The sequence below is a fragment of the Quercus robur genome, chromosome 2, assembly GCF_932294415.1.
Source record: "Quercus robur chromosome 2, dhQueRobu3.1, whole genome shotgun sequence".
NCBI lineage: Eukaryota > Viridiplantae > Streptophyta > Magnoliopsida > Fagales > Fagaceae > Quercus > Quercus robur.
Window position 1 is genome coordinate 63,569,089 of NC_065535.1, and position 53,312 is coordinate 63,622,400.

The following is a 53,312-nucleotide window of genomic DNA, read 5'->3' on the forward strand; positions in this document are numbered from 1 at the left end:
TAGGACGACACGTGGGATCTATATAATGAGAAAAAACCCAATCCATCAGTGTCTTCTTGTGTTTCAGGCTTTTCGAAGAATAACCAAACAGGTGTCGATGTTTGTTTTGTTTTTTGTTTTGATAAAGTTCTTTGTCCTTCCACCTCGAGATCCGTTTCTATTACACACGTGGCTCTCTCTTCCTCTTCATGACCTCCACGTGTCACCTACTCACCCACTTCCAATATTCTCAAAACCCCCAGGGGTCTTTTCGTCATTTCACTCCTGCTCTTTGATTATTATTATTATTATAGCTGAGAAAAATATAATTTGATTTCCATTTTATCAAAAGTAATATATTTTCTCTCGGATTGTTTTGCTTTGCCTCTGTCTCTGTCTCTTTCTGTCTCTGTGTCTGTCTGTTTGCCGGGAAAGTTGCAGAGGAAAAAAATGTGGTATTTCTCTTTCTGGGTCTTAAAGAAACAATGTTGGAATTGATTTTTCAAAAGAAAAAAAAAATGGAGCTTATGAGCTATACTCTCAACGAAGTCCAGATAAAATTCTGCTTTGTTATCAAGTTTTCTCATTTGGGTGTTTCTAAAAATTGATCAAAGTTTGCTTCTTGTAGTGTTTTGTTTGTGTTTTTTTTTTTTTTTTTGTTTCTCATTTTGAATGGCGCAAGCAGAGAATATTGGAAGCAGAGAAATAAGCCGACGAATTCCCATGCAAATGAGGAATTTCCCGAGAGATCTGTTGCCGAGAATTATGGCTGGGAATCATTTTCATGAGAAAATGGAAGTGGAAGAGGGAAGCGAAGAAGATAGGGAGGAGATAGAGCTAAGTCTTGGGCTTTCACTGAATGGTCGGTTTGGGGTGGACCCTGAAAGAGCAAAGAAGCTTATGAGGTCGTCTTCGATACCAGACTTTGTGAAGGAAGAAAAAGAGACAACGTGTGTGGTACCTATGGCTTGTGCACCAACACCTTTGATAAGGACTTGTTCTTTGCCTACGGAGACAGAGGAGCAGTGGAGGAAGAGGAAGGAGTTGCAGAGTCTGAGAAGATTGGAAGCGAAGAGGAAAAGGTCGGAGAAGCAAAGGAATTGGAAGGATAAGAGGGTGGACAATACTAATAATAATAACAATATTAGTAGTAATAATAGTAATGATCAGAAAGAGAAAGAGCAGTGTGTGAAGGTTTTGAATGAGTTTTCTTGGGGTTGTGAAAAAGGAAATGGCTTGGAGGGGTTTTCACAACAACCAATACCCTTATCACAAGGCTCAATTGGTTCCCAAGGGAGTGCCTCTTCTGGGATTTCTGAATCCGAAAGCCAACCATCTCAGCCTCAAGGTAATTCCATGCAATATCATGAATTTTATTTTTCAATATAACTGTTTTTGCTTATGTTATTGAACATCTTATGCTTATTGCGTAATCGTATGTTTGGCAAACAAGAAAATTTGGATACTGGTGGCATATTTGGTGGTTGCATCTGTTTATTCTATTGACTTTCTGTCCTCAATTAAAAAAGAAGAAAAAAAAAAAAAAAGTGGAATGATTAAGATTGAAACAATGGATGTGTTTTATTTGGTTTAGTTGGCTTGCATTATACAGTTTGTGAATGACTGACTGGCTGGCTGGCTGGCTGTTGACCCGTATTAATATGAAGGTAGCTGAGATCCAAAAAGACTGATTGTAATTTTAGAAGGATTTTTCTATGCAATGGAGACCTTTTATTTGCCTTTACCTTTTGAAAAGAATGAGAATTTTGATTCTTTTTGAGTTGAGTAGGATTCGAATTCTATATTGTTTTAATAATTTCATTTGGGGATCTTTTGGTTTGGTTTGGCTTGGTTTTTTTTTTTTTTTTGCCTTGTTAAATAAGCAAATGTATTGATGTGTTTAGTTAAAATGTTTGCTCTTCTTGACTATGTTATCACGAAATTGATTTTAATTGCAAATGAATTTTGTTGACACATAATACTAGTATTATTCACACACTAAACTGTCTAGCCAAACCTGCACTAAGTAACATCTGGGTATTAATTATATATTTAATAGCTTAAATGTCCAGTTGCTACTGCCTAATTTGCATCTGTTGAAGAACAAGAACGGAAGATAAATCATAAAAAGCTAAATTACGGGATAGTAATAATTGATTCTACGTACTTTGGGTTTTACTCTTGAAGGGAATCAATGTTCAGAATTCCAGTGCATACCCCTCTCTCACAGGGCACCCCTAGTCATTCCACCATAGGAAAAAGAAAAAAAGAGAAGAAAAGAATTATAAGGAGAAAGAAAAGTTCTGATGCACAAAATTAGATTTACATTAAGCATCATCCTGTAAGTGACTTGGAACTAGGAAATTATATGATGATATTTATGCCCCTGGGTGACGAATTAAGTGGCTACTGAATCTAGAAGGATGAGATGTGCTTGGACCATGTATATTAAATTATCAATTGTTTATATAGAAACATTAGACCTGAGGAAAGAGGACACAAGCAAATTTTTTCTGCTATTTGAGTAGTAAAACAAGCGATTATTGATGTTCTATTACGAATGGTTCACTGTTACTAATGTGCATTTCTAGGTCAAAGCCATGCTAAATATTGTCAAAAAGTCTCTTTGGAACTGTAGAACTTGAACACTCACCACTTCAAGATGGAGAGAATCCATTTCTAAAAGAGATATGGAGAAAAATTTGCTTGTTCTGGATTTGATTATTAAAATGATCACAATTGCATCAGCTTATGAGATTTCTAGCACAGGCAACCAGTTATGTGGCACATTTTTTCCTGTGTCAGTGTGTCTTGTACTGCTCCAATTGAGTTACACATCAACTGTAACTAATAGGGAAATTCAACCGAAGCTGGGATTGAAGTCAACCCTTGCTTATGGGGGAGAAGATTCCATTTGGTCCAAAGCAATTGGCGAGTTCACACAGTTTCCCAGCCAAATGAACTTGAGTTTCTTATGAAAATTTGATTTTCAGTGCAACAGATGATGCCCAAGTGAGAAACGATTGTTTGAATAGATTGCTCACTTATATTTATTTGTTAATTGCATCTTTTTAATTGTGTTACTTAGGAAGCCACGGAAAACCTGGTTAACTCACTCGCTTCATTACTCTTGAAAACCTGATAGAGCAATTTCTTTTTTAATTAAAAAAAAAAAAGAATATGTATTATTTCTGTACTAATTCTATGTCATAACTTTCTACTGCTCCGCATGCAAGCAGATATTATCTGACCACCCTAATGACATCCCAAGCTAAACCAGAAATTTCTCCCTAAAGCTAAAATTGAGGGCTGCATCAGATGCGGCTTTTGGTTTTGAATGGTCAATATTTTGATTTTTCACATTGGATGCACTGTTAATGACTGTGTCCAACTATCAGGCATTTCATCCTTCCATTCAGTATTGTATATAGGCTTATCTGAAAGTTTCTTGTCAGTAATCTTATGAAATGTTGGTAGAACAATTGTAATCATATTCTGCAGATGTTCACTACGGTTTCCTGCAGTCTGCATTCATGAGCTATTATTGGATTCTTTGATCAATCCACTCATGCATTACTTGTTTTGGGTTATGCAGCAGGAATGAACAAGTGCATAGAAGTGAGAAGTCCCACCAGTGCTCACTCAACAGAAAGTGACCAGAAACCACCACTCTACAATGGAATGACAATCACCGAAAAATCAAGCAGGTGTGCTGCAGCTCTGATGGAAAATCAATCTAAAAAACCTACGGATGCTGACAAGGGAGTAGCTAAGGAGATTGTGAGAAATGTGTTGGAAGATATGCCTTGTGTGTCTACCAAAGGTGATGGCCCCAATGGAAAAAGGATAGAAGGTTTTCTTTACAGATATAGGAAAGGTGAGGAAGTGAGGATAGTGTGCGTTTGTCATGGCAGCTTTCTAACTCCCGCAGAGTTTGTCAAGCATGCTGGTGGTGGTGATGTGGCACACCCTCTAAAACATATAGTTGTTAACCCCACTCCCATTTTGTAATGTTTATCCTGTATCCATGTGAGGAAGACTACCAAAACGGTGGATTCATTTTCTCTTTCGTGTTTTTTAGTTTTCAATTTTCTTGTCTTTCAATGGAGTGGCACTCGTATTGTATTCAGTCAGTACATGAAGCCTCTCGTTCAAAAGGTTAAAGTGGATATAGAGCATTTTAAGTCCTTTCTTTTAGTTTGTTTCATTGCATGTCTAATCCTATGCACAAACTAGAGGATGGCCTGTAATGTATTTGAATTCTCAAACGAACAGAGTCTGGTCTTGCAACTGTATATTAGCAGATTAAAAAGACTGGAAGTATTGTTGCTAATGAATCACCCGAAGGGAATTTGACATATATAGGAAAATTTATAAAAAATAATGGTACCCATGTTTTCTTCTTATATTGAAGTTGGAAAAACAAATTCTGTTTCTTTCCTCTCCTATATATTACAAAGAATCAAATTATCATTATATTCATTCATTTCTCTACTTACCAACTAAAAGATAATTCCAAGGGGTTTTGAGGATATTTTTTCCCCCCCTAATCAATTGAGGCCTCCACCACATTCATGGGAAGGGTTTATAACTTCTGAACCCTTAACTGTTTTCGAAAAATAGGATTTAGTTCATGATTGTCCACTTTTAATTAAAAAAATTCTCTGAATTTGAAAGTGATAACTTGGTAAGTTTCTTTACTGCTCAACCAATTCAAGAATGTACAGGAAAATCCTCCTAGCAAAGCCAGGGAAAATAGTTGTTAAGTGCGGGTGCAAGGGCATATGGGTCCCTGAATCAGATTAGGAGATACCCTTATTTGTTGCTTTATAGTTAATTAATTATAATTAAAAACATTAATGCAAAGAGTTTAGGAATCTTTTTCCCCCCTTCATAGCTCGAATCCCTTCACAGTTTCATTTTATATTATCCACCATCAAAACTCGGGCGTTGCCAGCTGCCTACGAATTTGGACCTCATTTTCTTTCGATTTCCAGGGAAAACTAAAAGGGGAGCTAAAAGTATTCTTCCAAGATCATTCAGTCTTATCCCATTGTCTCCACTCTCCATATGATTCCCAGGCAATAGCCAAAGGCTGGTTCTGTGTCTGACAATGCCGATTAGAAGAAAGAGGAGGTATACCAGGAATCCTGAAACATATATTTTGAAAGATCAGGATTAGAAGAAAGAGGAGGTATACCTGGAATCCTGAAACATATATTTTTGAAAGATAGGAAACTCGTTATCGACACACCCTATCTAGATTTAATGATGAATATGGAGGATCAACGAATTTTTATCACAAAGATCTAAGATCATTTCATATATTCAGCGCTTTCTTGACAATCTTGATTTCTTGGAGGTCAGTTGCTTGTCTGGATCTTTGATTACTCAATTTATCCAGGTGGTATCTACATGTGGCACTAAGACTTTTTTCTTTATCTTCAATGTTCTTTTCACTGTCAGGTTGAAACTCCAATGATGAACATGATTGCTGGTGGAGCAGCTGCTCATCCATTTATGATCCATCCCAATGGCCTGAACATGAAGCTGTTCATGCGCATTGCGCTGGAGCTCTATCTCAAGGAGCTTGTTGTTGGACTTGACTGTTTATTAGATTGGAAAACAGTTCAGAAATGGGTATACGTTTCTGATTTGGAAGCAAAAACGCCACGAATCATTCGAGGATATACCAGTATGGATCAATTGTTGCATTTTAGCCAAAGATAGGAAAGAATTGAATTAAGTAATTAGCAAGTTTCCCAGCAATATTTCTTCTATTCTATGGTTTTATTAAACAACAAATAAACCTGAAGTACAAGTATATAACGTGGAAAACAATATCTGCATTCTTCTGCAGATTCATCAGGAAGCCCCCCAATCAGGGAAGTAACTTGAAAAAATGGGGGCAAAACTATATTACAATTTACAAGTGGATTAACTACAATTTAGAACTCAAGCTAAGGGCACGAAGACCACCACGTGCACAAGCACAAATTACAATGGGGCTTACCTTCTACAAATTGCTATGTTAATAATTGAAAGTCTCACCAGGCGCCTAACATGATGGGGGTTGAAGTTGCTTAAGCCGTCGTACAACTTGCTTCATTGTTGGCCTCGTAGAGAGAGAATCGACCGTACACACAACTGCCAAGTGTAAAACTTCTACTAAATCATCATGGGGACCTGCATCCCATAACCCAGCAGTAAAGAACTCCTTTGCGCGGCCCTGACGCAGGAGCATACATGCCCAAGCAACAATATTGAAGCCATTCCCATATGAAGAGAATGAAGGATCTAGAGCTTTCTTGTCAGAGAGTAACTCAAGAAGCACCACACCATAACTGTACACATCGGCCTTATCGGAAACACGGCAAGTCATTGCATATTCTGGAGCAACATAACCAAAAGTTCCAGCCACACCAGTGGTAGCATGGGTTTCTGAAGTTCCCAATAGCCTGGCCAATCCAAAGTCAGAGAGATAAGCATTGAAATCATCATCCAACAGAATATTGCTGGGCTTGACATCACGGTGGAGCACCCGTGGTACACACTGATCATGTAAGTAGGCAAGTGCACGGGCTATATCCAGTGCAATCTTGTGAAGTATCCTCCAATCCACTGCCCTTGTGGACCTTTCCTGGATAAACTTTTCCAAATTACCACCTGGCAAATAATTATAGATAAGGAACATCTCTGTTTCACTGGCATGGTAACCTATCAAGGTGACAAGATTTGGATGGCGGAGCCTTCCAAGAGTTTTAATTTCTGCACGGAACTGTTCAATGCCTTGGAACCTTCCAACTGCAAGCCGTTTTATAGCCACTAGGACTCCAGGGGAGATCTCTGCCTTGTAGGTTGCCCCAAAACCTCCATTCCCAATGCAGTTGCTTGCATTGAAATTTGCTGTAGCCCGTACAACACCTTCAAAGGTCAATGGAACCCCAATGTCTGTAAAAGGAATTACTTCCTTTCTAACAGACCCAGTAACTTTGGACTTTGGGTTCCACTTTCGGGTATAGAAGAACAGGATGATCAGAGCAATAAGAACTGAAACAATGGCTGAGGCAGATGTTATGGATGCTATCTCAATTGAATTGAAACCAGAACTCCCACTTCCTTGGTTTGTATCTCCTGATGGTGGACTAGCAATAACAGGTTGTGGATTGCCATCACTTCCTTGCAGATCTGAAGATGGCACAGCCAAATTATACATACGGCAAGGCCGCAGATATGGATTACCGAGAGCACTACTGCATTTCATTGAGTTATTATTTGATGGCAATGAACCAGACAAATTATTGAAGGAAACATTGAATGCTGAGAGCATGGTTACTTTGGCCAAATCAGCGGGGATCTGCCCAGAGAGATTATTGTTGTTAAGCAGCAGAACAGTCAGCCGTTTCAAGTTTACAAGATCCTTCGGAATTTCCCCAGTGAGTGAGTTTGAAGAAAGGTCCAGCTCTTCCAAAGACTGCAACTGCCCCAAGCTGGAAGGAACGGAGCCAGTGAGGTTATTACCAGCCAAAGAGAGATACTTCTGGTCCCTCATCAGACCAAGACTGGTTGGAATTTGACCTTGCAACAGGTTCCGACTGAAATTAAGGGCAACAAGTGACACCATCTCTCCGAAACCCTGGGGAATGGGTCCAGTAATCTGATTTACAGATGCATCCAAAATTTTAAGAGATTTGCAGGCAGTACCAATTTGAGCTGGAATTGAACCAGATATATTGTTGTTGCTAACATTGACAATCAGTGCATCCAATCCTTCACACTTCTCAAACAAGTTGGTAGGAAATGGTCCAGCAAGCTTGTTTCCTCCAGCAAGAAATGAGTAAACAGTCTGCTTTCCTAGTCTTTCAGGTGCAATTGGCATATACTGGATAGTGCCAGTAAAGTTATTGTGTCCAAAATTGTGATATATTGCAAGACCACTTTCTTCTCCAAGTGACTGAGAAGGAGTTCCAACTAGGGCTTTAGAATTAAAAAATGATAGATACAGAGTGGATAGGTCACTGCCAGGTTTGGAAGGACTTCCATTTGAGGAAGGAACGGGAGGACAAGTGCTGTTATAAAATTTGGGGATCATACCTGACAAGGCATTCCCACTGACATCAAATACAGTCATACAAGGAACTGGAAGTCCCTCCAAAAGCTCCCCAGAAAGCCTGTTTGAGCTTATGTCAAGAAATTGCAGCTTCTTGCAGCGGCTGAGCCCGTCAGAAACTTCCCCAGTGAAATAGTTCTGAGCCAGATTGATCATCTCTAAGTTCTCACAAGCACCCCAACTGATTGGGAACCTGCCCTCAAGAGTTGCCCTAGGTGCCCATAATACTCTCAGCTTAGGAAGCATTATAATTTCCACAGGAATTGTACCTTGGAAATAATTAAAATCATCATTTGATGAACCCAGTTGGTCCATCAAAGAGTCCTCTTTTGTGTTATTAACTTGCGGAAGTGGATCAAACAGATTTGATAGTACAAGGGCAGACAATTGAGAACAATTGCCAAGCTCAGAAGGTATCGAACCACTCAAACTATTCCTCGAAACATCCAATACTTGAAGCTTCTGAAGCCGGCCCAGTTCAGCCGGAAGAACCTCTTCCAACATATTCGAATACAACAAAAGCGATTGCAACTGACCACAACTCCCCAAACTCCTTGGAATTCCACCAACCAAGAAATTACCCGAAAAGTCCAAATGCTCAAGCTTCCCACAATTCTCCCCAATCTTACTAGGAATGTCCCCGCTAAGCCGATTAAACGACAGATACACCCCTCTCAACCCGCCAACAAACCCCGGAATGGTCCCGTTCACATGATTTCCCGCTAAATTCAAGATCTCTAACCTGACACAACTCGAAAGCGAGCTGGGTATCTCCCCAACAATCCTATTAAACCCAAGATTCAAAACCCGCAAATTCCTCAACCCGTAGAACTGGCCCGGAATCGACCCATTTACTGAATTTCCCTCTAGATCAATAACCTCAAGCTTTTCCATACCCCAAATATCAGCAGGAATTTCACCATGAAAACCATTAAAGGGCAGTGACAAAATCCTAAGCTCAGTAAGCTGAGCAATCACAGGCAACAGTTTCCCAACCAATTTTCCACTACTAGTCCAACAGTCAATCCTAGTCCCAAACCCATAAAGCGGAAATTGAGCAAAGTTTGAACAAGAATTACCTTTGTGCTCATTCCCAGTAATGTTCAGTGAAACTACACGGGAATTATAGTCGCAGGAGACACCGAACCACGAGCAGTGATCATCAGAGTCCCAAGTAGAGAGCAAAGCTGATGGGTCAGAGACCGAGTTCTTCAACTGGAGGAGCACCGATTTGTCTGAATCGGCAAAGACGAAACCTTTTTGAGAAAGAGAGAAAGCCCATAGGAGAAACATAAACTTCAGTAGAACAAGTATTGGAGACATGGGTTTGTGAAAAAAGTGCCATTTGATCACTGAAGAGGAAAACGAAGAGGAACCCATTTCAGAACACCCAAAAGGGTATCCAAAAACACTCTCAGTTGAACCCACCCTATACCTTCACTTGCACAGCAAAGATTAGGGTTTTCTTCTTTTTCTTCTGTGAAAACCCTAACCCTAATTTTTGGTTCTTTGGAGAGAAAAAGTGAGAGACAGAGACAGAGAGAGAGACAGAGACGAAGACGGTGAAGAAAGAGAAGATTCAACTCTGTTCTTTTGAGAAAACGCGTTTTTCTTCCTTTCCTTTTTTTTTTTTTGGCTTAGTTCTTGTTCTTCGTCTTCTTTGGCTTTTTTATTTTTGGGTTTTGGATTATTTTTTTAAAATAAAAAATTAGGGTTTTTGTCGGTTTTGGGTGGGTGATGTGGGACCAGTGGACATACCCGGGGACCGGGGTAGAAATGGGGTCCACTGCCGGTCAATAAATGCATCAGCCACGTCAACTTTGGGGTTCTGCTTAGCCTTGTTGGTGCCTATTGGCTAGGCTACTCTAATTTTCTTTTGAACGGTGCTACATGGGAAATAGGAAGAGGTGGTTTTTTACGATAAAATTTTTAATGGTTAAATAAGAGATTTGAAGTTTAATTTTTATTTATACTAAAATTGATTAGTATCTTGATTTAATAATATAAAATTATTATCAAAAGTGAATATCATAAGTTGAAATTAAAAAAAAGTCTCTAAAAAAATTTTTGTCAATGAACTTCACACATGGTTAATATGGCATATTGTTAATAGTAAATAATAAAAAATTATGTCAAACATGGGTTTAAATAAAAATTTGTTAATTCAACTGTTGTGAAATTTTTAGTATCTATAACATTACTTATACAGGAATACACCACAATTTCCATAGCATGCGGTAGAAATTGAGATAATATACTTTTATTGATTTTCATTTTAAGTCATTATTGATGTTATTTTATCATCTATTAACATTATTTTATTATTTATCATTTCTATATAATAATGAAAACTTATCTATCAATAATAACTTGCCAAGTATCTCTATAGATATAATCATTTTTATAATATAATAACTTGCCAAGTAATTCTATAAACATAATGATTTTTATAATATTTTTTTTTTAATAATTGAGTTGATAAGTTTTATACGAGTCCACCACTGCATATATTTTAACATATGAATAATGCTACGGACACAATAATTTCACAATAAAACTTAAGTTATAAATTTTTATTAGTTCTTATCTAAACTTACTAATAATGATATCATTGTATTTATTTATAATTAATAACTTGTCATCTAAACCTTATTGTAAAGTTATTGTGAAAATATTTTGGTCATAATTTTATTCTTTTATCTACTAAGAATATAGCAATTATGAAATTTTTTGTGCCAACTTGCATCTCCACTCTTATGAAATATTTTGTGAAAGCTGTTGCTTTTTATTTTATATTAAATATTCCTTTCCATAAAATAAAAAATAAAATAAATAAAAAAGAAAAGAAAAGGGAAGAAAATTTTGGGGGGTATGGTCGTTAGGCTTTTAATGAGGTTAAAAAGATTCCTTAAAGTAGCAACACGTGGATACAGATAAAGGAGCCCACGTGGGATGTTATTCCAGAAGGTGAGAGAGGGCCCACTGACCTTTTGGTAGCGTAGGTCCAGGATTCATGAGGTCCAGATAGGCTAAAGGGCCCTATAGTAAGCCCAGTGGAATTTTTAGCTGCCCTTTTAGATTAGAGTGTGATTGATGGGAGCGTTTGCATTATTAAACTAAATGTTCAAAAATAGAAAAAGAATAAATAAAATTTTCATTTATTTATATACATATAGTAGATAGCAAGAAAGAGCGAGGCACTATAAAAAATTGTGATTATAATTGAGCTGTCACTTAACACGCAAAAGAAAATATAACTAAAAATGCATAAAAAAAATAAACATAATGATTAATTATGAAGTAAAGCAGTTTCCATAAATTGTCAATAGTTTTATAATTGAATTGGCACATTCTTAAATACAAAGTATTATTGCGGAGTCAGCATAACATATTGTAAACAAAAAAAAAAAAAAAAACAAAAAAAAAAGAGTTTAAATCCAACTTACGTAAAAAATCAATTGATATTTTAATATAATGATAAGAATAATTATTATTTTAATAGAAAATGGTAATCATTATAGAACAAACACCATAAATACAAATACTATCATATCTTCAATTAAAAAAAAAAAAAAAAAAAACTCATATTTTGGTCCGACCCAAATCCATTGCTTTGAATAAAACGAAATATGGACGAACGAACTAGGACTAGTTCTTTCTTTAATCATACAAAAATGATCATAATTCATAGTGGCATATTACTATATATATATATATATATAATAGTTGCTTTTTCCTTTTTGGATTACTATAATAGTTACAAGCAAAATAAACATGCACCTTTTCATTGGCTAACATAAAACACACTTTATTGTAAAGTAGATTGTCATATATTACAAGCATCTACATAGGGTGCTTTGTTCCAATTGTCATGTATTAAGTTCAACATTACGAAAAAGCCAAAACTCCTACTGTTACAGATTTTCATAACTCATATCTATGATCTTGAGGTCTATATTATTAAAAAAAATAAATGACGTAGAGTGACATCATCTAACTTAATGTGGCTAAGTAATTTTCCTTAGCTTATCCGAAAAAACAAAAAAGAAATTATTTTATGATTATTATTTTTTATTTAATGATGACTAGTAGGTGGATAAATTTTCTCAGCAAGTTTCTTAATTTGGTGTTTTCCCCCATTGACAACTCTATTTTATGTAAATAAACAAAGTATCTATAAAGATATGAGCATTAATCTTCCGAATTATTTAATGAAGAGAAAATGATAATATGTACATCTTTTGTTGCCAAGGTTTACGTTGGCTTTTTTAAGAAAATGATTTAGTTTACCTCTAATATTTTTTAAATTAAAATCTTCCTTTGTTTAAATAAAAAACTATTACGTCACTTACTAACTAAATAAAATATGGAGATTAAATCTCACTACAACTTACTATTATGTATTTAAAATAAAAAGAGATTTCCAATTAGAACAGTATTAGAAGTAAACCAAACCCTTAAGAAATATAAGTGAAAACTACAAGTGAGCATATATATTAATATGAAAATAGGAACTTGAAATATACATAAGAATCTGTTTGGCTTGAGCTTATAAATTTATATACAACTTTTTAAAATCTCTTTTTTTTTTCACTTCAACAAAAAGTTAGATAAATTATCTTAAAGGGAGTTATTTTCTCTCTACTAAAGCTACCCTAGGCCAAGAAATCAGAAAGTAAGAGGCTTTTTAATTAACGGTAAAGTTCCCTTTGGCTTGTTTCTTTCAAGAAAAGAGAGGAGAAAACATTGGTTTGGTTGGAGAGAGTGAATCTAAAAGCTGTGCATGTTTTGGGTGATGAGATTTAAAGGGTTTTTTTTTTTTTTTTTTTTTTTTTTAAACTTTTACTATAGTTGTTGAGTTTTTTAGTTTGTGTTGTTATGCTTGTGACTAGGCTACCTTGTTCTTTACCTTACAACATTAGTTTCTTCCCCTTTTGATAGTAGCGGATAGGCTCGTTCCCTCCATAGAGAGAGCACACTTTCCCAACTTTGTTTGAGTTGCCTAGGACAGAGTGAGCTTCCAATTGGTTTTTTAAGGCAAGAGCTTTACCGATGAGTTTGGAAATTAAGGGTGGGAAAATAGCTCATAGCACTAACACTATATTTTTTTGATAAACTAGCACTAACTTTATAGGGAACAAAAAATCTAGTAACATAATAAATTGTACCATTTGTGCCACAATTATTCATGCAATTGACGGTAATTAGTGGGGAAAAAGTGGCGAGTTTAGATAGGAAAATTATGGCAAAAATTGTGATTTTGTTTGTAGAAGTAGAAAAACTCTAAGTGTGTGTTCGGTATTGACTTAAAAAATCAATTTTTTTTACTATTTAACTTATTTTCGTTACTATTTATGAGTCTCATTATACTTTTTGGTATTATTTATAGATCTCACTGTACTATTTCAACTATCTTTTACCTTCATTTACAGTACTTTCAACAAAAAATTTTCAGTTTTAAGTAAATAAGTTGTTCCTAAACGGATCTTAAAAGAAAAAATTTCCCTATTCAACATATTTGAGCAAGAGTAATGACCCTTTCACATGCACATACACACACCTTTTTTTTTTTTTTTTTTTTGTTGCTAATTATGCACATACACACTCTTGCACAAGCACAAAAATGACTTAAAAATCTTGAGTCAAGAATGTGTGTATTTACTATTTAGTGAAGGTGTAACAAAATTTCCCCATCTGAACAAAGTCACGTCATATGTTAGAACTTAGAAGTAGGTTGACTCAGGTGGGGACAAAGAGAGTTGTTGAGGTCAATTAATGCTAATGGTGGACAGCTCTTTAGTCTTTTGGACGATGAGCTTGAGGAGAAAGTATAAGAACATGACATGCATTTAGTCCTTTTAGAAGTTTCGTGGATATTTTGAATATTTGGGGTGAATTTTAGTTATTCTAGTAATTCCAATAATATTTTGGTATTTTTAGTAATTTTTGGGTATTTTAGAATTGAATGATTTAGTAAATAATAGTTGGGTTTAATTGGGTCAATACTCATTTGAAAAAAATTAATAATTGAGTGGGTTTAGGTGGATTTTGCAACCCTATACTATTTAGAGGTCAATTTGGGTCTAATGGACTTTTGCTAGTCCACTATCTTGGACCAAATTTGTGGCCTGGGGTCTTGAACCCTAAAGACTAAATTGGTCATGAACAGCATACAATCTATCCCTGTTTTACTTCTGCAAGAAGATATTTTAATCTTTTGTTTTATTTAATTGAATTTAAATATTTTCAATGTTCATTCAGTTAATGTACTCTTAACTCAATGAACATTCTTATGCTAGTAGCTAAATAACAGATGTCCAGACTTATGATTTTTTAAAAAATTTATTTATTTATATTTTTTGGATATAAGACTTATGGTCTTAATATGTGTAACATATGGGTTGATTGGAAAGAAAATCAAATTTGTATATTTTACATGGGGCTGTAAACGAGCTGAACTTTGTCGAGTAGTGCATGTTCAAGCTTGGCTCATCAGGAAAAATCAAAAACTTGAGCTTGGCTTGAGCTTGTGACAAGCCTAAAAAAAGTGTTTGAGCTTGAGCTCGACTTGGCTTGACTTGATTAATTAGTCAAGCCAAACTCAAGCTTGATATCAAGCTCAAATTCGAGCTCAGGTCAAGTTTGAGCTTGAGATCTAAAAAAATTACATTATTAAATGCCTAAATCTCTAAAATAAAAAAAATAGTATACTCATTTTATCATGCATCTAGTCTTACTTATGATATTAGCTATTATTCAAATTAATAATTTATATAATTAAATTCATTCATTCATCATTTCTTATCTACAACTTCAGCAATTGTTCAAAATACAATTTTTATATTTATGTTAGATGGTGAAGGACTAGAAAAATACATGTTTGTAACTATTATGAATGAGAAAATACTAATATGTTTCATAACTTTAATTTAGATAATTGTTAGGGAAGAATTATATGTGGCCTACTTAATTATTTATTTATTTTTAAATATAATTATAGTCTAAAGTGGTTATTGATCAGTTTAAAGGGAATGAAAAAATTAAGGTAATATAGGTAGTGATCTCATGATAGCCATGTCATTGTAAAGATATGTGTAATGAGTATATATAGCTAACACATATAAATTTATAAATGAGTCTATGCTTGAATTGTTGTGTATCAAGCTTAATAGCTCATGAGCTTGTTCGTGAACAAATTTTTTTGCTTGGGCTCGGCTTGTTTATTAAACAAGTCTAAAACTAAGGCTCAAGCTTAGCTTATTTATAAACAAACAAACATGAACAAGCTTTTTATCGAGCCGAGCTCATGTTGTTCATGATCAGTTTGGTTCATTTACAGCCCTAATTGCATATTAGGGCGAACCAAACACCCCCTTAAGACGGCTCTTATCTGAACATGGTGCATTTTGTATTGCCTGCTTGTTTGTTTTATTCCCCAGCATATCTTACTCTAATCAGTGCATGTGGCTATAATTTGAAGGTAGTTAAGAAACTATCAAAGTTTGATAAGTATATTAACATAACAGTCAACTGCCTCCTCTGCTTCATTAGTACTATTACAACTCAGAAAATCATTATATGAACTTAACTTAGGAAAAAACTCTTATGAGCCAGGTGTTGGATAATTTATTTGACTTTAGTTTAGTGATGGAGTAAATCTTCCTATATAGATTAGTATTGTTATTTATTTGTATTCAATATAATTCCTATGTTTTAGGATAGAATTAGTTCCTATGTTTTAGGATTTGTTGATGAGGTTATCTCATCCTCCACTATTTTATGTATGTTGAATGCATTAATGAGAATTAAGCATAAAATTAACCAAAAATGTCTATTTCCTCTCTCAAGTTCAGGAGATTGGTCATCTCGAATTGACTACACTATCTTTTATTTCCCGATTCACTACAAGAACAAATTAAGAATGCATTATGGTGATGACTTTAAAGTGTGAGAAATTAGAATAATGGTTATTCCGTTTGGCATTAGTTTATTGTGTTTTTTTTTTTTTGCTAAAAGTAGCTTAATGTATAATTTATACTTTTAAAAAGTGAGATTTTAAAATTTGTATATAAAAAAAGCTAAAACTTAAACAAAAAAGAAAGTTCCAAATAGCTGTTGACATCTTGCATTCCGTTGCACCATGCAAGATGTCAAACTGGTTCATCAAAAGATGTGTGTGGGAGCTCGAAGACCGAGGAAGGGAACGTTAAGCTGTGGTTGTTCTTATTGAGGTATCCTAAGTCCAAAGAAGGGGCCTGCCTGAGGAGAGAAGGAGATAGACATTAGAACAAGAACATTGAGAGAATAGCGTGAACAGTGTTTCATTTTGTGTATTATTTGCCTCCTCGAACAAGCTTGTAATAAGCCTGTTACATACATTAATCCATGATCTTTAGTTTTTCTTCCTTGTTTTTGTCCTCTGGCTAAACCCTTCCTTTTTGTTTGATCCACTATTTTACAAATATATTGATTTGGGCCAAGTTGAATTATGCAAACCTCACTATTCTAAGTGGGTTTGGGCTATTTGATATTTGAGTCCTTACAATGTGAATTACAATGAGGTAACTACGTATGCTGATTGAATTTCATTCAAGACAAGAAGCAAAACAATATCATGATACAAAAACAAAAGTATTAATCACAGATTGGTGCTACATGATAACCTGTCTCAGATGAAACATTTCCAGAAGACTAAAGGAAAAATATAAAAAAGAATGACTGAAGAGGACTTTATGAAGAGACATATCAGCCACAAATATTTCAAGTGATAATGAAATATTTGAGAGAGATATGTACATGAATCTTCTCTTTGACAATCATAGATCCTCTTTCCTCCCATCACTTTTCGTCACTGAAAGGTGAAAACAATCGCTCTCACATACATAGGTGCAGAGAATGCTTAGGTACATGTTTGAATCACACTATGCACAATGATTTAAATCATGTTTAGGGGAGAGGAGGCCCATCTTGAGATCTAGAGCAAGTGTCTAGTTAGGTAGTCATTCTGAATGAAGTGGGAAAGTCACATAGTGATCCTTATAGAACAATTATATAGAAAAATCTCTATCTACAACAACGTGGGAAACAAGAAAGGCGAGAAAACCATTTGATCCTAGCAGGCTTTGAGGTCATTTGCAGTTTTAGAGGCTGCGATTTTTGTAGAAGCTGCTGCTCGGGTTGCTGGATTTCCAATTCCAATGTCCTGGGGCTATTTACTGCACTATCACCTGCATAACTGGAAAAAACTAATCTATCATTGCAAGCACATATTTGAATAACTGCAAAAACCTCTGCAGATTGTATATGGCTATCAACCAGGTCAAATCAATCAAGATATACTAACATTTGGAGTGTATTTAGATATGTATAATGGAAAAAAGAATATTTCAAATGTGAGAATGAAGAAATCAAATCAAAGAAGACACCAAGGTCCAGAATAAGTGAATAACTGTTTTTTTTTTTTTTTTTGGTGTTAAAGAACCTAGTTCTTGGCTAGACTCCAAAACCATTTTTAATTGATTACAATGAAATGATATTGCATGCTTCCTAGGAACAGTAATTGCTAAGCCACACAAGAAGTGAACTGCTTGAGAAACATTAAAGTTGGAGCACAATGATCACCTTAATTTCTTCCTAATCTATATAGTTCCCATTAAATTTGAGAGAACCTTCACATACTTACACATTGTATGTTAGAATTCACACATTCATGAATCTTTGTGTGTGTCACATTTAAACTTATATACAAAATGGCATGCATTGAAGTTGAGATAAGATTATTTCTATCTAAAAAGTATAAAATATAGCTTACATAGGGAAATTGAAGGACCGGGTGCTGTTATCACTCGCATCAGAATGGTAAGAGAGATTAAAAAAGTTTTGGAACCCCCCAGCAGGATTCACTCTTTCCTTTCTATCATCTCCTGGAGATTCCTTCCTAACTACCTTTGTGGTTTCATTTAATGCTTTGGTTACTCCAGAATCCTTCTCCACATTGGCACTCTTGCTTTTATCATGCTCTGATTCTGTAAAATGGGGGAAGGTAGCTGGAATAGTTATCAATTCATCCGTCCTTGTTAACTCTTGAGATCTATTGAACATAATAAAATGATCTCTTGAGAAGCTGTTATTTCCGATGTGAATACTAAATAATGATTCATTCGAAGCATTGCTCCATTCCATTGGTGTTGTCGGTTTACTAGCAAATATTGATGATGGAATTCGATTTGGATCATAGCCTGCAGGCCGCCCCACCAACTGAATTGGAGGTAATTGTGTAGTTGATCCACTTTGCGTACTCCAAATAGAGGAAGATAAATTATCTATTGATGATGTTGGTCCTTGTGTCTGAAGGTCAGGTTGTTTAGATTCAAGAGAGTGGCTATTAAGAACTTTCTCAATTGCATCTAGATTTTCTGAAGAGCCTGACCTGCTATGAGTTACAGGGTCCACTTCATTTGGAGGGACATCAAAATGAACCTTTTGATTCTTACTATTTTCACTCTTACAACTATGATCCATGGCATCCATTTTTCAGTTAAAACCAAATCCTTAAAGTTCCAACTTGCAACTAGTATTCATACTGCACAACCAGAGGGGAAAAATAAACAAAGCAATTACAAATGTTAGACTTTACAACCCAATTGTGATAGCATAAGTGCCCAATGAAATTAGTGTAGTAATGAAGATCAAAACAAGCATTCTTTCACAAGTTAAACCATGCACATAAATGCCATAACATGATGTCCCTAGACCACTGCAAGACAAAAAGAACTATGATGTGAAATTCAATAAACTTCGAGCTTGATGGCCTAGGTTTCTCACAAAATAAGCCAACTATTAACTCGGGCTTATCGAAACAAAGTTGCATCAGGGTAGAGTTGTATACAGTGGTTTGCTCAATGGACATCAAGTACTTGACAATCTAATCCTATTTGGGATTTATTATTTATGAGAAATCCAAATGTTAATAATGAGTTTTTTTCCAACCTGCCCAAAAAGAAAAGGAAGAAAGAGTTTTTGCAACCAAATAACTAGAAGTGCTGCATCCTGTTACATTCTTCGCAATTCAATGCATCACAAAATTAAATAAAGGTTAATAATTGGAAGCTTCACATTATCTTGGATTTAAGGCAAATGGGTTTTGTGCATGCAAAGGCCTTGAACACCAAATAAAACACCATAATAATCAACATAAGTAAACAAAGCAAAGCATACCCGAATCTTCGACAACCCGTCGAATTATTGCCCCTCAACTTCTTCAGTTAAAACACCCCTTCAATCAACCACAAAATCCAAAAAAACCAAGCTATTTTAAAAATCTCAATCAGCCACAGTACCACCCAAAATACTCATACAAATTTGGAAAAGGCATTGCCTTTAATGTATGAGTAAATTTGGAAAATGCCTATTATGTGAAATGTAGAGAGAAGCGTGAGAGAGAGAGGGTAGTTAGGACTTAGGAGTTTGGACTAGGCAGGAATCGGAAATAAAAGAGAGTGCAATGAACAACAAACAACAAACAAGGAGCTTTTGGTTATTTTTGTTAGCTTATGAAAGGGAAATAAGGGAAGGCCAAGAGAGCAACTCGGGGTTTAGAAATTATGGAACGAAGTAACAAACTCTTGTACACATTGGAACTATTTCTAAGGATGATACATACAAATAGTACTAAATTACTAACACTCTCTCTCTCTCTCTCTCTCTGTGGAAGGAAGGAGTTCAGTTAGACAGTTTGATTGTTATTTATTAGTTTTTTGGGGCCGACCACCTCAGCATAAAAATGAAAAGACTAAGGAAGACCAAGATATATATATGTCATTTGACTAACCTCGTACATTAACGGATTCATAATATGTTTTACCTTGTTATAACTTATAACTGGTATGACCTCCATACAGAACCAGAACCAAAGCCAGAATCTTCTTACGCAATGTATCAACAAATAAAAAACCTTCTTATGCAATTTGTTTTTTTTTTTGCCAACAAATTAATTGAGATGATTGGTGGGTTGATCATGTTGGCGTGAGCCTTAAGCTTACTATTTACCTATTAAAAAATCTACTAAGGATTACCATTATTAGGAGCATGTATGATCGGGGTGGGTTCAGTTTGGATTATTGTCTAATCTAACTTAATCTTATTGTGTTGAGAAATCTCCAAACCAACTTAACCTATGGTACCTCTAAAAGCCAACCTAACCATAGAGATTAAAGTGGATTGAGTTGGGGCTATTGCCTAAAAAAATTGGGCTTTCATTAATTTTCTTTGTTTGTTGATAATTCGATATTTACATTAGGGGAGGGTGGATTTCAATCCTGGACATCTCAATTGGAAACATTAGAAAGAGCTAATTGAACTAGAGCTAAGTAGGGAACTGCATAACCCAACGAGCTTTGGGCAAGTCAGGTAGGTGCGGTTCGGTTGCTAGGCTCAAGCCTGTTTCGTCTTCGAGTCTCACTTGCGTAACTTGACCTACTCGATCTTAAAATCGATTTTTTTTTCCCTTTTGAGTTTTTGCTCCTTTGGCAGGCTTTATAGGTTTTTCCTTTTGAGTAAATAAATGTACCATTTTTACAAACAATTTTCCCATAATGGCCTTGACTATTATGTTCATACATAAAAGTATGACATTACATTCTTAATATAGTGTTTTGAAACCAAAAAGGAAAAAAAAATTATATTATAAATTCCTTCTTAACATATAGGGTTTCATTTCATAATTTCTTTCTCAGCCAATTTACACCTCTTGAAATTTTCCTAATGCAAATTCATCTTTTGAAAAGCTAAGTTTCATTTTGAGTCATGTTTTTACACGTGGCATATTTAATTTAGTTAAATTCTCATCTAATTTAAGTTTCATTTTGAATTATCCACATGATTTATGGAGCCCAAAATAACAATTCTTCAAATCAATCCCAATTGCTTGTAGGATACATGGGTATCTGTTGGAGATAATAGTGGGATATGGCTTTGGACTTGGTATCATGAAACAAAGGGATTCAAGGCTGCCCCCAAGTTGTGTTAAGAGTCAGTTTAGTTGGATGAGGACACATTTGTTTGGAACTTAAGCACAAATCATCAGCAACTGGTGACAGCTATTCTTTCCAAAAACGACAGAAGTTTCCTTCTGCTGACAAATTTTAATCGAATATATTGACCAAATTTTGAATGCAAGACTACATTAATGTGGCGTTTGGTACAGAGAAATCCACATTACTCCTGGCATCCAGATTCCTAGGAATGTGATTCCTTACAATCTAGATGCCTAGGAATGTAGCTATTCCTATGTTTGGTTTCATTGGGAATCTTTTAAAATTCCTAGGAATGTAAGACGATAATATTTGGTTTATTTCCAAGAATCTTAAATGAATTATTTATTTTTCCCATTCTATCCTTAAGATTTAAATATGAACTACTAAGTCTTTTAAAAAAAAGATCTTCCTCTAAATAAATAATGAAAAACAAAATATAAACTATTAATAATTTGTTGAGCAACACACATAACAGCAAACGTGAATACCTAGCAATAATGGAGGGTCCCCTTCAAACTTTTTTTTTCTACACGTGAAACCTAAATAGAACTTTGTTAAAGAATATATCAACAGAGTTATCTATCTTGTTTATGTTATTTTGGCGGGAAAAGATATTGATGATTTGTTTTATATTTTATCTTAATTGCTTAAATGATAAGGGAAAAGGGTTAAAATTGTCAATTTATAAAAAAAATACAATTTCCTTTAAGATTGGGAATCTAGATACCTACCTGTTTTAAAGGAAATCCACATTCCTAATAAAAGGGGGTTTAAAGGGAGAATCCAGATTCTCCTGACATCTAATTTCTTAGCATAATTTGCAACCAAACATAAGAATTTTTAATCATTCCTAGGAATCCTAAAATATTACCTCGTACCAAACGCCACATAAGGGTCCATTTGGTTTGAGGGGTGGAAAAGTGGAAGGATAGAAAATTTTGGGAGGATGGAAAAGTGAGAGGATAGAAAAAATTTAATTTTCCCTCATGTGTGTTTTATTGGAGGGATGAAAAAATAGAAGGATGGAAAACTCTTTTGTTTGATTGAGAGGAAAAATGAGAGGATGGAAAATGAAGTAAGTATAAATTTACAATTATGTCCCCATTAAATAAAATAAAAAAGTAACACATTTTTTATTTAAAAAATTGTGTATGAAGTATGAACACTTCAATTTTTTTTTTTTTTAAAAAAAGGAGTAATAGTTAAAGGAAGATGAGCACTTAAAAAAAAAAAGAAGAAAAAAAAAAGAAAAAAAGGAAAAAAATCACAAAATTAAACAAAAAGGAAGATAGTTTTTGATAACCAAAAAAGAAAAAGAAAAAATAGATAGCAGTAGTATGACTGTACAACAAACTGGGATAAAAATCAGAAGAGAAAAAAAGAAAAGAAAAAAAGAAAAGCCAAACTGGCATAGAAACGAAAAACCATGTGCACTTGCACATGGGTATTCTAGTCTTTTTAATGCACTGAGTTTTCTTATCTAAGTTTTATCTCCATTTTGGGAAGAAAACATTTTGATGGGCTCGGAAAGAAAACACCTGGGCCCCACTATATGTTTTTTTCTCGAGTAATACTACAGCTACAAACTATTTTACAAAATTTTTACAAACTGATGATGTGGCCAACCTTTACTCATCACATCAGCAGTTTGTAAAATTTTTTGTAAAATAATTTGTATCTCTAGTATTATTCTTTTTCCTCTCCCCCTTCCAACCAAACATCCATTAAAAGGTTTTCTCTCCACTTTTCTTTCCTCAATTTTCCATCCTCCCTAAAATCTCTCCAAACAAACATACTCTAAAAGTCTAGGACCACAAAATTTTTATCACTTTTTGTCACAAATGTAATGTGATAGAGTTTAATTTTTCACAACTTCTTTCTTGAGAGACTTGTTTGGAAGTTAAAAAATTTTGTCAACCGTATACCGTGCTTAATAATTTTGAAAAGTTAATAAACAATAGTGTTTATTAATTTTTTTTTTTTTTTTTTTTTTGGAGGTGATACTATTTATTAACTAAAGATAAAAATAAAACGTTACCAGGATGAAATCAACGTATTTTATACATACAAAGTTTTTGGGAACAAACTTCCTACAATTATTCAATCTGTATTTATTATCATAGCCGTTGCTTTCCTTTTGTGTTTGATTTCCTCATCACACGGGAATGACTTTCTGATTTGGTTGATGAATTTTCCTTAACAGATATGTTAAATGGTCTTTCCTTATTTTTTGGTCTTCAACAGATAATTCCATATTGGGGAGACACGGATTATTTTTTATTGGGTGGTTATCTTCATTTTGGGCTTTTTTTTAACCCAAAATTATATATCCCTTTTTCATTTAGCTTCTTAAAAAAAAAAAAAAAAAAAAAATTGCAAATTGCAAATTACACTCTTAAAGTTTAGGAACTTTTGAATTTTACACCTTGAAATTTTGGGGTGTTTGGATTTTACATCCTAAAATTTCAAAATTGCAGGATGTAAAGTTCAAATACCCCCAAATTTTAGAGATAAAATCTAAATTCTGAAATATCATAAGGTAAAATCTAAACGCCTCTAAAAAAAAAAAAAAAAACTTCTTAGAAAGAGGTTGGGGATGGTAGCAGTAAAGTCTCACCAAGTCTTCTCCTTCCCCCTACAATATGCACGTAACTCATGATTTGTGGCAAGCTGGCAGCCATGGAAGGTAAAAATTCCCCTCCAATGACCCAATAGCTTCTTCCTTCTCTTCTTTTTTTTTTTTTTTTTTTTTTTTTTTTTTTTTTTTTTTTTTGACATCAATAATACACCCTTTATCAAAAGTTTTATTTTTTTACCGCTTCATTTAAAATAATATAAACAACTCATTAAAATAATAAATAAATAAAAACAACTTCCACAAACAACAAAAGCAATCAGCCACTTCATCTAAGGAATATTAAAATTAAAAAAAAAAAATGTGTAAGTTTTGAGCTACAGTAGACTGCCATTTACCTTTTGCCAAAATTTATAAAAATAGCAACATTGTTGTAGTATGTTTTTTGTGGAATGAGTTGCTAAAAATTGACTTTTTAGCTTTTAAGAGCTTTATTCCGAATGCTCTAAAACTTTCTATATCTATTCTCTTCTCTCTTCTCTCTTGAAATGTTCAAGTCTTCAGAATGTTACCGTGTTTGAATATTTAGATTTTTTCCATGGATATTTTCCTCCTACATGAACATGAGTCCCTCTATATAAGAATAGTTGCTAAAGATCACAATTCACAGACACACTACTCTGACATTTTTCCTCTCACTGTCTTATACTGAAAACTTTCTCTATATGCCTTCATGGTGCACACATAGTTAAATGTGTAAGTTTAAACCATAGAAAAAAATAATGCGCCAGTATTAAAGAATATCCTCAAACACTGCCAAAAAAAAAAGAAGAAGCCCAAAACAACATTGGGTGGGAGTTTTTTTTTTTAATTAAAAAAAAATGTCTGACCTATAGACCCAAATTTGCGGGTTGGATCAGGTTCCTACCTACCTACCTACCTACCTACCCAAAACTCGAACCAATCTCAATCCTAAGTTGAACTAGAATTGTGTATATTCATTAAAAATTGTGTACATTAAGTATACATAACTGAGTATATTCTTTAAAAAATGTGTATGAGTAATGTATAGAATTATTTACAATGTTGAAAATTGAGTACGTCTCTTCTTTTTTTTTTTTTTTTTTTTTTTTTTTTTCACTCTCGCACAGTGTATCCTCAAGGCTTTCAATTAGAGACTAATCACTATTCATGTTGGGTGGGCCCATGAAGGGGTAAAGCGCAGGTCAAGGAAATTCTTTTCAAAGTGCAGGTAGCAGGACTCAAACTGGGAGCACACCCAACCGAGCCCAGTACAAGCACCTTAAGACCGAGAGCCCAACCAACTCAGCCAACCCCTTGAGTTGAAAATTGTGTAGGTCAAATATACACAATTGTGTACATTTCTTGAAAAATGTCATATATTGAATGAACACAATTGTGTAAGTTTTTTGATAATATGCAATTTTTTTGAAACTTGTATATTTTATATGTACAAAATTGTGTACATTCTTTGAGAAAATATGCACGTTGAGTGTATATAATCGGGTACATTCTTTGATAATGGTGTGCAAGGAATGAATAGAATTATGTACATTTTTTATAATAAAAAAAAATGTGTAAGTTAAATGTACACCACTGTAAACATTCATTGAAAAATTGGCACGTTTAATGTACATAATTGTATAAGTTCTTTGAAAATTGTGTATATTAAATGTACAAAATTATATATATTCTTTGAAAATTGTGTAGATTAAATGTACAAAATTGTGTAGATTCTTTGAAAAATTGTGTACATTAAGTATAACTAACTGAGTACTTTCTATGAAAAATGTGTACGAGAAAGGTATAGAATTTTGTATATTCCTTAAAAAATGTGTACATTGAATATACAAAATTGTGTACATTGAAAGTACAAAATTGTGTATGTAAGGTCTCAATTTGTAACGACCCCAAAATGATATTGGGTTCGTACGTTAAAGGCCCAAACAATATAATTTGTAGAGCGTGGGCTTGAAAGACTAGGCCTTGGTCACCGGACAGTGGTTAGTCGTGGTACTCATGGTGGACGCATAGAGGTGAGCTAAAGTTATCCGTGGATCTTGTTCATGAAACTTAATGTTCTGATCCTTCCTTTCCCTTTTCTGGGTACCCTCTTTTCCGCCTCTCTTTCTTGGCGCATAAGTCTTCACATTATATAGTCATTCTCGGTTGATCTTGACCCTCCATCTGTTGATCAGGTAGGTACCTACTCGAGTACATGTCCCATCAGCCGCCTCTCCCCACTCTCTGTTAGTTGCAATAACCGAAACCACACTGTTCAGGAGTCTTTTCCCATTAATATGGTTAGGACGTTTGTGGGCACATTTAATGCGAAGGTGACGTCTTTACCTTGAACCACCCCCACTCCGTACCCCCACGTGAGTCCCATTCTACTCGCCTCTTCTTCTACTTTGGAGGCTGCCTTTGACGACATGTCGCTCTTCCCTTTGAAGTCTTGGGATGCCGAGGACAGGGTCATCCTCGGCTGCATCTCTAGGCTATTTGGTCTTTCACCACTTGTCCTCGGCAACTACTCTTCTCGGCACGGGCCCTGGGTCCTAATGGAAAGTAGGCTGGGTCATAAGTTCTCTGGCCCCACAGTGTACATTTTTTGAAAATTGTGTATGTTGAATATACACATTTATTTACATTCAACATACACATTTTTAAAATAATATACTAAATTCAATATATTTAATTTCCATAATTTTTCAAATAATGTACTAAATTCTATATATTTAATTTCCATAATTTTTCAAATAATGTACAATATTTTATACATTTAACATACACAATTTTCAAAGAATGTAAAAAAATTATGTACATTCAACATACATATTTTTCAAAGAAGGTATATAATTGTGTAAATTCAACGTACATAAGTACGTACACAATCATGTACATTCTACTTACACATTTTTCAAGAAATATACATCAAAGAATGTACACAATTTTGTACATTTAACGTACACATTTTTTAAAGAATGTACATAATTTTACACATTCATTGTACATAATTTTCAAATAATGTACTCACTTATATATACTCAACTTACACAATTTTTTATTTATTTATAAAATGTACATAACTATGTACATTCAACATATATAATTGTGTATGTATTTGAGCTTCGTGAGAGAGTGTAATTAAATGTGTGTGTGCTTTGCAATTAGTTTGTTTCTCAAAAAAAGAAAAAGAAAAAAGTGGGTGTTGTCTCACATTGATTAAGTGTAACTCTTTTCCATTGCTTAAAACCTCACTCTACTACTACAAGAGTTAGGACCTTTTGTAGTGGTACTTTGGGTTAATTAATATGTTTGAGTTTAGTGAGAGAGTGTAATTAAGTGTATGCGTGTGTAGGGGTGTTTGCGGTGCGGTGCGATTTTGAGCAATTTTTAGCACCGCACTTTGCGGTGCGGTTTAGCTAAAACCATAACTGCACCGTATCTTATTTTTGTGGTCACATATGTGGTACGGTGCTGTGTGGTGCAGTTTAGAGTTTAGCCAAAACCATAACCTAAACTGCACCACACCTCATTTTTGCGGTCATATATGCGATACTATGTATAAGATGCGATTTGAACAGTTTGAAGTTGGTATATTTTACAAATTTTGGGCTTTTCCTACATAGCCTAAAACTAATTTTTCCCTTTGTTTTGGGCCAAGTTTTAAACTATTGAGCTAGTTTTTCTTTATTTTGGGTTGGTTTTCCTAGTCAACACTTGCTAGGGTTATCAAACTTTTTTTTTGAAAACTAGGGATATTAAACTATTAATAATATATTTAATATTAAAAATAATTAAATATATTAATATATAGAGAGAGTGCGGTGCGGTTATGCTATTTTACGGGCGGTTTTGGTGCGGTTTTTGCAGTTTGTGCGGTTTGGTGAACACCTCTATGTGTGTGCGTTTAGCAGTTAGTTTATTTCTCAAAAAATAAATAAATAAATAAATAACATACATAATTGTGTAAGTTGATTGAAAATTGTGTATATTAATAAGTTTACATGTAGGAAGGGTGAGGCCGATTATGGAATGAAAACTGTGGGCCCAGCCCAAGGAGGACAAAAAGGCCCATTTGCACATCAATCTTGGCCCAACCCGCGGATTAGAGCCCAAAGTGGAAAGATGAAGAGGTTGACCTTCCGAGGAGCCCGAGGACCAAGCTTTCCTCAAGAATTACCAAGCAAGCCAATAGTACCAAAAGACAAGAAACCGAAGAAGGTGGAAGAAACGTGTGAGTAAAGAAGAAATGAAATATTTAGATAAAGTAGCCATTACCTCTGCATTTAATGCACTGTACCAACTCAGATGGCCACATTAATGAAAGAATGACCTCTAAACAGTGGTCTCACAGCTTGCAGCACATTTTACCACCTCTAACACAACTCTGATGGGACAAGCATCCAAAAGAAGGCCCTTAACTGTATAAGTGGAGGGTTAGGATGCAATCTAGAGGACTATATAAGGAAAGGAAACCCCTCCAAATGAGGGGGACGAGAGATTGAAAGAAAAGAGAAGAACTGTGTAGGGAAACCTTGTATCTGAAAAACTTGAAACTTTTTATAAACATTGACTCCTCGACCAGACTCAAGGTAGTGTTATTTTCAGATTTAGTACTTCTTTTTACAATTCACTTAGCCCTATCTCCACTAACCTAATAGTTGGACCATAAGAGAGCATTAAAATTGACCTTGTCAACCCATACTCTAATAAATTAATTACACTGGGCCTATAAAATCTAACTCCACTATTCTAAGTGGGCTTAGCCTTTTTTAGGCCCTTACAGTACACATTTTTGAAAGACTGTAAACGGTTAAACACTTAAACATAATATTTTGATTTCATCAAAATTAAGTCATAAGATTCAAAATAAATTTAACTAGCAATATATATATATATATATATTAATAGCTAAATCTTAGAGAAAATCCAATTAGACTTAATTGAATTCTCAATTTTGTACCACGTATCCTATTTAATTTTTAATTTTGTGCCAAGTGAATTATTAAGTGTAAAAATCAAAGAGTCCAAATCCAATTAGATTCTAAATTGAATTTCAATTGGAATCCAATTTTCTGCCAAGTGTACAACTAAGTTTTTAATTTTTGTGGCAAGTAAATTATTGGGCGCAAAAACTGAAAAGTCTAAAAACCAATTAAATTCTAAATCATATAATATATATATATATATATATATATATATATATATATAAGCTAATACCATATATAATTCATTAATTTGAATCTCTTCTAAAAAAAAATGTATAATTTGAACCTTATAATTGCAATTGTTTATAATTGTATCTGTGCATATGCACGAGGTTACACACTATTTTAAACTAAATCTTAAAATCCAAAATTAATTGAACTAACAAATTTAAATAATTATTTCTAAAACTATTGGATCAGAGATCACTTGGGTTATACTTTTATTAATTAGAACCCAACCCAATCCAAACCCACCCAAAAAAAAAAAAAAAAAACCCACAAAACTTGAAGCATCGGATTGGGTCGAGTTGTTAAGTTGGTGGGCTGAATGTGCACGGTTACAACTGGAGCCCAAGAGGGTAGTTTTGAAAATATAACCAAAAAAAAAAGAAAAACAACAGAGGGTAAGACATGTAAGGCAGTTGGAGGTTCAGTTTGTTTTTGTAACGTTATCTACAACATTTTTGTTGGTACATATAATATAAGCTCTCACCCACATTTCATTTTTAAGCTAATGAAGAAAGATGTTGAAAATCACAGGCAAACTGGTTTCAATGGAGGGAGCTTTGGAGAAGCAGCTGTTCATCAATGGAGTTCAGAACCTCAGTTGTAAGCTCTATTCTTCTCTTTGAACTGCTTATCAGTTTATTAGCTCTCTTGATATTTGTACTATGACAGTCCACGTATGTTTCTTAACTTTATGTAAGTGTGAGCATGAAATGAAAGAAGATAAGGTAAGTCTTGGTGATGAATCTGATCATTTAATAAGATGTAATGGGGCACTAGGTTCTGAGTCAATGATTGTTACATACATGTTTTCCTACTGGTTGCATAGGATTCAAGATAAACTTAAGAATTGGAAAACAAAGAAAAGGGGACCTTATTGAAGCAGTAAACTGTGACTGTGAAAGTGAAATTGCTAATGTATTGTAATATTAAACAATGAACATTGATTTAAGTAGAGTTGTCAAAAATCTATAAAAAGTACAGTTCTCAAATTACGATAGCCTGGATGGTACTTTGTCAAGAAGAAAATGACCTCAAAAGTCAAGAGACACAGAACAACTTTGTATGGAGTTGAAATATGCTAGCAAGCGTGAGGTCGCTAATAGGAAAGTGCATGTTATTAATCAAAGCATAATTTGGAGCAACTTAATGAATCATGACAATGCTAACAATGACTAGATTGGAAAGTATACTGTTCATATTTGATAAAATCAACAAAAATTCAACATTATTTACATTGCATTGTAAACTTATAAAAATAGAGTTTGTGACTTCCTGAATAATACAAGGTGGATGTGAGTTCAGACATTTAATGTTACAAGGAATCCCTCAAGACAAAGTCTTAGCGTTCTCCTCTGTTTAAAAGAAATGGTGAACATGTTAAAAAGTTCCCTTTTGAATAATGTACTTCAATTACTAGCAGAAACAACACCACTAGTTACCTTAAATATATCAGAGAGTATATTTGATTACCTAAGGAAGAAACGTTGTGCAATTCAAAATGATAGCAGCATCACACGCAGGTAAAGAAGCAAGACAACATATTCGAAGTCCATCAATTCACACAAGACCGGCGAATGTAACTGCATACTGGAATTCTTCAGTCCATCCCAATCTGCCTAAAATGTCAAGCAATAACAGACATGCATTAAAGGTAGCTTACTTCTTTGCCCCCTTGTCAACAACAGAAACACATTGAAGGTTCATCTAATATCCTTGTTCTTTGATTTCTTAGACAATAGATATCCTTATCCTCAAACCTTCCCATGCATTAAGTGAAACCAATAAGTTTTTTGTATATGTATTACATATGAAAATCTTTAATACATAATTTTTTATCAAGCAACAAGAAATAGCAAACTGACAAAAAAGTGTCCAAGTCCCCGAGCTAATTTTTCTTCACCAAGATTTGGATACACAGATGGAAATGTCACTCTTAATCTTATAGTGAAAGGAGCATATCAGAAAGGATTGAAAAGAAATATCTATGTATTAAGCTAGTTGAAAAGACTGGATATTCTGTATATTGTATATATCACAAACTATACGCAGGGCTCTTTTATACAGCTCTATTGTTCAAAAAGTACAATACAGTGGTACTAGTAAATTCAATCTAGACTGATTATAATGGTTTGGGCCTATTGGACTAAGGATATATTCTAACAGTCCCAGCTAGAGGAAGTGGCCTGGTAGATGGAACTTGGTGAAGATGTATGCCAGCTAATCATTAGAGGAAATCGACCACAACTGCATGTGAAGTAACCTAAAGCTATGATGACAAGAAAAAATCAATCCCAGTGTGTTTAATTTGTTCATGGAAGATGTAATTGATCGCAGTTTGGATTGAAACCTGTTTTTAAATAGATAGTGACTATTGTGGGTAAGGAATTTTCCCAAATCTAGAAAAGCCATAGAAGTTTTGATATTATATCAGCAAGTGCCTTGTATTTGACTTTTGTGCTAGATTGAGCAACCACAGTTTGCTTCTTGCTATACTAGGAAATGAGAGAGTCGTTGAGCAAGAAGCAAAATCTTGTGGTGGAACGACAATCTATAAGGTTTCTTGCCTAGTTAACATTTGTAGAGGCACGGATCATCAAAGGTGACAGTGAGAAGTTTAGGCCACAAAACAAGTGCGTTTCAAATGGTAAAGAATGCAGAGAATTATGGAAAAATGGGAAGATGATGGCGTTGCCATGAATTTGTTGATGATATCTACTGCATATGAGATATATAGATGTATAACTGTGAGATACACTATACTCCCAAAGAACTTTCTAGAGCGGGTAGCGTAATGAATAGACTCCCCATCATGAGCATTGGGTCGAACATTAGGCTCAAGAGGTGTATCATATGTCTTATTGTCAGTAAAATCAGCTCGAGAAAGAAGCTTTGTGTTATCTTTTGCTTGAGTGAGATAGTAACCATCAAGAGAAGAGGATACCTCAAGACAAACCAAAGCAATCTCAAATTGTTAATTGAGGAACTACTTGAGCTTGTGAATGCCCCACAAATATTTACCAATAATCATGTCATCAACATAGAGCAAAATAAGAATGGTGCCATGGTTTGCGCATCTAATGAACAATGTTGAGTCATAAGAGCTAGCTGAATAACTGAGCTGGGAATGGTTGAGCTGAATTTAGCAGACCAAGCACGTGGTGCTTGCTTTAGTCTATATAATGCTCTACAAATCTGACCTATTATTGAGGATGTCATAAGAGCTAGCTTAATAACCGAGCTAAGAATGGTTGAGCTGAATTTAGCAGACCAAGCACGTGGTACTTGCTTTAGTCTATATAACGCTCTACAAATCCGACCTATTGTTGGGGATGTCATAAGAGCTAGCTGAATAACCGAGCTGGGAATGGTTGAGCTGAATTTAGCAGACCATGCATGTGGTGCTTGCTTTAGTCTATATAATGCTTTACAAATACGACCTATTGTTGAGGATGTCATAAGAGCTAGCTGAATAACCAAGCAGGGAATGGTTGAGCTGAATTTTGCAGACCAAGCATGTGGTGCTTGCTTTAGTCTTATAATGCTTTACAAATCCGACCTATTGTTGAGGATGAGAAAATCCTGGAAGTGGCTGCATATAAACTTCCCTGCTAGATCCTTATTGAGAGAAATTCTTTACATCCATCTGAGAGTAGTCCCTGTGGAAAGTGAAAACCACTGCAATGAGAGTGCAAGCATAGGAGAGATGGGTGACAAGAGCAAAGGTCTCTTTATAATTTATGGCATACTCCTACATAAATCCCTTAGCTATAAGACATGCTTTGTAGCATTCAATAGAGCCATCTGAACAAGTCCTGAACTCCCACTTGCATCTTATAGTAGATTTTCCTGGAGGCAGATCAACCATATCCAACACCTTGTTTTTGTTAGTACATCCAATTTCTGCTTCATTTCTTGTTGACGTAGAAGGTTAGATGAAGCCTCATGAATGGTGTGAGGTTTGTATAAGGTGGCTAAGGCATGATAACAATAATCACGAAGGTGGATTGGTGGAGCTTTTACCTGAGAAGATCAATGTTGTTCGCTTGAAAGAGTGCAAATTGGAAGTCATCTGGGATGTATGGTTGATAACCAATAGTTCATGAAAGGGATGCAGTAAGTTTTACAAGTGGCATAGTATGCTAATGTATAGCCAAGTTATTCACTAATGTCAATTTAAGAGTTATTGTAGTTGAGAGTTAGCATAGAGCAAAGTATCTGTACCAAGATATCATGTTAACTATTGTGCTTAAGTGGGAGATTTAAGTATATGAGGGTGATAACATCATAACTTGGTGATATTTGACCCCTGAAGAATTGTTTGCTTTACAATACCGATTGTGTTATTTGGTGATGTTTGCAACCCTTGAAAAAGATATAACTCTTCAAAGAGGTGTGACTCTTGGTGAAGGTAAATAACCTTTGGCAAAGGTTGCAACTGTTAAGATAGACAACTCCCCACAAGATTGTAAACCATCCATGAAGTGGCGTATGCTCAACTATAAATAAGGGGGATGGTGTGAGCATTCAGGGTCATTCTATTATCTTTTCATACATTTCCTCGTGGGATTAGGATCAACATAGCTCTAATGCTACAAAAAAACTGAAAATTCTGTACATTTTATATGTCATAAAGAATATAGAGGGGGCTTTTATATAAGGCTTACTGATCTAAGCCTGATAGTACAAGCAATAGAATGTAGTATAAGTGCAATACTGTACAGCATAGAATAGAGGCACTAATACATTGAACCTACTATACTAACTATAATGGGCTTAGGGCTGTTGGGCCTAGGATATACTCTCAACACTAGTTTAGATTTTAAAAATAACTATTTTCAGATGCATATCTTATTACAAGTGCCATTTTCAATTCTCTGTACATTGTTTTCAGGTTTATGCAATTAGAAGAAGTAGGAAATATCAGAAGAGTGAAACTTATGTTCTAATGGAACGAGGACAGGAAGAGAGATTTGTTTCTGAGGAAGAGTTAAAGGCGAAGTTGAAAGATAGGCTGGAAAACTGGCCAGGCGAGGCCCTCCCTCCAGATCTTGCCAGATTCGAAAACATTGACGATGCTGTTTTGTTCCTAGTAAAGTCTGTTTGTGAACTTGAAATCGATGGAAATGTTGGTTCAATCCAATGGTATGAAGTTCGTTTGGATTGAGAAAATGTTAAATTTGCCTGTTCTAAAGATGATGGAACCATGCTACATATAATTTTGCTACAACTAAGAAATAGTTATAATATAGAGCAGCCATAAAATTCATTCTATGTAAGTTGGACATGTTGAGATAAAGGTTTGACTACAATTTACTAAAGTTTGCAAACAATAAAGAAAATATTCCTAGGGAACTTCATAGAGGCCAGCTTTACATCCTTAAAACCAAGTATTCACCCCACATTAAGTAAGCAAAAATAGAATATTAAAAAAATAGTATTCAAAACTTTCTCCAGTTTGGGTCCTACCGTCCTAGGGAAAGCAAAACTGAATTGCCAGTCTGGGTTATGTTTCTCAAGTTCTTAAAAGCTGGAATGAATTTAATGTTGCTTGTGGGCATTTTATGGAACTTTTATGCCTGCCTGTTGTACTAGTTGTCCTGCCTAGCAGGCTTTTCTCTTCTGGTTTGAATAAAATTTCTTACTCCATCATCGAAAGAAAATACAGAATTTAGAAAGGAGAATAGACATCCTTTTTAACTATGATTTTATTCAATGCCCGCGACTGAGCAATGCATTGTGAAGTGGGCTGTTGCCTAGACATGACTTAGAACTGTTTCATAAGAGTGTGTACTGCACCTTTAGCCTTCAGTATATAGGCTGTACTAAGGTTGCATTGTGTTCACCAATCTTAGGACTAGTCAAGACTCAATAGTACTCCTAGTTTTCTTCATTTGCATTCTTCAAAACAGGTACAAACCCACGTGTAATATGTTTGACTCGTTTCCCTGTCAATCATTTTCTTCAACAGAAGCATTTGCACATAGACTCTAAATAGTGAACAACTTCCTTATTACAAAACTGCAATCAAATTACATATGAAGCCTCAGAGAATTACAACATTACACGCATCTTACTCAAATGGAAAGCAATAGGGTTTCTGCACATACAATCCCATCAAATGTTCTTGAATTTGATGACATCGTTAGGATCAAGAAATCCATCTGATCTTGAAGCATTTATCCAACAGCTTTAAACTTCTTCACTTTTCAACGAGACCCGCATCCTGAACACGCAAGTCCTGGATCTAAAGCAATGACACAAACAACACAAATAAGAAGAAAACAAATGGGTCAATTATCTGAACCCCAAACTCCAAAGTTTGCTAAAAGAAAAGTTCCATAGTTCAATAACAACTTATATACCTTGGTTTGATTTACACTAGGTGGTAAAAGCATGCCACCTTTTCTGCTTCTGGCAAGAAGGCCTTTTGTAACTGGGGACATCATCGAATCAGTTGGGCTTCTATACCTGCCAAAGAAATACACACAAAAAAAGTTACAAATTGCAATACTAAACATGAAGTGTATTGCTAGAACTGTAGGAAACACTGAAAATTAAAAAGTGTACCTTTCGGGGAACTTGAAAGCCTTGGGGACTTTAAGGCGTTCTGGGGTGCTGGGTTTGCGCAAATCATTGCCGGGATTTCGATTGTTTTCATCAGTTTGTTGAATCTGGGGTGGTGTTTTACAGTCGATAATGGTGTTTTCTGGTTGGATTGGGCTCTTGGGAAGCATAGTGAGCACGTTCTCCATTGAATTTACCTCTTGAAGAAAAGTACTAATTAATGTCAGACCTTCTTGGTGAGAGATAGGGATTAAGAAGTATAACCTCTGATCAGAGAGAGAAAGAGAAGAGAGGGAGAGAGTTTTACATATACTGGAACTCTCAATTGTAATAAGCTTAAAGCGAAATTTAATGTATGAAGGAAATTTGAGTGGTAGAGATAACCGTTGATGGGGGTGGTGCTGTTTGGTTGGTTCAACGGTCGAATTTAGGCTTTGGATTTGTTTGAGGATTCAAAATAAAGTTGCCCGTTGAGGTTGCTGAGGGACAGAGTGAGAAAGTATATCCTGCTTCGGCCACCTCAGCATATGGCCCACCATGTAAAAATATGAATGAAAAATAAAAATATGGTATGGGTAATTGGGTAAGATCCAGCAAAATTGGACCGAAGGAAAATATCAAATCCTTTTTCAGCTGTTTTCGGGTAACTCGTATGGCCCGCAATGGCGCAATCTGACCATTTTTTTAAAGGAGAAAGTTTCTCTGCAAACTGAGTTGCAGAGAACTCTCTCCAAACCGTGAGGTGTCAAAAGGAGAAAATGACACCTGGCCCACTCACTAAAATTCAAATTCAAGTGAACTCCGTTAACTCAAACGTTTAGCACTCTCCCGTTATATTTTTTTTATTAAAGGCCAGGTGTCATTTTCTCCTTTTGACACCTCACAGTTTGGAGAGAGTTCCTGCAACTCAGTTTGCAGAGAAACTTTCTCCTTTTTTAAATAATATTTTATTATGATTATTATTTTTAAAATTGATGGGATTGTAGGGCTAGGTTTAAATGTTTAATTGGTATGGGAAAATTTATATGGTAGATAACAGTTCTCAAATATTAAGATTTTTCAGTGCTGGATCTACTATTTACAGTGAGTAGATTAAGGAATAATTCGTACTCAATATATACTTATTTTTCATTATCTAATATGTTATGTTTTATTTTTAAAACATTTTTTTTATATATTTATATTTTTAGGTAATATAATTTTATTATTATTTTACATGTAATAGGAATAGATATATCTGAAAAGGTTGATAACTAGACATGATCCACAACACTCAGTGTTTTTTTTTTTTTTTTTTTTTTTTTGTGATTATATTATTAGTGAACTCTAAAATTTGTAAACTTAAAAATTTATGTATTATTTAAATTTTATTTTTGAGTTTTAATTTTTACATTTATCACTTTTTTTTGTTTATTTATTTATTTATTTTTGCATGTGAAAAAATACAGGTCAACTCGTAACCTAACCAATCCGACCCATTTACAACACATTTGGGATTATATGTTTTTTTACCTAAACATGATTATCATGACCCAATCTCAATTCGACTCAACTCGTTTCTAGGCATCTGTATAGTTAATTGTGAGGAATCCCCAATTTAAGATCAAATTATGAATGAAATAGATTTTTAATAAATAAATAGGGTTTGGAACACACAAATTCTTCATAACCTAATCTCTCTCTCTCTCTCTCTCTCTCTCTCTCTCTCTCTCTCTCTCTCTCTCATCCAAGTAAGAAAAAGAAAAGCCAAGCAAACCCCAATAAACCATGGCCGACAAGAAAGAAGAAAAGTTGAAAATACAAAAACAATTTACAAAATACAATGTACATGTTGAAAAATCACATGTGAAAATAAAGAAATACATGTTGAAAATATGAAAAATGTGTAGAGAAAAATACAATGTACAATATAAAAAGACTAATCTAAAATACAATTTCCAATTGATTCTAGCTCTAGTTCCATTCAAACCCCTCTAACCAACACATTTCTCTCATTTAATTGTGGACGGTCATCTAGACAAAAATAGGAGAGAATGAGAGAGTTTTGAACGGGAAGAAAGGTGGACCCAACAAAAATAAACTACATCAAACAAAAGCTTAAGATAATCATCAGGGCAGTTGCTGCCAACTTTTTAGCCATGTTCTTATGGCTTACAATTGCATGACCCCAGTAATTCATGGATCTAGGAGATATTCCCAAAACAGGGACCCAATTCTTCTTGAACTAGAAGCAAAGGAGATGACACTAAGAAGCTGACAGCCCTCTTTATTTGACTAGTGAGTTGTGACTATCTGGAGAGAGTATCATTCATTTGGTGAGCTTGATCTTTCCAAACAAACCACCATTAATCAATTTGCACATCTGTGTCAATTTTAAAATTATAAGTCCTAAGATTCTCAAATCTTTTCGCTTATGTTGTTAACCCTTGACTGTAGATATCAATTGAATTGACTCAGAACTCTCTTTATTTTTTTGTGACTTAGACCCAGCTTTCATGGCCACAATCATGGAAAACATTTACGATATATCATATATTAACTAGATTGTTGTTATCCAAAAAAAAAAAAAAAAAAAACTAGAATATTTGAACTCTTTGTGGTTGGAATCTACTTAGGAAACAATACCCTTGCTTAGGTAGATCTTTTTATTGTTTCTCAAAAAAAAAAAAAAGGTAGATCTTTTTATTATGGAGTATCTGATTCTTGATGGGCAGTGCTCGTTTATTGCCTAAAGTTTTGTCTTTGGACTAGTGTACTCCAATTACCCAAAAAAATATACACCTTGATTTTTTTTTTTTTTTTTGCCTTTTCTTTTGGGTTTACATTAAGTTATAACTAGCTGGCATTATATTTATTTAACGAAAAAAGAAGAAGAAGAAAAAAAAAAAAAAAAGCTGACCTTATTTGGTTTTTGAGAAGTTAATTATTCCTCCAAGTGTGTTTCTATACACTGTAATTATAGAAATGAATTCTTTGAGGTAGTTCCAAAATGTTGGTTAGGAGATTTAAAATTAATATCTCATTGATCGCATGAGACCTAAAAACCATTAAACCTAAGATAGATATTGATGTAAATGTTTCGGTCAAGTTCAACTCCAATTGGCCAAAGTCCAAGAATTTAATAAGCGGGAGTAGTTAAAAATTTAAATAATTCTGTCCATGATAGATTATTAATTGCAATTTGGAAGTATGCTTAAAATTAAATTGGGATGATTGTGTTTTCAAACACAGAATGAAATATTTGCTAAGGTGGGGTTTCAAATTTGATGGTTCTAGTTACCTAACATTTCCTGTCTTCATCTAATGAATGGTGATAGAGATTAAACAGGTGGTCAAGGCAGCCCTAACCAAAGTACTCACGTAAAGATAGTGGATCGATCCAGATAATAGACAAAGAACATTATAGAGAATCCTACTATCTGGACTTTACTTGTAAAGCATTAATCATTTATAAAAAAAGCTTTAGATTTTTTTATTGAATACTTAACAACTGGTTCATTAAAAATAACCAAAAATGTGAATTAAGAATTTGAAACATAGCATAGCAGCCAGAAGTCTGAGTTTCTATAAGAAATGAGATTAACAATTGTTTTTTGTTAAAGGAAAACTCTTTTGCAGTGGTTTAAATTAACTTTAGAGATTGAGCTGTGTGAAACAAATTGTATTGATAAGGTTGTTCTAAAAGCAGCGCCTCTATTACAAAACTCATTAATTATTGAGAGATAAGTACGGTGGTTAGAGGTAGTTAGACTTTTTATTCAATTTATGAACTACAAAATAACAAAAACAATTATATGTGTAAAATGTCTTTATGTGGTAGTGGACTTATCCTATTCTATGTTAATTTTTTTATTTTTTATTTTTTTGAGAAATATTCTATGTTAATTATGCGGGTAAAATACAAAAATCACCCAGATGTTTGAATCAATACCAAATACCATTAATTTTTTTTTTTTTTTTATATATAAAATTGTTCAATTCGCTCCATGAGTACAAACGGCACTTGATACCGTTTGTGAGTTCCCTAAGTACATAAACTACCTTTTTTTAATACACTATCTCACTAATTAAATCCCCTCATCCAAGCTTTCAACTAATGCAATTGATGGAAATATGAAGAACAAGCTAATCCTAACTCAAATGCTTGAATGTCAAAAAAAATTGATGAACTTTAAGAGCAAGACACAGATTAGAATGTACCGATTGAGAATAATCAAGAATTCTTGAAGAAATATGCCTCAATCCAGGATTTGGATAATTGGAGATTGAAGAGGCTAAAGGGAGAGTAGAGAGAGACTGAAATAAATAAAAACCTATTCAAATGATCACGGAAGAGAAGTTTGAACTCTTAAATCCGGAGTCTCAATCAAGCGAGAGGCAATCGAGACTCAATTGAGAAAGAAGAAAGTTTAGGAACTTTTTGTTGAACTACCTTGTTCAAGCAAGGGTGAAAAGAGGCTCAGTTGAGCATGCTCTCGATCAATCGAGAGTCAATAAAATTTAAAAAAAAAAAAAAAAACTTCTAGAGATTGGCTCATGATATTTTCGATTGGTCAAGGATCGATAAAAAAAAATGTCTAAAAATGCAGAAAATTGCAGTATGCATTATGTTTCTAAATGAGACTTAAAAACTATGATACTAATGAAATGAATACATGCAATGTATGCATGGCTCAATATCATGAAATTTAAGCTTTCATTCTCTCAAGAATCACTTTAACCACACCAAATAAAAATAAATAAATAAATTCAAGATTTATCCCATCAATCACATGAAATTCACTAAGCATATATGTAACCACAGTTGACCACATACATGACAAAAGTGCAATGAACCAAAATTAACAAAGTTTGCAAGTAGTGTGCGAGAGGCATGCCAGTGATCAAGTTACAAAACATTTGTGAGATGGTTTAGGTGATAAAAGAAACCAGTCAAATGACGTACACACCTCACACCACAAAGGCTTAAGGAACATTATTCTTTAAAAGAGTTACATCATATAACTCCTCCAAAAGAGTTACATTATATGACTCCTCCTTACTATATGTTGTTTCTAAGAGTGCAACAAGTATGAAGACAATTAACTTTATGTTCAAATGCAGCTTTAACCATTCACCCATTTTATCATGCAATGCTCACCTTTTACCTAGTATTTGAGGGTAATTTTTTAAGAAAAAACAAATATAGTAGTAGTAAGATAGTCATGTTTAACTTTCTCTTCAGAGTGACAATGTAGTGTTTGGTTTTACAGTGTGACACATGAATGATTACCCTCCACTCATTCACACATAGCCAAAACTTGAATCATTAAGGGCTTGTTTGGTTTAGACATGACTTAGTTTTCATAACTCAGTATTCATAACTCATAACTCAAAACCCACTCTCACTCAAAAACTCCAAAATTTTTGTTTGTTAACAAAACCCAGTCATATATCTCAACTTTTAAGTCCACCTTTTGCCAAAATGGTGAAGCACACCGATCATTCTTTTTCAACTTTCTTCTTCCCTTGCCCGCGTGACTCTACACGAAGAACATGAAATCCACACCCAAACCCAGTTTCATCAACACCACCAACGACAAACCTAGATTCCACTACCATCAACACCACCAACAGCCACACAAAAATTCCAAAAGAATGCACATGAAACCCAACCATAACCAAAAATCCAAACCCACTAACAGCCCTCAACCACAGTCACAACTTTCCACAAAAAATCCAAACGAATGTACAAACAACCTCCACCACTGCCCAAACCTCACCAACCACAACCAAAAATCCAAACCCACCAACACACAAATGCATAGCAAACCCAAACCACAAACATAGCAAACCCAAACTTAGAATCCTTAGATCAGAGACCCAAACCACGACATTAGGCATAAAGATGAATCGATTTGGCAAAAGGGATGAGAGAGAGAAAAAATGCCTGAGAGAGAAATCGATCTGCAAAGGGAGGAAAGAGAGAGAGAAAAAAATGAAGGCCTAATCTAGGCTGAGCTTGAACTGATCTCACGGTGGCTCGTGGTGGTTGCTCATGATGGTGACGATTTGGCAAAAGGGATGAGAGAGAGAAAAAATGCCTGAGAGAGAAACCGATCTGGCAAAGGGAGGAAAGAGAGAGAGAAAAAACGAAGGCCTGAACTGGTGGCTGCTCGTGATGATGATGACTGGTGTTGTGGTGGCGGCTTATGGAGGAGTAATGAAGTGTCAGTGAGAAAAGAGAGCTTTGGGTAAAAGAAAAAAAAAATGAAGAAGGAGAAGAGACAAAGAGAAGAACGGGTTGAAGTGAGAATGCCAAACTGATTTTTGGAGAGAGACGTTATGTGATGGGACAAGTCATACGGGTGGGTCCCATTCTTTGCTTAATTTTACAAAAATGCCACTGAAACTCAATTCTCAAAAACTGAAAACACCAAAATCCTGTTTTCATTTTCCATCATCCACATCCAAAATTTTGAGTATTTGAGTTATGAAAACAATGATCCAAAACTAAGCCAAACAGATGGTCATCTGTGGGATCCACTCGGTTTGGATGATGGATCATGAAAACTGAGCGATATCGTTTAGTTTTCATGCTATCCAAACATGCTCTAACTAGCTAGTGCATTAAAATACATAATTAGGGCTAAAATTAGTCATATGTATTTTAAAATAAATAAAATAAAAATCTGGGATATAACTTAAAAACATGATATAGATTTTAAGCCTTTTAATATAATATAATATAATTTATTATCTAGGTAATCACAAAAAAAACAAAACAAAACAAAAAACAAAATTTAAGAGATGGCTTTTTTTTTCTTCTGAAAAGATATGAACTTGTCCGGTTGTCCCGACGTAAAAAACGAAACTTTTAATCAAAAAGTTGATGTACGTTTATCCCTAACGCACGTGCGCCATGGAAACATATCGTCATAAATTCAACGTGTGATTGTCTTCTTTTATGACAGTTAGTGAGTCAAGCAATCAAGCTAATCACTTTCTTTGCGTGTATATTGAGACGTGTCGGTCGGCGTAAATATAGAGAAAAAGAAAAAGTAGACGAAACAGTGACTACTTACTAACTCTCTCCCAGCTGATTAAGTAGCTCCTTTCTACAAAATTTTAAAGAAATGGTCCAAGTATTCATTCATTTGTATTAATTGAAGTAAAAAGTGTCCTAAAGGTATTAGTTTAGGATTTTTTTTATAAAATAATTATGAAAAAAAAAATTAACTTTTTTTTTACAGATTTTAATATTTCTTATAAAATAATGTCAAAATTTTTCTAAAATAATTTATTAATATATAGTTTTGAGTTACTACATAATAGATTGGAAGAAAGTGCAACTTTACTCCAAAATCATTTGCGTGAAAAATTTGTCTAAATGGTAAGAAATTCGTGCCAGTTTGCTTCCGAGCCGAGACTGAAAAATGTTATGTGTGATTGAAGACTATCTACCTATATATTAGTGCAAATTACAAAATGATTTTTTAGGGTGTGGGTCAATTAAAAAAGAAAATATTCAATTTAGTGTTATTGACTCTGAGAATTAAAAAATATAAATTGACCAATTTGTTATACCTTCATTAATTTTAAGTGATAGGAGGTGGTTATGTGTAGGCAGGTGACCACTTTATTATAAAATAAAATTCATTTTTAATGAAAATTTATTTAAAGCATTTTTGTTTTTGTTCTTTCTCTTTCTCTCTCTCTCGAGTCATTTTTTTCTTTTTCATTTTTTTTTTAAATTTTGTATGCCAAGAAATTTGAGAAAATAAATAGTTTGGATATGGTTTTTAGTTTTTTTTTTTTTTTTTTGGCTTTTATCTTAGGAATTTCTTTTTGGTTTTGTAGGTATTTTAGGTTTTGTGTTTAGCAAATTGTGTTTGGCAACTAAGAAAGCTTTAGACTTCTTTTGTGAGTTTTTGTGTTTAGTTTGTGCAGGGTTTTAGAACATAAAAGAAAATTAACGTTTAAATTAGTATGAATTTCCTTATATATGTTTCTTATGTCTTTTTGGTTTTCTACGGATGAAAAAGTTTAGGCTAAGTTCGGTGGTCTATTTTTTTAATTTATCGGTTTAGTAAAATGGAATTGTTATCAAATTTTAAAAATTATTTTATTAAATTTAATAATTAAAAGGGTGGTCGTCGCTCAAAACTAACGAAAGTGAATATAGATGGATCAATTTTATCATTTCTTAGATTTAGATGCCAATAGCACTAAATTAAGCGTAATGATTGTTTTGAAAATTTGCCCTAAATAATAAATATAGCTATTGGGTGACTTTTATTTATTTATTTTTTTTTTGTGTGTGTGTGCAACCGCGGAACCATGTATAGGCACGCTATATAATTGTGGGATCCCTTTTGTGTGAGTGTTTTTTTTTTTTGGATTGGAAGTTTGGAACTTTTGTTTTTCTCTATAGACTATGAACTATATATAGGGGCAAAGTCACCATTATTTACCTTTTTTATGGTATTGTTTTGATATATAATATCCTAATCACACAAAAACTGATTGGTGTCTTGGTCTGATGATAAAGAGCTATCATCAGGAGCAGACGCCATAGGTTGAAACTCTCTCAAAAAAAAATCCTAATATATTTTAGAGAAATATTATAGTCATAACATTTCCAAAACACTTTCATAACAAATTATAAACGACAGGTTATTATAAGCGGCAGGTTATTATAAGCGGTTACTAATTGGTAGAAAAGTAATTTCAATAATAGATTTAAATTAAAAATCTGTAACAACTTACCACCTAAAATTTGTTGTAAAAGTGTTATGAAAATGTTGTGGGCATAACATTTCTTAAGCTCAAGGTGGAGATTTGACTAAAATTTGAGTTTGGAAGAAAAATCTTCAACATGAGAAAGGTCTTTAATGCCTATCAAATGAATTTATAAACCACCAAAAAATGCCTAAAAAAAAAACGAAGAAGATCACAATGGAGGAGGAAGAAGTTCGTGAAGCGAGTTATGCATGTGAAAGAGTTCATCTTGTTGGGACCGTGCAAAATTAATTTTAATAATGAGTGTTTTTTGTGTTGCTTGGGTAAAGAAAACATGAAGAAGATGCTTAAATACAAAGACTAGCTCAGTACAATGGCAATAGGGCTCTAGCAGTAGCACGGGAGCATAAGTAGAAGCGTCTCCAACACACACTACAACAAACAAGATCTATAGTAACGATTTTTTTTTTTTTTTTTTAATTTTTTTATCACGGAATTTCCTTATTTCATTGTCTAAGACATATGGTGACGAAACACCATCCGTCACGTAATCTCAGTCACCGAATGTCCTAGTGATGAAAATATTCGTTACTAAAATGTTTAATTTTTTTTTAATAGAAAAAATGATAGATGATGAAATGTTTTCATGACCTAATATTTTCATCACTAAACATTATATTCAGAAATGAAATAAATTCAGCACCAATGATTTTTAATTTGTAATTTTTTTATTTGACCATATTAGATGACCAAATATTTCATCGCTGATTGTATTTTATTTTTATTTTTATTTTTTCAATTTCAAACCGAAAAACCCACAATATCAAAATTAAAACTAGGAACCAAAAAAAAAAAAAAAAAGCTTATAACCAGGGCAGTCTTAGGGCTTCATGCTTTCTTAACATGGAGGAAAAACATTCAAAATTGAAAAAAAAAATTGAATAAAAATTTTAGCTCTTAGAGAGAACAACAAAGAGTGAACATCGAAAGCGTAGATCCAAATTGAATGTTAACTTTCAGAACTAAAAAAGAAAAAGCATGTACAATTCTAACGAGATCGCACACAAACACAACTAGCTCCAAATTATAGATGAATATTCAGAATTGAAAAAAAAAAAAAAATCAATCACAGCTTTCGTTATGAAACAGAAACTGATGCTATGAAATTAATTAGGAACCCTAGAACTACACAAGAAAGAAAGAAAATAGAATTAAGGAATGGAGAAGATACCTAAGAGAGAGCTCTAAACAAAGAGTAACAATGAGAGAGAAAGAGATAGGTATTTGGGTTTTTTTACAAAAAAAATTAGGTACTAGAAAAAATTTAAGTATGTGCCCAAAAATTGGCACTGTGCACTGGTATTTGTACCAAATAGGTGATGAAAAATTATTTCGTCATCAACAATGCCTAAATCTTAATATTGGATGACGAGATTAGAATTTTGTCACCTCTGGTAAGTATTTGGTGACGTGAATATTTCATCACCATAGACAGCCCTAGATCTAGGGTCTTTTTTCCCAGAACCTACAATGACAAACAAAATATTTCGTCACCAATTTGAATATCTTTAAAGACGAAATATTGATTTTGTCACAATCTTTAAAATTTTTATAGTACTATTTGTTAATGAATGTTTCATTTTTTCATTGAATATTATTATTTAGAGACGAAATTATTTTTCTTCACTAGATTTCATCACCATAGTCCACGTTTGTTGTAGTGACACTTACTATGTTGAATGAGTCTTATAAAAGTTAACTATAAGTGCTGCATATGAGGGCTTTAAACACATGTGAGACACCTAGAGGACGCACGTCTTCAGTAGGAATTAATAAGTGCAGTCACAAGGAAGTGGATGATCGAGACTAAGACAATACTTGATTGTTTGTGTGATGCTGAAACAAAAATTTTGATAGGACTTTGATGTAGAATTGAAGAGTCTAAATATTGATGGGATTTCCATGGATTTAGACCTTCAATGTGGACTTTGATGATAATAGTGAAAGCCGTGACAAAGTTGATGAGAAATAGAGATGGTAACTTTGATAACATGCTAAAATAGAAAGAATAAAAATAAAATGATGTAGAGAGAGAAAGCAGATGCAAGGGAAATAATGTAGATTGACTTGATAAGCACTTAATGGTTTTATCTTTTCTATTTTGAGTTGTATATAATAATTTTTTTTTTTTTTAAATTGATAACAATGAATCTAATATTGGGTACATATAAGATAATAAAAATACCATAGGTTTATATAGTATAATGAGAAATGTTAACTGATGCCCTAAGGACATTGGGTTAGGAAGTATTTTTAGAAACATTTTATGGGAAAATGATAAAATGATTAATTTTTTTGACAATTTTTTATATTTCTCATGAAAGTAGTGTCAAATCTTTTCTAATATGGTTTTATATTTCTTATGAAAATAATGTCAAATTTTTTCTAATATAGTTTATTAATAATTACCTTAAGGGCATCTGTTAACATGACCCTAGTATAATAACCCTATAATCATGGTAAACTGTGATATTAGAAAACAACAGAAGTCTATGGTTTTTTTTTTTTTTTTTTAAATCATGCTTTATGTTATTTATAAAGAAAAATTTTGTATATAATATTTAAAATATTCTAACATAAAAAATAAAAAAAAATAAATCTATTAGAAGTGTAAAGTTGTGGTTTTCAATTCTTATATGTTGGAATTAATTCTATGTCAAATTTGATTGTAATTCATTCAACCATTTACTTGTGTTTTTTGGGATTAAATGTAATGGGTATAGTGTTCAATTTGGTGAAGAACTATGAAGAACAAGGAATTTTGTGACTGGCTCGCGACTGCTGCACCCCACAAAAAGCCATGTGAGGAGCACATGTTGGAAGTTCAAACAACTCAAGTGTCAGAGGCATCTCGCAACTTGGCCGACTCACGACTTACTCGTGAAAGGCCATTGACAACTATTTTATTGTGTTTCCTTTCTTTCTTTACCCACACTATAAAAGCCCATATTGCCTACAAAATTGGAAAAAAAGTTTTAGAGAGAAAACCCTAGAAACACATTAGAGAATAAGAAATTGCAAACCAATAATCATCTGTACATTTCTCTTAGTTTTCTTTACTTTCATCTCTCTTAATTTCCTTATCCTATGAGAGAAACTTAGCCCAGACACAATTCACACCCATTCAGAATGTAGAGAGTTGATTTGGAGCATTTAGGAAGCACTAGATTCATGCCAATCTTTGGTAGGAGCAATTGGTGATGATTGCGAGATCTAGGAAGCTAGCAAAGACAAGACTCAGTGAAGCCCGTTGGTAACTGGAGTTTGAGAGAACAATGGGTAAATTAGGCTTGGAGGGTCTATTTATATTCATATACTCCAACTGATTTGCTAGTGGTTCATTTTAGCTTGTCGGGCCACGTGGAGAGGTTTTTCCACCGGATTCTTCGGTTTTCCTCTTCTATAACACATTCCATTATTATCTTGTGTTTGCTCATCTCTTCCCGTACTACTTTTAATTAATTTTCAATTATATTTATCCATACACTCAGGGCCAGCTCAAGCATTTCCAAGGCCTAAAACGAAATTTTCAAATGGGGTCTTTATGTTATCACTTAAATAATATTTAACTAACATTTTATATAATAATTTTTTTAAATCCATTTTTTTTACTCTTTAATATGATTTTTTTTTGAGAAAATGCTAAAGTTATAACAAATTTTACTACAAATTGGTGTTGTAATGAATGTGATCAATGACATAAGGCTTAAAAAAATACTAGAAATATTATAAAATTTACAACATGAGAATTACAAATATATATCACCAATCACAAATATTCATTCAAAAATGCATTCAATAGTTTGTTAAAATCTACCTATTATATTCATTGTCACATCAAATTTTGTTATGGAGACCACCACGCACCTTTGGTGCAGTGATCATTCCACAAGTATAAGTTTTTGTCGGGTGTGGGGGGCAATGGCCGAGATTTAAGTCTCTAGAAGAGAGTTTCGCACACATACACACTTAAATTAAGCTAAAGTATATTTTTATCTTGTATAAAAATAATTAAATAAATAAAAGTTATGTAGTAAAATTTATTGTATTTTTAACATTTTCCTATTTGAATTACTTGTGATTAGTAACACGTCTATTTATAAGACCTATTTATTTAAATTTGTCTTATCTCTATCTCTAACATTACTTAATTCTTTGAGCTTTCTTAATAGTGAAAAAAAAAATGTAATCTAAAATGTTTTAATATCTTCCAAAAATATTTATATATAAAAATAAATAAATAAATAAAAATTTTGCCCCCAAATTTGGGGCCTTCTCTAGTAAGGAGGCCCTAGGCAGTGGCCTAATTGGCCTAAGCCTAGGGCCGACCCTGCATGCACTAGTTAGTAATTTCGATTGATTATGCATTTATTACTCTTATTTTGCATTGTTTAGAGTAAATTGAAAGCAATCTAATCGTAATTTAAAATTTGGGGGTTTAAACTCATCCTAGTATTTATACTAGTGAGCTTTCAACCCAAAAAAAAAAAAAAAAATTAACGAAAATCAGAAAAACATAATGGCTTTTGTTACTGAGAAAACCCTAACCATTTTAGTTGAAAAAACAAGAAATGAAGACTTCTGTAATTCTATTGGATCATCAATTCTTTATATATATATATATATATATATATATATATATATAAATGGCTGCGTCCTGTGTATAGTATAGCCTTCCAAGCAATTCCTTCAAACGAGATTGAGCTGCAAAAAGCATGCGAATAAAATAAGCAAATTAAGCAGAAGATTTAAATTTGCATGGTCCCCGAATTTGATTTCAAAGCCATATATGGTCAACGTTGCTTGGATGCATCGATTGGACAGTGACGTGAGGGCCTAACAATGGCACGTATGCTTAGCAGAATAACCACTATTCACGGCTATATGATCTCTAAGAAACTGTGGATCTGAGTCTGATAGATACTTTCAGGTCCTCACACAGAAACTTTTTGAATGAGTAAACGTAAGAAGAAAGAGATCAGTAGGCATTATTACAAGCAAAGCGCGCGAGAAGCTTCCTTGAATCATTTGAGTCAAAAGAGACCACCACTACTTTAAATGTAAAAAGCTAATCACTACCACCAGGCTTTCTTAATTCAAGTCTTTACATCATTACATTCCATTTCCAACGTTACTATTTATTTATTTATTATTATTATTTTTTATAATTTCTTGGTGTACAAATTTTTTGAGTATTTGACTATTTTCTAAACATGTGTAAATTACAGAAATAATAAAGTTATTTAAAACACAACTTGTGTCTAGTGTATTAATACACTGAACATGTTCAAATAATGAGACGAATCTACATCCTAACTTGTCTAATCTATTAATGCATTGAATGCATTTCTAACCTAATTCTTTATAAGTGGCTACAAGATGCACTCAACATCTTATCACGACTTAAGAATCACTGGACCAAGTTGTCAAAAAAAAAAAAAAAAAGAATCACTGGACCAACTCTATCTGTTATTACCTTGGAATTCATAACCATAATAAAGGTTAAGTTTCATGGGGATTTTTTTTTTGGGGTCTTAGACAAGTATGTTTTTATGTGAGGTGCCCTAAATGAAAAAATGGGGGTTTTTTTTTTTAATATTATTATCATTTTAGTTAAAAAGAGATAATATATTATAAAAGAGTATAAAGATACGGTCTTACACATGAGCATTTCAAGGTACATAACGGTCTTACACATGAGCATTTCAAGGTACATACATGTAGGTTTCTAAAGAGAGAAGCTAGCATTGACTATTTGAAAGTGACTCAAACACTTTTTTTTCTCTGTATTTTATTGTTCTTCTCACTCCATCTTCATTAACTGCCAGTGGTACAGTGTTATAGGCCTTAATCCAAGGCCCCTCATCCATTGTTGAACTTCGAACCAACCACACTTTTTGGCTATGCTGCAGTGTCAACCACTCTCTGCTTTGCTTTTCTATGCTTTACCATAATGTCATAAATACCATAATTACTTTCTCGTCTTCTTCTCCACCTAGTCTACCACTATATCCATGTATTCATTATATCTTTGTTTTTATCCACCATATCTAGCTTATACAAACTTTTATAATAATTGCAATGTACATCTTAGCAGGTCTTCACATTTCTCTTCTGTTCTGGCCTGAACTAGATTCATTGCTTTGCGTAACTGCGTACCATATATGTCCCTCTTGACGCTACCTAAAAAAAAAGGGTATTTCCCTTTTGATACATACGACATCTTTTGTCATATAATATTTTGTCTATTAAAAACTGTGACTTTCTATACACAATATCTTTATATTTTTACCGGTGTTTTTTATCTTTGCCCTTTTTCTTTCATATCAAAGTATCAGGTACGAATAATACCATTTCAATGAAAATTTTGCCATGCTACTTTTCTTTTCTTTTTCTTGTTTTTCTTTTTCTTTTTTATTTTGTTAATGTTTTTAAGAAGTAGGAACCAATGTCCCACTTGTGATGTCAAAAACTAATTCATACTATCCAATTTCTTTTTTTAATTGATATTATCTAAATATAAAAGAAAGGAACAAGAACAAAAACAAAACAAATAGGTTAATTTCCATTTTGGGCATTGTGTTAAATTACACTAATGCTTCATTCTTTTCTAACATTTTTATTTATTTATAATTTGTTACGAAAAGTGAGGGAATGGAGATTTGAAAATTGACTTTCCAAAAAAGAGATCAATAATTATCACAGAATTAAAAAATTCTTGACTTCTTTTTATTTATCTTTTCTATAGCATTAGGAAATGCATATGTATGCCAACTAATCTTGGAAACAAAGTTAGAAATACTAATATATAATACAATTTTCTAAAGGCCAAAATAGTCAAATAGCATTGTTTTTTAAAATATTTTGCAATCTATCACTGTTTCTGAAATATGTAGAGATCTATCACTAAATGGGAACTTAAGTTTTCCAAGGTACTCAAGTTCTATAAAAAATAACACGACAAATTTGAAGGCTATTTTTTCAAAGAACTCGAGTTACACGGCAAACTCAAGTTTCAAAAAAGTAATAAATTGCTAAATATTTCACAAAAAGTGATAAATCCATACATATTTTCTCAACCAGTAGTATATGGCCATTTTCTAAAGCCATTTTCAAGTTTGCCAAAAAGGTTACTGCATATGAGTGCAATCAAAAGGGTTAGAGAGTTATTATGGTTATGTCAAATAAGATATAGCAGATTCATGGGCTGTTGGCTGATCCCCTTATCTTTTTGACTAAATAAAAAATGTAAGACCTATGTAGGAAGTTTGGTGAAACATATATAGATGAATTGAAAGATGTAAAGAATAATTAGTAAAATAAATAAAGGAGTAAAGAATAAAATAGAGGGGGTTGGAGCATGAGATTCACAATTTTTGTTAGGGCAATACTAGTCCAAGAGAGCCATCATCACCATGACCACACTGACCATGTTATTTTTGGAAATCATTGAAACCTCCCCTCCTCGCGTGCACGTAAAGAGAACTAGGAAAAGCCCCATTATCTAATAAAAATATTTTTGCTGATGTTAAGCATATTTCCAAACATTTTTGGGGGAAAAAAACAATAACATATTGTACAAGTACTTGTTTGTTACTAGTTGAATACGGTAATGACTTATCTAACAGCAAAAACCCTTCTAATAAAAAAATGGCAAGCACTGCACCGGTGCTTGTTAAGGTTGTACTAAGGTAGATCCCATTTAATAAAAAAATAGATAAACAAAAGAAAAGGATATAAAAATGGTCTTGCAAGTTATTTTAATATTTTTTTCTCTCTATAAAATTAGCCCCACACTGAAAAAAATGACATAAAACTGTAAAAAAAGACAAAAATAACTGTACAAAAAAAGTCAAAAAGTTGTTGTTAATGGACACCTTACGGTGTCCGTTAACACAACCCTAAAAAATATATAATGTGCATCAATTATGGGCATCATATTCATATACATGGTTTTTTATTATTGTTTTTTAAGATACAATTCAATTTCAACTTATGATAATGTTTGTTCTATGATGATTATTCTTTATCGTTAGGTCAAAACATCAATCAGTTTTTAACGTAAGCAGGGTTCAAACCTCAAATCAAATAAAATATTTTATCAATTAAGTTAATTGAAATCCACATATATCTTAGAACATTCAAATCACCTCGTGCAAAAAATTCATGTCTATTTTAACATAAGAACCTTTTTTCTTTTTTCTTTTTCCGTATACAACCAATTTTTGAAAACACTTATATCAAATTATATATTTTACATTATATTTCATCAAATATATATATATATATATATATATATATTTAGCAATTTTTTATTACCCTCTTAAATCATCTCTCACTCTCCCTCTCTCTTTGTTTATATTAGTAAAGAAGTATTAATAAAAAATAGATTTGCATGTGAATAGTAACCATGTATATTTACATGGTTACTAAAACTTGCATCTTATTTTACACAAATTAATACAGACTGAAGTGAATGATTTTTAGAATTGGATGTGCAAAATTTACCCCTTATACTATTATGCATGGACTTAAGTAAGTGCTCTTAGAATTAATAAAGGAAAAGTTAGTTTGTAATACGTAATAGTAAATAAGGATAAAATTGGAGAAAAATGAAAGATATTTGTTACACAAACAAAAAATTTTGGGTGCAGGTTTCTCTAAAAATCGTCATGTTTTATAGGACAATAATTGGAAGCCGCAAAATGAAAAAAAAGAATATTAAATAAAAATCCTACAAGTAGCAAACGTGATATCGTGGTCAATATAAACTTTTTGTTATGTTTTAAAGTGTAATGAAAACAACACTTGTTAAAACCTTATCCAAGCAGAACAGAGTAAGGAGCAAATTAAGAAAATATAAGAAAACCAAAACCTGAGAAATAGAATAAAGCCAATAATCGAGGGAAAAGGTAGTCAAAGTCTAGTGTATGAATACAAGAGGAATTAATGCGTGATTAAAGGGACCGATTCAAGGGCATGGGTTGGGAGAACAATGTGACTCCATTTACCTATTATTACCAAAT

At 33.5% G+C, this 53,312-nt stretch overlaps 5 protein-coding genes across 12 annotated transcripts; 2 read left to right on the forward strand and 3 right to left on the reverse strand.

The window, feature by feature from the left end:
• Window positions 1–308: 308 nt before the first annotated feature.
• On the forward strand, window positions 309–4,176 carry LOC126714430 (ninja-family protein AFP3-like). Of its 5 annotated transcripts, none has more exons than XM_050414580.1 (3): window positions 309–1,327; window positions 2,749–2,991; window positions 3,578–3,720. In XM_050414580.1, exons 1-2 carry the CDS (start codon window positions 652–654, stop codon window positions 2,955–2,957), a joined length of 885 nt encoding a protein of 294 aa, XP_050270537.1. In that variant the 5' UTR covers window positions 309–651; the 3' UTR covers window positions 2,958–2,991; window positions 3,578–3,720. The 5 variants fall into 5 exon arrangements, with proteins under 5 accessions (XP_050270537.1, XP_050270536.1, XP_050270534.1 ...); XM_050414579.1 differs by having other exon boundaries at window positions 310–1,327; window positions 3,575–3,846; XM_050414578.1 differs by lacking the exon at window positions 2,749–2,991 and having other exon boundaries at window positions 323–434; window positions 665–1,327; window positions 3,575–4,176.
• A 1,561-nt stretch (window positions 4,177–5,737) lies between these two features.
• Window positions 5,738–9,719, reverse strand: LOC126714429 (LRR receptor-like serine/threonine-protein kinase RPK2). The gene has a single exon (XM_050414575.1). It carries the CDS (start codon window positions 9,467–9,469, stop codon window positions 6,038–6,040), a length of 3,432 nt encoding a protein of 1,143 aa, XP_050270532.1. The 5' UTR covers window positions 9,470–9,719; the 3' UTR covers window positions 5,738–6,037.
• A 7,433-nt stretch (window positions 9,720–17,152) lies between these two features.
• On the reverse strand, window positions 17,153–18,619 carry LOC126701763 (uncharacterized). Its single transcript, XM_050400117.1, has 2 exons — window positions 17,901–18,619; window positions 17,153–17,396 (listed from the first exon to the last, which is right to left on the reverse strand). Exons 1-2 carry the CDS (start codon window positions 18,617–18,619, stop codon window positions 17,153–17,155), a joined length of 963 nt encoding a protein of 320 aa, XP_050256074.1.
• A 10,727-nt stretch (window positions 18,620–29,346) lies between these two features.
• On the forward strand, window positions 29,347–34,259 carry LOC126714432 (protein CHLORORESPIRATORY REDUCTION 7, chloroplastic). 4 transcript variants are annotated; one of them, XM_050414583.1, is made up of 3 exons: window positions 29,347–29,541; window positions 30,450–30,592; window positions 33,902–34,259. In XM_050414583.1, exons 1-3 carry the CDS (start codon window positions 29,457–29,459, stop codon window positions 34,103–34,105), a joined length of 432 nt encoding a protein of 143 aa, XP_050270540.1. In that variant the 5' UTR covers window positions 29,347–29,456; the 3' UTR covers window positions 34,106–34,259. The 4 variants fall into 4 exon arrangements, with proteins under 4 accessions (XP_050270540.1, XP_050270539.1, XP_050270541.1 ...); XM_050414582.1 differs by having other exon boundaries at window positions 29,349–29,541; window positions 30,462–30,592; window positions 33,833–34,217; XM_050414584.1 differs by having other exon boundaries at window positions 29,349–29,541; window positions 30,462–30,592; window positions 33,902–34,217.
• Window positions 34,260–34,802: 543 nt separating this feature from the next.
• On the reverse strand, window positions 34,803–35,934 carry LOC126714433 (uncharacterized). Its single transcript, XM_050414585.1, has 4 exons — window positions 35,770–35,934; window positions 35,509–35,702; window positions 35,304–35,409; window positions 34,803–35,185 (listed from the first exon to the last, which is right to left on the reverse strand). Exons 2-4 carry the CDS (start codon window positions 35,691–35,693, stop codon window positions 35,141–35,143), a joined length of 336 nt encoding a protein of 111 aa, XP_050270542.1. The 5' UTR covers window positions 35,694–35,702; window positions 35,770–35,934; the 3' UTR covers window positions 34,803–35,140.
• Window positions 35,935–53,312: the final 17,378 nt, after the last annotated feature.

Coding starts and splice junctions, on each gene's coding strand:
- LOC126714430 (XM_050414576.1), top strand. CDS start 652: ATGGCGCAAGCAGAGAATATTGGAAGCAGAGAAATAAGCCGACGAATT. Junction 1,328..3,574: donor CCAACCATCTCAGCCTCAAG/GTAATTCCATGC, acceptor TGGGTTATGCAG/CAGGAATGAACAAGTGCATA.
- LOC126714429 (XM_050414575.1), bottom strand. CDS start 9,469: ATGGGTTCCTCTTCGTTTTCCTCTTCAGTGATCAAATGGCACTTTTTT.
- LOC126701763 (XM_050400117.1), bottom strand. CDS start 18,619: ATGGATGCCATGGATCATAGTTGTAAGAGTGAAAATAGTAAGAATCAA. Junction 17,397..17,900: donor CGGTCCTTCAATTTCCCTAT/GTAAGCTATATT, acceptor CCTGGTTGATAG/CCATATACAATCTGCAGAGG.
- LOC126714432 (XM_050414581.1), top strand. CDS start 29,457: ATGTTGAAAATCACAGGCAAACTGGTTTCAATGGAGGGAGCTTTGGAG. Junction 29,542..30,449: donor TGGAGTTCAGAACCTCAGTT/GTAAGCTCTATT, acceptor AAATGATAGCAG/CATCACACGCAGGTAAAGAA. Junction 30,593..33,832: donor ATAACAGACATGCATTAAAG/GTAGCTTACTTC, acceptor CATTGTTTTCAG/GTTTATGCAATTAGAAGAAG.
- LOC126714433 (XM_050414585.1), bottom strand. CDS start 35,693: ATGGAGAACGTGCTCACTATGCTTCCCAAGAGCCCAATCCAACCAGAA. Junction 35,410..35,508: donor GCTTTCAAGTTCCCCGAAAG/GTACACTTTTTA, acceptor TTTCTTTGGCAG/GTATAGAAGCCCAACTGATT. Junction 35,186..35,303: donor CTAGTGTAAATCAAACCAAG/GTATATAAGTTG, acceptor TCATTGCTTTAG/ATCCAGGACTTGCGTGTTCA.